Source organism: Bidens hawaiensis, unplaced genomic scaffold (assembly GCF_021521415.1).
Source record: "Bidens hawaiensis isolate Kalapana, Puna unplaced genomic scaffold, B.hawaiensis_p1.1 tig00001032_1, whole genome shotgun sequence".
In the NCBI taxonomy this organism is placed as follows: Eukaryota; Viridiplantae; Streptophyta; class Magnoliopsida; order Asterales; family Asteraceae; genus Bidens; species Bidens hawaiensis.
This window is the reverse complement of record NW_027491060.1, coordinates 4344855-4398907: the sequence shown is the minus strand read 5'-3', so window position 1 is coordinate 4398907 and position 54053 is coordinate 4344855. Positions and strand designations below refer to the sequence as shown.

The window sequence follows — 54053 nt, the reverse complement described above, 5'->3', positions numbered from 1 at the left end:
TTAACTTAGTTATGAATATATGCCGTTTAAAGTGAGACATTCACATAACACCAAAATAGATAACAAAATTAGAATTCAAATACAATAAATCTTTCATTTATATACATGTAATCGATTAAATTATTTTAGTACTAGTACGAAAAAAGACGGTCAATGATAAAAAAAACTACCTGTCTTTAAAGACAGTAAGTTTTCCATGTTATTTGATTAAAAAATGTCATATTAAGAGTATGTTTGGCAAAACTAGCTGGAAGTTGGTGGCTGGTGGCTCTAGCAGGAAGCAGTGGCGAAGCTTGGACTGAGGCACCGGTGGGGTGCGAGCTCAAAATGCGTAGAAAATTTCACAAACGAGGGGGCCAGGCTCAAATTTCCGGCCGAAAAAGGCTAAACTTACACTACGTATAAAAATTTTTGGCCGAAAACGGGTAAATTTGCATTACTGCGCAAAAAAACATGGGGTCCGGGCCACCCCGGGCCTCAATGAAGCTTCGCCCCTGGCTAGAAGCTGTAAAGATAAATTATATGTCTGGCAGAGTTGCTGGAGCTTTAATAAAATATATAAAATAACCAAAATGAGCAAATCTAAAAATAATAACATTAAATGTATTTATTTTTGAAGATTGTTTAAGTAATTCAAAACAATAAAAGCTTGTAGTTTTTTTAAAGCTACTAGTAAGTATTTCAAGCTTTAAACTTTTTATCATGATCTATAAGCTTCAACCAAATAAAACTTTTAATTAAATGTAAGCTTTTTTTAAAAGCTTCAGCTAGAAATTAATAAAAGCTCTCAACCAAATATACCTTAACTCTCTTTTTCTGTACTGTGCTTGAATTATATTTTACTTCATTAAATACGCGTCCCATTTATGGACCTCGTGGTCATAGTTTGAACAGGGAACGTTGATTTTTAAGTCGAAGATGATATAGAAAAATGTTCATTAGTCATAACATGTATAGACAATACATACGGTAACATTATAAATACGTTTCGGTACGTTTTTCTGTCGGTTACTCGTATATTTATTTAGAAAATCATATCAACTATTATTGATAACGAAATGAAGCTAACTATAATTCAAAAGTTGTGAAAATAAGGCCGATCTAGAGCATCCTAGAAGAATAGAAACCCAAACACGTGGTCAAACTGCGTACATATACCGAAATACGTATCGATCTATGTCTAATCGCCGAAAATTAAACTATTATTACGTGTTCAAGATCCGCCACTGGCAGTATCAATCAGTCATAAAATCATCAAATCAAATCCGTTGAATTGAATGATTACAAATTGAGGTCGAAATTATGCTCACGCTTATCAGCTCCTCCGGCTGCCGGTGACGGATACGGTGCTCTTACGGTGGCTCTGTCCTTCCTTTTCGCCAGAAACTTGTGGAGTGACGCTCGTCTAGCAATCGGCAGATCCAGACCGTTCGCTTCGACTCGAACCGGATCAATTCGTTTATTCGATTCAGCTGAATTTGAAGCCAAATCAACATCAACACGAGTCTCGGTTTTACCAGCTGCTAACATCAAATCTCTGGCTCTATCCGCCGGAATATCATCAAACACAATCACTTGTCCGTCGTAGAAAATCGTCATCTGCGGCGGTTTAGGTCTACCGGAATTCGCCTTGTTTACGGTAACTTCCGGCTTTAAATTCATCAATTTCTCTGTGTGTCCGTTGCTTTGATCTGGATTCTCGATGTTGCTTAACAAATCAATAGTCATCTTCGCAGCTGAAATCAAAATTAAACGATTTAATCGAATTAATCCTCACTAAATCCACAAATTCGATAGAGAAATAGACAAAATATGACCTAATTAGTAAGATCTATAAATATATATGCATATATATATATATATATATTCTATAATACCTGTATCGTCAGATTTGTTATTAATTCCGAGATGAAGGTCTCTGAGGCAGCCTTTCTCCTTGAGAAACAAGCTCAGCTGATTACACGTTTGTGCAACCGTCGGCTTCTTCGCCGGAGCCGTTAAGTGTTTAGCCGGCGACATGGTGAATGAAAGTTGTTGTAATATGATAAGATGAAGAGAAATGAGGGTTTGGTTTATAGGGAATAAATGGTTGGGTTGAGTGGGGACATTTGGGGGAATTTCTTTTGCTTTGCTTGGCGGTGTGGGTGTGAATTTAGCATGTGTTAATTGTGTTTTTACTAGACTCGTCATGACTTATTCAAATGCCTGAGTGAGTGGAGTGGGCCATACCACCTAACATGTACCACTACTTGCCCCCTCTTTTCCTTTTTTTTTTCTTTATTGAATAATAAATTGCCTAATTTTAAAATGCATCTTAACTTTATTTTATTCTATTTACAAAAGACGTGTCACTTAAAATCTTATATTATCAACTCGTGCTAAATTACTTGAAATTTAGTATTCAGTAGTTGGCCCTGTAACTTTTGGAGTGGTCTTAATTGATAAAAAAATGTTTGGGCACAAAAAGTGCTTGTACATCTGATTATTGGGGTGAGGCAATGACCAAAGTACCAAACCGAATTGGAAACTGATTACACCGAACTGAAATTAAAGGATAACCAAGTTAGCGGAAAAACAGTTTTCGATTATTTTTTGTACCCTTGATTAACCGAATTTAACCTAACCAAACTATTCATATTTCCATATATTTCTAGCTTTCATACTTTCATTTCATGTCTTATACCGCCATGTCATGTATTTATACCTCAAGTTGATGTATATATATATATATATATATATATATATATATATTTCTAACTAAATATTTTAGTCCAAGCTTGATTTTGATTGTTAACAAAACCTGTATTGGTTAATTTAGTGGAGGACCGGAGGCTAATAGCTGAACCGACACGTGTACACCTCTATCTGGTTTATCATTGGTTGGGAATTGGGTTCATGATATGATGAAACTTGTAACACATATCAATAACCGAAACGCAAGTAACCAACGTTACCAAGGACGCCACCTTGAAAGGGTGAGATGTGACATTAATCTATTTTCATACAAAAAAAATAAAATAATAATAATGGGAAACAAACTACATTGAGCTGGAACCAAGTTGATCTATGATACAAACAAAAGCAACTTTGAAAGACAACCAATAATGGTATTTGAATGTTTCATGATATCCGATTTAGCAAATTCCAAATTTTTTAAGGGATGTGATCCTCACACACCACCCCACATACTTATACGGCTCGTATATGTCTATACGATCGTATATGGTACGAATGCCTGACAATGGGACAAAAAAAAAAGCTTTTTGCAGCCTATACGACCGTATAGGCATTAAATGGCTCGTATTGCCTTCTGACAAAACCATAAAACCTATACGGTCGTATAGGGCTATACAACCGTATAGACACTTTTTTTTAAAACAAATGATGACCATATATACAATAGTCGTATATACATTATTTTTAAATGATGACCATATATATAATATATGTGATTTATATGGGTCGTATTGGCTCGTTTATACGGGTTTTTTGATTGCTACTAGGTTTAAGGTTATAGTTCACTCGTTGTCAAGTGATAATTGTTCAACAATATTCCCGGTGTTTTATGGTGCACAACATAAACCACAACATGGTACCATTTTTATTCAACATGTCAACGGGAATCATTTTGTAGTCCTATACGAGCTCAACATTTAAGCCCGTTAAGATAAACGAGCCAAATACGACCCGTATAAATCACATATATTGTATATATGGCCATCATTTTAGAAAAAAAAATTGTCTATACGGCGCCGTATAGGCCTATACGACCCGTATAGGCCTATAAGAGGCACTATAAACGATGGCCGACAACCTCATATACAAATTGACACGATTCAGGTCCAATATAACCGTATAGGACAAAAAATGGTGTATGAGGATCAAGGATGGCGTGAGAGGATCCCTTGCCTTTTTTAATTCATTATATAACAATATATTCAACTTCTGTTAGTTTCAAGTAAAGTTTGAATATTTTATTATTATATATGGTGTTATGGATATGATAATATTGGCGTGTTTTCATGAATTTCTTTGGGGGGGGGGGGGGGGGGGGATTCTCACCTTAAAAGTAGTGTTGATAACATCAGGACTTAACAATATTTCTTTCAATGGGGTAGTTTCTCACCTTAAAAGTATAGTTAAGTCCCGATGTAAATCCTGAGAAAATATTTCTTGGGTCCGCCAAGTGGATGGAAAAAAACTCACTGACGTCGAATAATATGATAGTAGAAGATGACTGAAGAGAGTGAATGAAGAAAGGCTCACCAAGGGAAAAACGAGTTACAATGTAAACTAAAGGTCACTTCGTACCGATTTTATTGATTCGATTTTGGTCATTGCCATTGGAAAATTGAGAACCGAATGATACTGATACCGAAAACATTAAAAACGAATATAGGCACCGACACCAATTGTGTTCGACGGTATCGATACTCCGTACAAAATTGCCCATACCTAGGCTCACCGTTGGAGGCGTTATGATAAAATGGTCATGTCTGAATATTTAAAGAAAGTTTAAACGTCCGTCAATTTAAGACCGAAGTTTGATGGTCGAGTGAATAATCGAGAGATAGGTGACTTTAGGGGTTATAGACTAAATGAAAGTTATCAAATACCGTACACACAATATGTATAATTTACTCTTAGTTAGAGCATCCACAACAACAAACCCATACAAACCGACACATCATCATCACATCATATTTCAAACCTTTCTTAAAAACCCAAACTTTTTTCTACAGCAACAAACCTACACAAACCTCATTAACTATATTAAATATGTATCTATATTATATATGTATATATAGTATGTGTGTGTATAAAAGGAGAGGGGCCTACAGTCTACACTAAATGTTTGCTGCAAGTTTGCAGCCATGGACTTCTGTCCATGGACTTGGGCACACAATGGTAAACTATTACCACCTTAAGTTTGTTATAGTGACACATCATCCAAACAAATGTAAAAGTTCATCCACTGTGGATGCTCTTAGGCTAAACGTAGTGGGCGCGAGATTGGGCGACAAAAGGGCGACTTGGGGCTAGAACACCGCCCGCACCCCCCCCCCCGGGGCGATTTTTGGGCGATTTGGGGCGGGGGCGGATTCTTTTTATCGCCCGGAGAAGATGAAGAATATTATTATTATTATATTATATATTATTATTATATTACTATTGTATATACATATGTATATGTATATGTATATATGTTGTGTGTGTGTATATGTATATGTATATATGTTGTGTGTGATATATATATGTGTGTGTGTATGTGTATGTGTATGTGTATGTGTATGTATATATGTTGTGTGTGTGTATATGTATATGCAAAATGAATTCTAGAAACAACCCGAACCAACCGAACCACCCATTTCCTCCTTTCGGTCAACACCATGGTTCGCAAAACCAACCGAACGTGAACTTACAATGGAACCCGATGAACCTAAACCAACTGAGCTATCTGTTTCAATTTCCCGACCCGAACCTAAACATGTACGTCAACCGAGCTATATGTTTTTTTTATATTTTTAGTGATGTATTTTTTTGTATTTCTTTTTAATTTTAATGCATTTTTATTTAATTATTTAAATAAATTAGTTTTTATTTAATTAGTTTAATTATAAAAAGGAAATAATAAAAAAAGATATTGTGGGCCCAACTTGTAGCCCCTACACCATTACACCAAAAAAACAAATTCCCACCCCTTGCTGACTGAGCGCCACATGGCACAATTCGTCCCCAATTATAGCCCCTCCACTACACATGGCATTATTTATAAATGTGCCTTATCATCTTATAGGTATAGGTGTACTTGCCACATGGATACTATATATATATAAAATTGCAAGAATGTCCATTTTGAAAAGAGAGCCAAAAATGTCCCTAAAACAATATTTTTTTCCCACAAACATCCCCTCCAAACATATTGTCGGCGACGTCTTTTTCCGACGTGTTTGTAGGGGGGTGTGCAACGAGTACAACCTGGAGTGACCCTGATTGGAACCGGAACCGTTTTGATAGAATTTTTAAACCCAAATCCGTACTTTTTACAAATGGGTCAGCCTGCGTATTTAAATGGATTTTGCGGGTACAAGTTGGTGAGTTTCACGGGTTTGTTAAAAAGTTTCGATTTGCTGCAACTTATGAACATTTGCAAGCTTGCAACAACTTAGTAATATGCGTAATTTTTTATATTTCATAAAGTTAAAACACACATGATCAAATAAGAAATCAAAATCCAATGTGTGTAATTGTTGGTATTTCATCAAACCAAAACACATAATATTTGAACTAATGGTCTTGAAAGACTAAAAGATCAAAACAATGTGCCACCCTGTCAAACTTGTGGACCGTGTGGCATGTTGCATTCTGAAACTTGATGTGGAATAAAGATAAGGTAAAATCTTAACTTCCACAGCTACATTCTTTTGAAAATATACGATCTAAGTCAAATTATACGACACCCACCATTATTGTGCCCCTGAATGAGTTTTCTATCAACCCCACTAAATTTTGCTGCCATTATTAACCATACTAGCTTCCATGGACCATTAACTCTCTTTGTTGACTCGTTGACTCCACCCATTATTTTTTTACATCATGTCACGTGTTAGATTCTCTCTTCTTCCCAATACCGGTCTACACAAATCATGGCATTCACTAGGTGCGTAAACGAGCTGAGTCTGAGCTCGAATAGGCTCAAGCTTGGCCAGCGTCGGACACAAGAGTGTTTTTCATGGGGTGCGAATGAGGGCTTAACCAAATTTTAAGCTCCGCTTGTGCTTGATTCCAACGTTTCTTTAATGCCCCGAATGCCCTTCCTTGCCGACTCGTGTTTTTTCTTTAAATATTGACATCTTTACTCGAGCATGTAAAACTAAGCACCAAAATGGCCCACTCCGGATAAATACTGTCGACTAGATAATGAGGAGTCGGGTGCAACTCTGTCTATGATTTTGCTAAAAATAGGAGACAAATGTATGGCCACTATGTCATTATTTGCGCTGGGCATACAAAAAAAAACATGTCATATCTAGAGATCAAATGATGTGTCCACCTCAAGTATAAGCTTCCCAAGGCCAACGTGTGCAATCGAGGCTACCAAGCACCTGGGAAAACCGTATCGTTGTTGATGAACCTCATATACTTTTTGTATGTCACATTGCGTCTGACTCCTCAAATATTTTTGCCCATATAGTTCAATAATAATAATAATAATAATAATAACAATATTAAAAAATTTAGCAATAAAAAATAAATTAAATTTAACATAAATGATAAAAATACTCACATTCGCGGAACATGTAAAGGGCCTCATGAGCCACTGTTTTCGACATTTACAAATACTTTTTCATGGTATCGCTCGTTGTCTCGTATGCCAATTGACGAATAGCCGTCGTGCATTTTTGCATAAGAGAAAATCCTGGTTTACGTCTTGCATCCTCTTTTTGTTGGAAATATTCATATTCGCGTTCTAAATCACCAACAGTTCATAAAAATAGTTGGCGACTCATCCGAAAGCGGCACCGAAATTTTTCCGAATAAAAAATCGAGTCTGTAGAAAAATAATCTATTATCAACTAGTCATGAGCACCTTTATGATCTCATTCAAGCACAGATCGTCGTCTTTGTGGCTGTATGCTTTCGCATTGTTCGACTAAGAGCTTAGCAGCCTCTCGAAGTTAAGTGCTTGAGGTAAGATACACAAAGACATACTTAAAAAAAAGAGGGGGATATTGAGTTCAAGTCTCATCTATGACAAAAAAAAAGGTTTTAGGTTGGGACATGGGGTTTTCTCACTTAAATATGGTTCTGAGAGTGGTCTCGTATCAGGACTGATGTATGAGCTTTCTTTCATGAACGTGTTAACCTAGCATCTCACAGTTTCATACTAGAATACAGATGATCACGTCAACCGGTGATCCAAATTAACAAAATTTTCATATTGTTTTCTTATTCTGAGCAGCCCACAAAACAAGGTATATAATGTGCAAAAAGAGTAAAGATATATATTCTTAAAAATATTAGAAATTTAAATATGTTGCCTTTTGTTTTTCCATTGGTTCATCTTCATCTTATAGAGTTTTTTCAATATATTCCTTTTTCCAACTACAAAAACTTATTAAACAAGTACACATTATTACATGGATTAGAGAAATAAAGGCACTAAAGTAATGGTCATTTCTTCAACTGAAGGGCAATTTTAGACATCGACTTCATAGACGACCCTCCATTACTTAGAGCTTTCATAGCAACACTCTTTAGTTCTTTCAACCTTTTGGATATCTTCTTCCCTTCATCTCCCTCCATTAACCCCTTCACAACTTTTTCGATCTCCTCTTTTCGATATATTCCTACATCATCGATTTTAAGTCTTAATGCCAAACCAAGTGCTTCGGTCATCACTCTAGCATTCATATGTTGCTTCGAATAAAGCGGCCAAGCAATCATTGGCACCCCGTGAACAATACTTTCTAGAGTCGAGTTCCATCCACAATGAGTCAAGAACCCATCAGTTGCCTCATGACTCAGTATATTAATTTGCGGACCCCAAGATGGCACGATTAACCCCTGGTTAACCGTCCTAGTCAGAAACCCTTCGGGTAAAAACCCTAAAGGTTCATTTTGGCTAGAGACATCAAAATAGGAAGCATTTGAATCCTTATTAGGACTTCTTACTATCCACAAAAACCTATGACTACTCATCTCTAACCCAAGTGCTAGTTCATGAACTTGTTCTAAGGAAAGGGTTCCACCACTACCAAATGATACCAACAACACAGATCGACTTGGTTGATCGTCCAACCACTTTAAACACGCATGCCGATCCGACCCATTACTTGGATCACACTGAATCAATGGCCCGATAGGGTAAACGGGTGTTTGACCGGCAATTCCACCTTGTAAAGCTTGAAAGCTTTCTAATTCTAACTCCTCAAAACTATTCACCATAATACCATCAAGCAAAGACAGTCTCTTGGAAAGTAGAAGATACTGTTTGTATACCTCATCGGTGCGGTCCTGAACCGGGGACATTAACTCTCGCCCATGAAAACTAACCGAACCCGGTACTTTAACCGGGTAAGGCAAGTTCCTATACTCACAAGACGTCTCTTCATCAAGCTTTGGCAATGTAAAAGTGAAGGTTAAAGCCATGGCATTCATGGGAAAGAACAAGAAGTTAAAGAGGCTAAATTCTTTTGAAACTTCCATTGCATCATGTCCAAACATATCAAACACTAATCCAACAAGCTTGAACTTTGATTTTAAACAACTTAAAGCGTCTCGAAGACTTGGAAGACTAGCATGCATGGTGAAGTTAATTAGAATGCCTGGCCGAGTGTTCTCGGGTAATCCATCAAGATTAACTGGTGGGAGAAACATGTGGTGGATGTTTTCGGGTAATGATTCGAGGACGGATATCTGGGCTTTGGGAGGAGGTCCTGTTGTGGGGATGATAATAGTGGCGGAGATGTGGTGGTGTTGGAGAAGTCGCTTAGCGAACTCGGCCATCGGAATTATGTGACCCATTCCTGGACTGGGAAGAATGGCTATGTGAGGTGTGTTCTCCATTTTCATCAAGAATGAAATTTGATTTCCAAATGGAAAATTGATGTCTCTATAATATTTTTTTTGGGCATGCATTATGAATTTTTATGATCAATGCAATTAAATGTTTATGTTCCAGTAAAGTAACTAGAAGTTAGGTGATGTTACATTATCAGTTTTTGTGATGAATAAATGCAATTGAATGTTTGTATTTAATTAGGAGTTATAGTGATATAGTGGTCACTTGCAGGACTCAACAAATCATTTACTAATTAGTAATTACGTGCTCGGTAGGAAGTCAATTTGGTGGCAAGTGTGTGTGGCTGAAGATAAAAATCCCTACAAACGTGTTCATGGTTAGGCGAATGCTAGAATTTGGGGTAGGTCACACCAGTGTAAAAGAAAAGGAGACGTATACGGAAGTGAAGATTTGGGCCGGAGACTGTAATGTTTTAAGTTCGACTATGATCCCAACCATATTTTAAGTGATTTTAGGTGGCTAACTTTATTTTAAGTGATTTCGGGTATTTGTAAAACCCGGTTTGGGCATGGAACTGGTTCGGGTTTTCGGGTTACCGGGTAGAAATCGGGACCGGTTTCGGGTACGGGTTTTGGTACTGAAATGCATACCCTATTCGTACCCTACGGGTTCGGGTATTAAAAACCCGGGTATACAAAAACCGGTTCCGGGTATCTGGTCCGGTTCCGGGTTCGGGTTTTTTGTGCACCTCTATTGTAGATGGAAAGGAAGGAGATTTCAGTGTAAAAAAATTAAGATGAGAGTTGGACAACAAGAATCATCCTGTGGCTGAAAGAATTTTTTGGTTGAATTGGGTCCCTCTAAAAGTGAATTGCTTCGTATGGAAACTCTTAATCGACCGAATACCTACAAAACCCGCTCTCATTAATAGGGGTATTCATCTTGAGGAGGACAACTGTGCTTTATGCGGATTGTTGCCGAAGACTTCGGCTCATCTCATGGTTCAATGTCGGGTTGCAATACGGATTCGGTCTTTTATTCATAATTGGGTTAAAGGTCCGGCCTCTTCGGGTTTACTATCGGTTAAAGATGTGTTGGATCTCCCTAATAAACATAAAAGTAACAAAGAAGATTGTTAAACAATCTAAGCTATCTCTCTTGTCACGTTATGGTTGATTTGGAAGACTCGAAATAATAAGATTTTTAAAGGTATCCCAATCTTGGTGGATAAGGTGGTGAATGACATGAAAGCTACCTCGTTCTTATGGGTAAAGAATAGACGGGGGAAGACAAATTTAGATTGCGAAGCTTGGTGCTTGTTTAATTTTGTAAAATTTCCTTTGTAATTATCTTCCCGGTTTCTTTTGTTTGTGCTCTTATGTGGGCTTTTTGCGACTTGCAGTTAGCCTCTCTTTTTTTTTCTTTAAAAAAACAAAAAAACAAAAAAAACTTAACAATAATATATGTAATAGTACTTAAAAGAAATGCATGATGCCATTATTGAGTTAACAAAGACACCAAAGCAATCGTCAAAATCAACGATAATGCATCTTTCAAAATCAAGTTGACATCTTCCATTACGACCTCAAGATTTTTTTTTTCTGATTCAATGTTTTTGATCAAGCTCCCAAGAAATTCAAATTCTATTTCCTTTTACCACTTTGATTCCTATTTACTCTTTAAAGAAATTCACATTCTATTTCCATTTAGTTTTTTCACATTGATTCACACGTTATCAACCTATTTATATCTTCATCTCTATAATTACATTAAAAAATACTACATTTTTCTCTTTTGTTCAATTAAATAATATTTTTTATACTTCTATCATTACAATTTTCTCTCTCCTCTAGTGACAACCAATTCAACAAATATTAAAATGAGAATGCTCGCACAGTGTTATACCAAATCCAATTTTATAGTTTAAATTGAAAACTATTAGAATCATATAAAAGCATGTAATTTCTATTTTAATTACGATACATTAGACAACCACCACACTTTTTTTCTAGCTAATATTATAACCAAGCACAAGTAGATAGTGGTGCACAAATCGGGTTTTTCAAATACCTGGATTCAGGTATGGAACCGGGTTCGGGTATGACCGGGTATTGAAAAATCGGGTATTCGGGTTCGGGTCTGGGTATTGCCTCTAAAACCATACCCTATGCATCGGGTTCGGGTCGGGTATAGAACCGAGTATTTGAATACCCTATTTTCGGGTATTGAAAAACCTTATTTGAGGGTTTTTTGGGATCTTTTTCGGGGTATTTTTTGGGCATAAATTGTATTTTTAAAAAGGTTGCACTTTTTTAGGGGTATTCTCGGGTATTTATATGATATTTTTGGGTATACATCGGGTATTTGAAAGACCCGGTTCGGGTTTTCGGGTATTACCGTGTACAAATTGGGTCCGGTTCGGGTTCGGGTTTTAGTACCAAAATGCATACCCCATCCGTACCCTACGGGTAGGGTCAGATACGGGCTCGAGTATTAAAAAAACCGGTTTCTGGTTTTTATTACGAGTCCAGTTCCGAGTTCAATTTTTTTGTGCACTTCTACAAGTAGAGGTTGATCTTTTGTTTTAAAAAGATAAGTAAATACTACTTTTTTATATGAATCTTTTGTATAGATGAAAAAAGGTGAGAGAAATAATTTTTTAGTTAAGGGCATATTGCACCCCTGTGGTTAACATTATTTTGCGATATAAGCACGTGTGAATTTGTGATGGTATTTTTGTAGTTTGAGCACATGTACTGTGCATTTCGACGCAATTTAAACCCACCGTTAAGTCTGACGCTCATTGACAATTATAAAATGGTGAAATGACCCTTATATTCTTGCACTTTGCATCCCTGTGATTGTGTAATATAAAAATTTTGAACCCTTGTTGTTTTATACTTGCCTTCTCCACCACTTGACTCCACCACCACACCACCGTAATTAACACAACCTTATCACCCCTCTTTATATCCACCTAACATAATTAAACACCTTATTAGCTCTTTTATTCCTTGATAATACTAAATAAAGTTTCATAAAACTAAAATATTTACTCACTTGTTTGCCACCTAGTTCATGTATTTGACCATCTACAAATATCTTATATCCACAACATTTTCACTATCAAATTCAACAAAACTAAAGCCTCGTGATCGACCCATGACATGATCTAACATAGTCTGATGTTCAATTATATCACCATAACTGAAGAATCATTCCCACGTTTCATTTGCAAAGTAAAGTTACAAACTTTATTGTCACTACATGATTTATTAGATTGGAGACATTTAAAAGTCACTTTAAGCTATTCTTTTTAACCAAAATCAACCCATAATTACCATGTAATGGATTAAAACTGTTGCATCTTGTAGAGAATGCTTTCTTTATATATATATTATAGCATACATATAATACTTTGTGGCATCAAAGTTTCTAATTATTCAAATTAGATAATGTTTCATAGGACCAATGTGATTCATCCTCCACTTGAAGGTGAGAATATTTGTTTCAATAAAAATAGCATGTGCTATAAACGGGTAGAAATGATGTTGATAAAAAGATACCTTAGCTAAGGAATAACTGCTCCTTTTTAAATGAGATACCCAAGCTAAGGAATAATTGCTCCTTTTTAAACGTTGAAGACTCAATGGGTATTAGGTCAGATCTCAGATTGAGACTATTGATACATATTTCAAACTCGTTCATTGCCATCCCTATTTGTTGACAGGTTTAGTCGTACCTTATATATTTTGTCTTTGAATTGGATATCAATGTTAGATTTAGTGATTAAATCCAACAAGCAAAATCGAAATGGAAAAATCAGGTTTGAAGACTTCCTGTTTTTGCAAAAGCCCTTGGTCATGGGTGGGACTTAAAGAGTAATATCTTACATGAACGCATTTGATATAGACGTTTAGGCAGTTGATAAATGATAATACGTTGGTGGTTCGTTGCCTACGCAAACCCTTTAAAACACTAAGAAGTTGAGAGGTCTTTTGTTAAGGAAAAAACATGGAAAAAAAGGAAAAAAAAGAAGAAAAAAACTACAATCTTGTTTTAAAAAAGATCAATTACACTGCAACTAAATTTTTTATATGGATTATCTTTTGTTGTTTGTGGTGTACCGTAAGTGGAGACGATGATACTCGATCAATAGATGATACAGTGTGAAAGAAATATTCTTTTATTATTTATTGATCTACGTGGTATTTATTTATAGTATTTTTAATAGCTAACACCCACTCTAATTATAATTTTAAATCTACACAATCGTTTATTAACTTAAACAGTTAAACCTCAATATAATTTGAGAAGATATCATCTTTACATACCATGATATTAATAGGTAGAATAGTTTGGTGTTTTATTGTGAGTTCTTTTTACCAAAATGGAGTGTATGGAAAATTTATTTATCAAAATAGGTTAAATGAAACCTATTTATCAAAATAGGTTTTTTATTTATTTTTCATTTATTATGTTATGGCCCCACAATCACCACCTAACTCCTCCCCAACAAGAGTGGTCGCCGGCCATCACCATCAACCGCTCCACGTGGGTTTCACTGTATGAAGATCAAAAACGCTAATAAGACAGTTATTTGGTTCACAGATGGATTTCAGTTGGTTATTTTGATCAATTGCATTACGAGATTTGTCATTTTCAAAGATGTACGTGCAGGCCATGAATGTTGAATGAGGCAAATAACAGAGATGAATCTTTTAATTTGGTGCTAACCACATATGTAAGCAATTGAATAAATTTTTTATGAAGCTTATAATTGAATGGAGATTTATCTCAGTGGAACAAACCAAGGACAAAACATAATTAATAGAGTAATTCCTTGTTCAAACGAATAAATTTGAATGTATTGAATAAAATATGAAATTTTAAAATATTACCTGAAAACCGACGAGAGATAGGTAAATAGAATGACTACGTGAACTTATACGATTAAGATCGCCGGCGCGGTGGAGCGGTTGATGGTGATGGCCGGCGACCACTCTGGTAGGGGAGGAGTTAGGTGGTGATTGTGGGGCCATAGCAAAATAAATGAAAAAAAGAAAACATATTTGGTAAATATGTTTCATTTAATCTATTTGGTAAATAAATTTTTCATGTACCCCATCTTGGTAAAAAAAACTGTTTTTATTGCATAAGTTATTTACAAATGATCGCTTGTAACAATTGTATATAAATTTATTAAACTAAAAGCAATGATTATTTTATTACGTCAATCCGCTTTATCTCGATAAATTAGGCAAATGAGCTGGTGGGGTAGTGATAATGTAGAGACTTAGTGTTATATATGACTCAGGTTCGATTCATATATACCTCCATCGTATAGTTTTGACGACACCGACTGGGTGATAATGGAAGACTAGACAAGTAGGTGACATTTATTAGTTGTATTTTTGAACTAAACGAGTTTTATTTCACCTAACTGTCTTGTCTTCGGACGAGTTTTTAATGACGTTGGCCAAGGTTTTTCCCATATAAAAAAACGAGTGTTTCACGTAAATCCTAATTTTATATTTCAAATATTATTATCCTTGCTATAAATACATAAGTTTACATAAAAAAAGTTGAACACTTGAACGTCCACCACACCATATTCACTTTAAGTTACCCGTATAAAAACTATGGTATGTAAATTTCAGCACTAAATATGTTAGAAAATTGAAAAAACAAATAGTATACATAGATAATAATCAACTTAAACGATATTTTATAAACTTAAGAGATATTTCCATTACAAAAATATAATAATAATAATAATAACCCGGCAAAGTAAGAACCCTGATTTTGATTTTTGAAGGAATAGAAGAATAGTAAAAGACAATCCCCACTGTACAATACAACACATACAAATCCAACCTTCCTTTGAATCTTTGTCTCTCTGTCATGAAATCTATAGAGATACCAAACTCCCACCAAATCGTCCTCCGTTGGGACTCCACCAATCGTCAGGAGATGATGGACTCTAATTACCTCCAACGCTCCATGGACTCCACCACCATCCAACTCTCCATGTCTAGTCTCCAACACCAGTTCCAAAACATCTTAATCTCACACACAACCCATTTCACTTCCACTTCATTCTCCGACTTCGATGACTCTTCCGAACAACTTCAACATGAGATTGATCTCATACCGTCCGATACCATACACGATCTCCGTTCCATCGCCCACCGTATGATCAACTCCGGACACCTCCGTGACTGTGTTCACGTGTACGCTGCCGTACGGAAGACACCCATCGAAACAACCTTAAACAACCTCGGTGTCGACAACCTCACCGTCGGAGACATCCAACGTTTAGACTGGGAAACCTTAAACACCAAAATCAGCAAGTGGGTTCGCGCCGCCAAAATATGCATCAGGGTCTTATTCACCACCGAAAAAACACTCTGCTCTTTAATATTCCAAGATCTAGATACGCACGCCTGTGACACGTGTTTCATCGAAACGGTTAAATCTCCGGTGACCCAGTTGCTTAATTTCGCCGAAGCGATTAGTATCACCCGAAGGTCACCGGAAAAGTTGTTTAAAATACTGGACTTACACGACGCCCTATTGGACTTATTACCTGATATTGAAACGGTTTTTGATTCGAAATCGTCCGAGTCGATTCGGGTTCAGGCGAAGGAGATTGTTACTAGACTAGCGGAAGCTGCTAGAGGAATGTTGTCGGAATTCGAAAGCGCGGTCCTTAGAGAACCCTCGAAGGTTCCGGTTCCTGGAGGAACGATTCATCCATTAACGCGGTATGTTATGAACTACATAAGCTTGATTTCGGATTATAAGCAGACTTTAGGTGGGTTGATAGTGGATAAACCGGTAACTGGTTTGAGAGACTCGGATGATTTAAGTTTAACCACTCCGGATATGGATTTCGCGGATCATGAAGGGCGGTCGGCTTTAGCGCTTCATCTGATATGGATAATTGTTATATTGCAATTTAATCTAGAAGCGAAATCGAAACATTATAATTATAAAGATAAAGATAATTCTTTAGCTTATGTGTTTATGATGAATAATATTCATTACATTGTCCAAAAGGTGAAAGGATCGTCGGAGTTAAGAGAAATGATTGGTGATAATTATTTGAAGAAGCTTACGGGGAAGTACAGGCAGGCTGCAACGCGATACCAACGTGCGACATGGGTTGGTGTGTTGTACTGTTTAAGAGATGAAGGATTACACAATATGGGAAGCTTTTCGGCTGGAGTTTCCAAGAGTGCGTTAAGAGAGAGGTTTAAGTCGTTTAATGCGATGTTTGATCAAGTGCATAGAATGCAAGCGTTATGGTTGGTACCCGATACACAGCTTCGTGAGGAGTTGCAAATTTCGATATCTGAGAGGTTGATCCCTGCTTACCGATCGTTTCTTGGAAGGTTTAGGACTCATATTGAACACGGGCGGCATCCTGAAAATTATATTAAGTACTCGGTTGAAGATCTTGAGACTGCGGTTTTGGATTTCTTTGAAGGGAATGCAGTTAGTCAGCATTCAAGAAGAAGATCACAGTGAAAATTGGAATAATAATAATAATAATGTAGGGCATTATTCTTTAATTTTTTGGTGGGATTGGGATGTCTCATTGATTAGTTATTTAGTTCCAGTCATTATTCTCAAGCTCTAATCATTGTCTAAAGATTTCTCTTAAAAATCTACTCTGTTAGCATGTTCTTTTTATGTTTTTTTTCCCACTGTATTAAGATTTGTGTTTAATTCATTTGCAAGGAAAAGTTGTTACACAATGATCTATTGATCACAAATTACCTTTTTAAAACTTGTCATCTGTATTTGATTTAGGAGATTAAACTTGTGCTACTTTCAAATTTATGATCATTTTGATTCCAGGATTAATCAAGATTGATAAAGTTTGTATATTTTTTTTTCTTATTTCTAATTCGGTTCGTGGCAAGGTTTTTATTTCAGAAAATGGATTGCATTTATCATAAGAAGTTTGTATGTCAACAAATCTCATATAGCAGATAATTAGGACTGTTTGCAGGTGATAGCCCCCTGGTCAGGTTCAGTATAAGTTTATCTCAATAATTAGCTGATAATATATAAACACGACTTAATGACCACAAACTTAGCACATGGCATGTTGATGAACCGTCAAGTGTACTTTTTGTGGGCATTTTTCTCATCTTAACATGTTTCGGCTTTACATACTCATCCCTCTTTCCCATTTTGTGTCGCATCATGTTGACGAAAAATCTAGTTGCTTTTCTTATTATGCAATGGGACATGATACACCAGGATGGATGAGTGGATGAATGAGCCACTTGTGGAGGTATATAAATGTTGTGTCACATCATGTTATGGGGTGTGTCATGTCATCATTTTTGATGGTGTTGTTTTTATAGACCGATAAAAAGCCATGTCGTCATTCAGATCACATTCTTCATCATTATCTCTATAATTACACTAAAAAACACTATATTTTCTCTCTTATATATAAATAAATAATAATTTTTTACATCTTTATCATTATCTTTTTTTTCTCCTCCACTTACAACCACCTTCAAATATATTAAAAAAATAAATAAATGATGAACAGTGGTTCTCCAAATTTACCCATCCTTTTAAATTTTCTCTCTCCTCTACTCACAACCACTTACCGTTCTCTAAAAATTTTTAGAGATTTCTCTCACAAAGTTTTTAAAGGACCTGATGTGAATGCTCTTACAGAAAGTTATTTGCAGACAATGATAGAAGAAGCGGTTTTTTTAACGTACAATGATAAAAAGGTAAGAAGAACAAAGGAATTACTTTTTAAGTGTAATAACCTAAATCCTATGTATATATCCACAATAAAATGTTGATTCATGTCGCATTGTCATGGAACACAAAAGGATGAATCATGAATGGTTGCACATAGTCCTCATATTTGTGTTGTTGTCAAAGGGGTACAATGGTACAACATAACTTTCAACTAATTCTTAATCATAAACAGCAAGGCTAGTTGGTCCAAATTGGGTGTTTGACCATTGTCTTGATTTGACTTTGACCTGTGCCATGGCCCTTGCATCTTCCTTAGCTTTATTCCTATTATTTGCATAATTAATTCTTGGTGGGGAACATTTGGAAAAATCTATCTTAGACTTTTCATAGATTTGTCTCAACAAATTGTGAAAGAAAAGCAGTCAGATAAACATATTTTATCTTCTAGAAAGTAACTTTATTTATTGGATTCCATGTACGTATTGTTTGTTTGTGGAATCATGATACATGTTTTGAGTTTGTAAACCATTCAGGTTATGAAAGTTCTTAACCTGCTTTTCTTAATCGTGATCTACAAAAAGATTAAATGCACTAACATATATTATGTTTTAGAATAATACTAAATCATATTGTCTTTGTTAATAACATGTATTATCCAAAAGGTTTAATTTTAAAATCTCTTAACTGACGTGAAAGCTAAATCGAGCTCATTCTTATCATTCTCAGACTTGGGTATCTTGTAGTTCGCCTAAACTACAATTGTCATAATCAACTCGGCTAAGCAAATGCAATATATGCAATCAAACTTTTAAACTGTTGTTTTCTATATAGTTAAAATTCGTTTAAGGTGTTTCATTTCTTATACTTCATCTTATGTAAACATATATCGTTAGAATGCGAAGTTGCATAACCAAAACTAAACCACACAAGTGCCACATCATCACTTTCACAAATATCATTAACCTAATAAGCTATATGTACATTCAGCCTCCTTGTGACTTGCAAGTTGTCACTTTTTTTCCTTGATTTATAATATTTGGCCTTCTAAAAATAAAATAAAATAAAATAACAAATTCTATTTAAAATTAAAACTAAGATATACACAAGCATTAATGTTGCAGGTCCTTTATTGCTAATGTAAATCTAATATTTTGATAATTACTACAGTTTATGTTGACAATACACATCTTTTAGATGCGCATGCTTCATTATGAAGAAGAAAAGTAAACCAGTCAAATATCCAAGAAGTCTAAAAATGTCAACGAAATCATGTTCGAGTTGTGTTAGTATTCTTCAAAAGAATGTGTTGACCATATTATACAGGCTAACAAACTTTTATTCCATTACCAGGGAAAATCATTACCTTTTTACCAGTTTATAGCTATCAAATATCGACAAAAACATAAAAGTTGGTAACATTTTGGTACACAAGAGACCTCAACTTCTGATTTCAGATTGTTTAAAATCTTTGTAAATATACATATCTAATAACGTAGTCTAAATTCTATAAAATTATAACAAAAGAAATTTAAAGTTGATAAGCATACAAAAGAGAGACGGATAAATTACTCTGTTTTATCTTCTTCCAAATCAACATCATCGTCAGATCTCAATTCTGCTAAATCTTTTGTAGTAAGAGCAACAGAAACAGGAGACGGTTTTATGAGAGTCAATGTATCATCCTTGTCAAACTCTTCACTTCCATCATCAGAATATGCATATCTGTCCCACCAAAATAAAAGTTGTAAAATCACAAAAATACCCCTAAGACGAGTGGCTTCCATGTTTGAAATAAAACACAATCCAAATCTAGAATAGTAAAAAGAAACCGCAATCAGTAAATTCATGTACTTTACCGCATTGAGTTCTGAGATGGGGCCCAAAGAGCACATATGACACAGAGAAGAGAGAAAGACAGAACATGCCAGAAAGCAGGTATAATCCAAGCATTTTGCCATTGCTCATTGTATATATCAGTTGACTTGAAATAAAGCTGCAAAAAATAAAAGACAAGACAATTTATTCATGCAGTTTGTCCTAATAAAACAATCAGCAATTTATTAAGGTTAATATTAGGGGTTTTGTTGATAAGAGTTCACATTTCTCAGCATTCACAATGTGATTATGCATGGCAAAAAACATGTTATATCACGTTATTGTGTACAGTAACAAATCTTACCTCGTAGCATATCCAGCCTACAGATACAATAACAGCTACAGCCAAAGCATTTGTGAATTTCCTGTATATATCTAATTTGGCCATCATTCTTTTAGCCTGTCATATCATATAACCCATTCAAGTTAGGATACCAATGTCAATAGTTATCACATATGACAGTAAATAGTATTGCAGAAAGTGGAAGGTGGAAATTATTAAAGACACTTAATAGCATAAATCATATGGGCTTATTTAAAAACCTTTGATACAGTTTCATCCATTTGTTTTACACAGGATGATTCTGTGAAATGGAAACTTCAACCTTTTCCCGTCTCAAGACTGCATATTTCAAATATATTCTTCATTAAGAAGATATATTTGAAATATGCAAATAAGAAAACGTCATTTTGAATACAAATGAGAGATACCATCCCAAGTAAGCACCAAATACCAAATTTGGTGTAAAAGTATAACGCCAACTTTTGATAACTTACATTCTTAACCCTTTTAAATATTGTTTTCTTACCTTATACCTTTTATCATATATTAGTTAATTTATGTATCTGTTAACAGTTCAACATAGAGAATATAAATAAAAACATACGAAATATATAATTAAAACAATGTCATTGAGATCATTGAAACAAATCCACTATGCATGTAACATTTACTTTTTAAAGTGGATATAGTTCTATTGGTAAGTTTTATAACTAAATAACTTCAAATATTCAAGAAAGAGATAAAATTAAAGATGCATACATGATAAATATGATTACTTCAGATTTATATATAACTAACTTTATTATACAAAAAGAGTTGATTAGAACTTATAGATAAAAATATATTAATTTAGTTTAAATCATATGTACCTAATATCATATTTAAAACATTTAAACTAACATAACCTACAATGTATATATAAGTTAACAATCTTTATAAAAGGTTGGTGTATACATTAAAGTGAAACGAAATTTGATGTAAAAGAATGCACTTTTAACACCAAATTTGGTGCAACTTTTCATGCATACACACATATAAGGTACACAAAAAATTGCATTAACAAAGAGAAAGTACCTGGAGCTTATTTAGAGTGGAAGAAAGTGAGGTAAATATCCATAAAACAAAAAATGCATCCAAGACTGCCACAGGTAGAGATAAAAATAACATCGCCTTTCCTGAAAGATCACTAACAGCACCAACATGTTCTACCAACTCAAGCACTTCAGAAGCAACAAAAAAAGTCCCGCCAAGCATAACAACTTTTGAAGTAAGACCACCCAAAGTTGGTCTTACAACACCATATCCCATGGAAACAGTTAAGATGATTAAGCGTGAAACAGTGCGCTTTATAGTGCCAAAAGTTACCGCCCATATGGTGATTCCCGTTGGTCGCACCCCACTTTCATTAAACTCTGCATAATCAAAATACCATAATGCCATCTCCAACATACCCAATGTTATAACTAAAGTTATACAATTCTGCAAATGCAAAACCTCTTTCCAGAATCTTGCATACTGAGAGAACCAAAAGATTCCAAGAACCAAAAATGCAAGTGACATGAACCCATAGAAGTTTAAAAGTGGTGCCATTCTACCAGGGAGATAACCGCTTGGATTTTTCCATATGGTTTTTCCTTCTACAACCAGATCAGCGAGCCGTGGTTCACAATGCATGAAGTACAAGTTATACATCCCTGTTCTTGTAATCTGTACAGATCTTGGTTCCAGAGTGGAAGTTTCATCATCTACATCAAATGTCGCACCAAAAACTTCAGGCCACCCGGGATTTGTTGTTGAGAGACGGTGAATAACTTCACCCTCTTTACATGCACCCAGTTTTGCCAGATCAGCAGTGCAGCAGATGGCTCTCTGGCCTCCATAGGCCGACCCACCTATAGTCTCTCTGTCATCCACCTCAAAAAGAATGGCATAAATCATCCCTGTGCTGAAATTGGAAGCCTCTTGTGGCCTTCTAAATACGATCTTTTCAAACCTAGATACAAATATAAAAAGAAACTCGTGTCAGACGACTCAGATCTGCAGTTCTTATTTATCACATCTGCACCTAAAACTGTGCAGTAAATCAATGGTTCATCACGTTTCCTCTGCTCAGGAAATTTAAATGAATAATGCAGAATGTTAAAACATTCATTTCTGAACAATAAACCCAGCTTCTAAAGAGGCAAATTAAGTATAAAATTTGGCATTGAGCCATTGACATATATTTTTTGCTTTATTGAAAATTAAGTACACAAATCAGTGTCAGAGGAACTAAGAAGTCAGGTAAAACGTGCATCAATCTTAATTAACACATGCTAATTCGAACGAAAAAATAAAATATTAAGCAATAAGCTATCGATCTGAGCTGCCTACATGCTATTTCTACTAGGTTAGTTTAAGGTAATTTCAAGCAATTAAACCATTCTTTCTGAACTATAAACCGAGCTTCTAAAGAGGCAAATTAAGTAAAACAATCAGCAATTTGGCATTCACATACTTTGCTTTCGTTGAAAGTAACTACAAATCACAATAAGATTCACAAGAACTAAGAACTCGTGCATCATTCTTAAGTAGCATACACTAATTCGAATGAAAACATAGAATGTTAAGCAGTAAGCTACGGATCTGAGCTGCCAACATGCTATTGCTGCTAGGTTTACTTATAGTCCAGCTCATTTAAATCAAAACACTTATTATTAGTGAATAATTCATACTCTTAATTTCAAATACTTACATCTAACTACAAGCATCAACTCTTACCGCAAATCAATCGTCTAATTAACTAGCATACACTAATTCGAACGAAAACATTCAAATGTTAAGCAGTAAGCTATGGATCTGAACTGCTGTTATTTCTGGTAGGTTTAGTTTAAGCTCATTTCAAGCAAAACGCTTATAATTAGTGGACGATCCACAACAAATTACAAGTAATTGCAAAATACGGTTAAATCATAACAGAATATACGGACCGAATATAGGCATCGCCGTTAGAAGATGCTTCAGAATGATTGAGATTAGGATGCGAGTAATATATTCCTTCACTTCCTCCATGGACTACATACGCATTTCCCTTCCTGGCGAACTTGACTCCGGAGTAATCATGAACTGAAGCTTCAACGCATAAAACCCTAACAAAGAGCAATAACGATATTGCCGTCAAGGAATCCAGGAACGGCATTGCTGCTGCTTCTGGTTTTATGTTATGGAATTCGGATCTACAGACAGTTAGATCTGTGTAGAGGAAGTGAGAGTGTTAGATCTTGAGCTGAACGCGTGACTTGAAGAATGAATGAATGAATTCTAACTAACCATGGTTAAGTTGAGGTTGACTTATGTAGTTATGTGGTTACCAAAAATGATGCACCGACTACTTGGATGCAAGTCGTCAAACATTGTCATAAAATCAATTTAATTTGCATAATACCCCACACCCTCCTATACGTCCTATGGAGGCTATATGGAGGCCTATGCGCCTCGTATACGGGGTGGGGTGTATTGATGGGCATTTTAGTAAAAAAATATGGTGTACCTAGAAAACCCATAATACAAACCTTGTTTATTCGGTTATTCCTCTATTATTTTTTAAATAAATACTTTTGCTTTTCAGTAAAGCAACTTACTTAAATGTAAGCGACAATGGCCAAATAGAACTTTAGAAGTCCCCGCGATTATATAACGATGGTTAGGAACATATGTATAACATTAAACAAAGTTCTAAAAATTCAAATCCTAACTCAATGTCGTTAGCAACGGTGGATCTGGAAAATTCTTATAGAAATCAAAAGTTTACTTGAGCCAGTTTTCTATCAGTGATAATATTAAATCTTTTTAGGTTGGATAGAGTCATGTGATAAAAAGATAAAAACCAATATTTATCTAGGGTACAACTTAATCTTAAGAAATCATTCATCACATTCATATTTCCTAAATTTACATATATGAAATATGAACTCAAATCATCTAATAAGTTCCAAGTTAACATCAATAAAACATTCCAATATGATTGTAATCGTTGGAGGTCAGGATCAAAATTTCTTGTGGTTGTTCATGATTAAATTGTATATATACAAAATCATGTGGTGTGACCAGTCACACCCCGTTTCACCAACTTAAGTCCGCCAATCGCCTTTAGCTATGATCCACGCCTCATGTAAACAATTAACAATGAGACCAATTGAAAACCACACAGAAAGATTAAAGAAACACATTCAAGGTTGATTTTAACCACTTCCAAAGCCTACAGTTACCCCTAGGCCCTAACTTTTTACACTACCTTCAATTTTGCAAATATGTATTGAACCCTCCTGTATAGTCTGTAGAAAATAACAGATAAAATGATCGCAGGCACTGGTATTTTGTCGGTTAATAAACAATGCCAATCGTAAAGAAAAACTTCTAGAACTGTAAAATGATGAAATACAAAGGCAAAAGCAATGTACACATTAAAAACCAAACCTAAAACATTATTCCAACCAAAAGCAATCACCTTTACAACTTAATAATTTGAAAAGGTTATACTGAAACTATGCAACTGAAAGTACAAATGAAAAGGGTAAAACAGAACAGTCAGCATGAATCGCCCACGTTAATATTTGCGGATGACACGCATGAATGATAGAAAAAGAAAACAGAATAAGTTAGTCCATATCAAGAAACTCCATCCTCTTTCTCATTGTACCCTTGAGATCTGTAGCCTCCCTCTCTACTTTCTGCGCCTGCAACAAAATATGCAAACAATCATCAGTTATCATTTGAGCAAACTGGAGTATTCATAACCAAATTTAATTAGGCACAAAACAAAAACAAACTTAAAGACAGTTCATTGATTTTGTCAAAACTGTTAACTTGCCACTTTTTTCTGTTAATTTTGTTAACAAAGCTGACGGGACATTTGGTTTATCAATAATCATTTTAGTGTAAACACATACATCGCATGGCATTTGATATGATATTTAATATTTAGTTTTATACGAGTTGTTTTTCTAGAATATCATTTTTTTCAAACTTATAAACAATTTATTATTTAATTCTTTTTCCAAAGGTAATTACTATTTTTTTGCATATGTGGCAGTCAGTGTGACATCAACTAGTGCCACATCAATAATGTACGGGTAAAATCAGTTAAAACAGATCCTGGTGCTAACAATCGGTGATACGGATCCTATTTTGTGCCCGACATAAAGTTGGTTGAAAATTAAAAAAAAATGTAAGGCTCGTTTCTATTCTGTTTCTATTTCGTGCAGTTTGCCCTTGCTATTAGAACTCTGTAAAAATAAAATTTTGTGACACTAAAAAATCCACTTAACTTAATCTTCTTTATACTTAAGTAGGGTAGCAGCTATGAACAGCTTGCATGTTTAACTATATCTACATATCTTGAAGATAAAATCATAAAATATAACTACTTTTTTACCAAATAATAGCTAAGGACATTTTCTAAAAAAAGAATCCTTAAAAACAGACAGCTATCTACCACACAGATACAAAACTTGAAAGTTATTACACATAAAATCACCTAACAGTGGTTTGCTACCTGTTTATCGGTAAGATGTAAGTATGTTTCAATAATAACAATTTTTCAGAGTACAGTCCACAAAAACAAGCCAAATCTTTTCATTTGAAACGGAATAATCACACAAAATTGTAAGTATGTAACTTGATTTTGCCTTTTTGTCATTGCATCTAAGATAAAAATGGTTCTTTTTTTTCCATTGAGTTTAATATACTTTCAATTTTTGACTTAGTATGAAGATGTGGCAGGGTGCCATGTCACCATTTGCTTGCCATAGAAAGTTTTTCATACATACAATGACAAAAGGATCAAATAAGTAATATAGTGGTGTAATCAACACATAAAGCTCACCTTTTTTATCTCAGCTTCAGAAACACGAGTCATATGAGGGGGAAGTTCCTCCATCTCTAGATCCTTAATTCACATAACAATTTATCAACACACGACCAAAAAGAACAAAACTTTATCAACGAAACGTAATTTTGAAACAGAGGACATACCAGCTCTCCTATCAACACAACATTCTCGCCACGAATTACATAAAGACCAAGTGAGATGTCACAATAAAGATCACCAACAATAACTCGTTCACACGCCCCTTCAAGAACAGCATTGGCTGCATGTGATCACACACTCTTTCTCAATAATATAATCGCCAAAATATTTTTACAATAATACAAGTTCAATAAGAGGTGAAAAATTCCAGTACCGAATTGATCAAACGAGCGAAGTATCCCCAACAGCTTCCTACCATCCCTTAGCAATACAAGAAGCTTCCCTGTACATCAATTCATATTTAGACAATGCTATATTCTATTATTTAAAACAGAGTATATATAATATCAGATTCAAAACCCAGATACAGATTGATGCATAATAAAATGATAATAATAACTTACGATCAAGATAGCTAGCAAGAGAAGTGGAGAGATAGATATCTTCAGGACCGGCCCACGACATTGCATTCAACCTTAATTGTTGTTAATTTTCTACACCGATTGAACAAAGCCTAGAAGAGAAAATAAATAACCCCAGATCTGAATTCAACACACTCCTTGATCTAAAAAAACAGTAAGAAAGAGTGGTGGTGGTGGTGGTGGTGGTGGTGGTTATTATTCTTGTTGTTAATTTTACGTCTATAAACCCTAATTATTTATTTATCCCCAAATCTGGAAGGAAGGGGGTTTGACGTCGTTTCGTACCTTCCGGACTGATATATATTAAATGCTTTTATGCATACACCATGTTGGTTATTTACATATAAGGGTAGTCTTTATGAGTTGTATAGACTCTATACGGCTCGTATAGGTGCACAGTCAAGTCTTTTTCAACCAAAAGTGTCAGGGTTTATTCTTTTGTATCGTATAGCCCCTATACGGCTCGTATAGGGCTATATGACTCGTATATGGTCTATTTGACTCGTATAGTTTTTTTTTTCAATTTTAAAATTACAAAATATTTAAAATAACACCCGAGTTGGTTACAAAATAAAAATATACATAACAACCTACGTATAATATGAGCGTTTCGGGGTAACGAATTTTTAGTTTCATTTGTTGGTGTAGATGTTGGTATTATCTTACAAAGCAACACACAAATCTTACATGGTTTGAGAAAGAAAATCCGATACCTGGTCTATACGGGTCGTATACCACCTATACGAGTCGTATAGACCAGAAAAGTAATTAAAAATCTCTGGTCAAAGTACATGCTGACATGCTGTATATACGAGTCGTATAGACCCTATACGGGTCGTATAGGTCAGACGAGTTACGTAGGCTATACGAGCTGGAAAATCTATACGGCTCGTATAGGGTCTATACGGCTCGTATAGACTGCAAAAAGCTGTCACACTGACGCATTCATACGCAAGTCAATAAGTTAGGGCTATACGACTTATATAGGCCCTATACGAGTCGTATAGCCTTATTGTATGCATAGCATGACCCATCTCAAAGTCGTATCTACGAAATCCTTTTTTTTGTTTAGCTTTATTTTATTAAAAAATAAAAAAATTAATCAACATATTACTACAAAACGATTACAATAAAGTTGCAGGCAAATGACAACAAGCTGCGCCGCAACCCCCTTTGAATAGCAAAGTCAATCTTATCAAAAACGAAGCTTTGGGACCTAGGTTTCAAAGATATTCTGTGTACGACACGCTGAACCATACTAAAAAATTCATAGCCTCTATTTAGCCCTTTAACATATGGGGTATGATAAAACTGACAATCTGTTATCTTCAATAGTTCAATATATGCATTTGGGTATGTGACATACGTATCCAGAGTATCATTTTCTCTACACAAAAGCATCCTTTATGCGGTCAAGCTAGAGATGAATGAGGTGGTTGTAATCCTAGTAGATTTCTGCTCTTATACATTGGGCTACCTATTGTACGAATGCATAAAGGAACTGGCAGTCTATTCTTGATAAATTCAATGCAAAACTCTTCAAGTGGAAAGCTAACACGTTATTGTTTGGAGGTAGATTAACCTTGGTCAAATCAGTTTTGGGAAGCTTGGCGTGTTATTTCTCACTCTACCTGGCTCCGTGCAAAGTCAGGAAATTGTTAGAAAGTAAAGGGAGGTTTATTTGGCAGTAATAATGAAAAAGATCAAATAAATTAGTGTGTCATGGAGAGAGATAGTTCGTGCTACAGAACATGGTACACTTGGGTGCTTTTTGTTTTTACTCAAAAGCACTTCTCCACCTCTTTTGTCTGTACTGAGAAGAGGGCGCGCAGACGTTGGGCTCTGCAGTGTGTTTGTTTTTCCGAAGACGTTTCATTAAAAAACGTCTGCGCGCCCTATTCTCCCAGAAGTATTGGTATTGTTACTTCTCACATCTTCTAACCCAATTTATTTCTATCATGACACAAAACACCAGTATCCTTTATCATTCTTCTCCATTCTCAAACCCTAGCCCCCAAACCCACATTCCTCCCTGTCCACCAGCCGCACCACCACCACCTTCGCATCACCGCCACCATCTCACACCTCCACCACCATCTCCTAGTCGCCACCAGTCACACCACCCTTATACGCCACCAGTCGCACCACCACCCCTCGCAACACTCTCACAACCACACCACCGCTAGCCGCACCACCACTACTCACCTTCGCACAGCCGGAACCTGCCAGCCGCCACCTTCGAACCACCATCTGTAAGGCTGCAATTTTTTTTCTCCTACAGAATCACAATTTCTTAATACTAGCCAACCACCAATGGTATTTGAGGAATCAGTATTTGTGACCAAGTTAATTGAAACTCTAATAACCCTGTCTTCCAAATTGAATTTTTGGAGCTCCATTTTAAGCTTAATAAATGGAGAAGTAGCGGCAACAAAAAATGAAACAGCAAAGATTTCTTTAATTTTTTTATTTATTTTGTTTCTTGTTTTCCTTTATTTTTTTATTGCAATATCTTTTTTTTAATTGTTCTTATTAGGATTTGATTTATGATTTGAGTTATGAACGACTTGTTCTTATTAGATTGTTGATGTGAGTTATGGATCTTGTTGTTATATGTTCGTGAAATTAGGATCTGACAGTTTATTTAAATTTCAGTTTATGTTAATACTGTGTAGATGTTAAAAAACAAACAATCTTCTTGTTACAGACTGCAGACCTTTGGTCCACCTCTTCTGCTATAGATGTCTGCAGATGTGGTCCGCAGACTACAGACGTTAAACCTCTTCAAAAACAAACAATACCTTGGTGTTGGTAGCCTTAAAGTTGTAAATACCACTCTATTAGCAAAATGGTGGTCAATATATAGGAATGATAAAGCCTCTTTATGTGTTAAAACAATTTTGGCCTTACATAATGTTGTTAGGCAATGGAGTTGGGTATCAACAAAGAAATCGTTGGGGGAACCTGAAAATCGATCAACATGTTGAAACACTTAAAGTCGAACTTTTATATGAATTTTAGAGAGCGTTTAAAGGTTCTATTTGGGAAATGTGATAAAACAATGTCCTGGTTAGATAAATGGGCATGTAAAACATCTTTGAAAGATATGCTCCATTCTTCTTCGCATTAGAACTTAGAAATAAATTTAAAAAGAAAAAGAGAAAAAAAGATACTTGTCCGTGAGAGACTGGCTTAGAGAAATGGTGGGTTGGTATGGAACTGGGGTTGGAGCTCCTGATATTCCTTTGTAATTTGGTTTGGCAGTTGGTTTTGTATTTCTTTACACTTTCTTTTCTTTGTACATTTAAGGCTCTTGCTCCTTGCTAGATGTCCATGTTTTAGTTTTATTAAAGTTGCCCTTTAAAAAATATACTTTTATTGTATAAAGGTATGCATCATATACGAGCATGTCATTATACGTGAGAGGTAAAAGGGGATGGAATACACGTTTAGGGTTGCATGACTTACATTTATTAACCCCAAAGATGTTCAATTTACGTCCTAATTAAATGAGATGAGATATAACTTATACAAATAAACTCTATAAACAACTTAATTGTCAAAACTTTAGTTTAGGTATTTTCTCCTACATAACAACTACTTAGTATGATAGGGGTACGATAAAAAAGAATGAAAAGCAGAAGTTCAATACCAAAAAACAAAACAAACATGAATGGGTGAGTTTTACTCATATATAGTACAACAAAACATGCATTCATACCCATGAATATGGATAAACGCATGAAAAAACAAACAAACAAAGAAGCTAGCCTTTGCTTTAAGTGATCTCAACTTTTGGTCATCCATCCTTCTTGTCAATGAAGTTGAGAAAAAAAAAACAAGGCATTTTTCAACCTTAAAACCTCAAACATCATCAAGAAAATGATACAATTTTTGTCATCAGGGTTGTCGAGAAATCTCTACAAGGTATAGTAACATGATCAACTTGATTTCATATCTCTAGAACGATATCTGCAAGTTTACGGGGAAAATCATCGATACAATTTTTTCATAAAGAATTACGTGGGCTTTTGTTATATTCACACAGAGGTTTCTGGACTTGTATTCAAGGTGAAGTCCATAAACTTCTAAAAACACAAACAAAATGTCACTTACCTAAACTTTAAGGACATAATCATGTAAAACCACTTATTCGTTGAAAATTTATAATTTTAGGCTTTTAATCATACCGACATATGTTGTTATAACAAGAAGTCTGTTTTTATTTGTCGAGTGTGTTAACTTACAAAATCAATTATGTAAATATAAAGTACGTACTAGTGACTTTTGTAAGTCCAAACAAAAATATATTTTCTAAACGTAAAAAGACTCACATTCGGAATCGGTTTTGACCCATTTTGACCCGTCCATTTCATTTTCATCATCTACAACTTTCCCTTTCTTGTGATGTAGTCTTCTATCCTCAATTAGCTTTCTTGCTGATGATGCTTGAGAATTTTGCGGGTTAATCTTGTTCTTAAGCATAGCCCTTAAAAGCTACATTTATCACAATCGTAATCAGAAATCAAGAAACCAAACTAATAAGCAAAAAAAAAAAAAAGATTTTATCGATCACCTTTTCCATTCTTGATTCCGGAAGTGGATCACGAAAACTAGGAATTGTTGGAAGTCCATCGCCACATACGAAAAATTTCTTAAAAAGAAGAGAAATCGATTTCTTTCCAATTGCTTTCTTATTGTTGTCTATGCAAATGTCCTTGCATCTACCAAGAATGGCTTTAACAGTTCGGTCGATATCTTCTTTATCATTGACTTCCGTGTTGACTTTGACTGAAAGTCTACGGTCAACTTCTAGGCTTGATGGGCAGTTAAGGAATCTATCCAATGGGAGATCAGCAGGAATTTCTTGTTTTTTTGACAAGAGATTTGTCAGCTCTTTTTGTAGTTTTTCGATCTCTTCAGATGTGAATTCAGAGAGATCTGTTACTCTAGTTTCTTGAATTTCTTCGTTTTCGATTGGTAAATCATTGTTGCCAAACGTTCCTATTGTTAGCAACCCGTGTGGCCAATCACTAAACTCGTCGTTTCGAGGTTCTTGTTTGGTGTGATCTATAACATGCATATATAAACATGGATGTTATTTCAAGTTGAATGACAACAATGCAAGAAGTCCTTTTTCGTGAATCCTTTACGGATTTACAAGATCTATACTTGTATATTATATTTGAAAGCTATAAAATTCAATAATCTTACAAAATCAAACCAAGAAACGTGTCTTTGAATTTTTGAGTAATTAAACTCTTTTATTAAAAGTTATAACAACAATAACGTAAAAGTTGATATGATATCATAATGAATTCAAGAACAAGTGAACAAGCCTTTGATCCAAAGTTTAATAATACCAATTTCTGACAAACATAAATTTAAAAACAACATGGTACGTGTATGTGCATGCAATGATGCAAATTATTGTATTGTATACCAGAAGCGACACAAAGACATAAAATAACATACAATCTTTCTTTAAAATAATAGTACTTCAAGTAAACCAATAAGATGCATAATCATATCCCACATGTAACATAAACAAACATGATTCTGATTTTAAGTTGAAGGAAAATTCAGGATTGCATTTTTCTTTATATCTTAATGGAAGGGTTTTCAAGATCCATACTTGTTCCATCAATTTGAAATTAAGATCCTAATTTCTATATTCTTGAAAAATCAAAATAAATAACTCTGTCTTCGTATTTTAGCCTTTTAGGCCACATACACAACATGTCAATAGATCGTTGACATACCCATGTATTAAAAACAAGACCCTTTTCATCAAGTTATAGTACCATTTGATGATAACCATATACTCAAATTTATGGTTTATGATGGATAAAATTTCTTTCTTGTACATGCATGCAAATTAATCTTACATTATATACTAAAACAGCCTAAAACATGAAATAACATAGATTTTGAATTTTTAAATAGTCATTCAGATAAACCAATAGCTAAGACGATCATAAGTCCATAACTCGTTTAACATTAAACGAAAACGACAAAAGTTAACCAAAAAACAAAGATTACTTACGAGCAGAAGAAGCAACATTTTTGTTCTTTCCTTGTCCACCATTAAACTTATTTTGCATCCAACTAAGAAGCTGCAATAAAACGTAAATCCAGTCATATAAGCAAAACATGCAAACCATGAAAATGCAAACACGACCTACATAAACCGCCATGTCTCACCTTCATGATGGTGGTTATTATATATGCAACTAGAAACGGCGGTGACGATGGTGGTGAATGGGTGAGAGACCAAAGGAAATGTGGCCAGCTTTGAAGAGGCCAATAAGAGTTTTGCTTTTGTTGATAATAATAAAATAAAATTTTCGATAGGCTTCAAGTCCCCAAGTGACTTCAATAAATCTAGTCTGCATCCAACCTTCCCATTTATTTATAGTTAATAAAACTGAATTAAAAATAAAAGAGGGATTTGAATATTTGATCTCATGCGTAAAGACATTATGAGATTATAATAATCTATCCATGTTTCCTCGTAACAATACACATGCCAAACAATGTCGACTGCTGTGTGTTGAAGGTGTATACGTGTCAAGATTTTACTCCGTTGGATCCATCTTGATGCTCCAAATCACTATGGGTTTATGTGCTATGATTTCTTGATTTTACATTGGTCAATAATGAATCTAGATGAACCGATTTTTTTTGTACTTATTTCTTCCTTCTCAAATTTCTTTGTAGGTACGTACATTTGGTGTTACTACATAATATGTATTTACATCGAAGGGGAATATAATAAATTTAGTGTTTCTTTTCTTCATTTACTGAAAGTAAGATACCCACAAAATATAGTGATGTAGGATCATCATGAATCTTTTTTATTATTTGTTTATCTTTTATTATTTTACGTTTATATCGTTTCCATGTTTATCTCATTTTCTTTTAGTATAAATAGTGTGCTAGGGTTTCTTTGTTATTCAGTTTTTGATTAAGTTATTTATAAAGAACATTGTTCTTGGAACTTCGGTTCGTTTTATCGTCTTTGTTAATCATGAGTTTCTCGAGCCATTCATATAGTATCCCATGCATATTAGATTTTTCTTAATTTGAAAGAATAAAGAAGTGATGTTTTAGTATCATATATGGTTAGTTAATAACTTAATATGAATATATGCAACGAGTTCTAATATGACTAGATGATAATATATTCTTACCCTACAAAAATTGTGATTGTGAGATAAGGGTATCTGTAGTGGAGAGGGAAAAACACTATTTTTAATTGTCATATCAACGCACGTAAACACGTGGCCTTTTTCAAATTTACACACGATGGTTAGAGTCCCTTATAATGTACTACTAAATAATTATATATAAATAAACACATTAATTACGCCGTACCCACACAAATGCACAAGCCACTTTTTGGACGAAAAGGAATGGGGCGTTTTTGGTGCTTTATGGTGTCGGGCGGCCCCATTACGAATACCCTAATAGTAACCATGTATTGATGTAAAAGGTTTATATAATTAAACATAGTTTTTATAAGAGTTAAGTCATCTAAAAAGACACAATAGATTACTAAATATAACACAATGTCGAACAAAATATAAAACAATGATGAGTAATATAACATAATATCGAGAAAAAAGACATAATGTCGAAGAAAAAAAAGACAAACTAACAAAAAAAACAAAAACAAAATGATATGAACAAAAAATTTAAAAGCTACAAGCCACAAACCGAAAAACAAAAACCTAAAATTTAATATCTTAGAGTTCGACGAGACGATTCTAATGCCGTCAGTTTGAGTTCAATCGAAGTCCATTTGATACTCTTTATATGGCACTAGGTTATTGACCCGTGAACGCCACGGGTGGAAATATATAAATCGTCTAATAAAAACATATAATTTAACCGAAAATATTGCTTGTTCTTGAAAGTAAGTTCATTAAATCATATATTGGATATAATGAATTGTTAATTAGAAGATCTTCAGGAATTTTTACATTCATTCGTCATCATTAGGAACCCCCCCCCCCCCAACATTCCTTTCACCTATATCCTATAGTTAATTCGAAAATTATTTTATCTCTTCAACATGTAAGGATTGGAATCCAACTGTGAGCCTCGTGTTTTTTTGATAGTTTAAGTACCTTTCACTTTAACAAGATGTAGGAAGAACTAATTGAAGTGTAATTTAAAATAAACACGAACAAAAGTCTATACAATTTAACTATTTATTTAACAAATGTATCATAAATTTAATAATTACAACTCCCTAAATACTTCGTTGTATACAAGGCTTATACTTTAATTTGTAGCATTTCGTTGTTGTCACTTAGAAACATCAATTGGCTTATATAGCTTGTTTAACGATTCATAGAGCCATAACTTGTATACATTCTAACATTGACTTGAACATATGACTTGAACTCAAGATGCTAATAACCCATGTTAGGCCACGATTTTTATACTGAGGATCATTTATCCTTGACTGTCTTATGGATAGTTTATCCTTGAAATATATATCAGGATATAAAGGATCGACGATCCTCGGTATTGTTTGTTTACTAATAATTGTGTTTAGTATGGTGATGTGTTAGACAGGTATATCGACTTCAAGACGAACTTGCATCAATTATCCTTATGGGACATCCTGTAGCTGGAACATGGATCTAGGATCCTAATTCAACATAGCTGATTATGGACGAACTCTCTAGAAGATTGACGTTTAAATAACAACAACGGTATCTAGACCTGGTCTACCGCTTTATTCACTAGTGAGTGGCTATCAGCACGTGGTTAAAGAGCACGTTGGTGAAGAATGGAAGACTAGCGTATTTATAGGATGAAGTCGTTAAGTTTGTTAATTACTTTTTCCTTATATATTTGAGTATGATCGATAGGAATAGACACATGTACTTACACACACACTAGAGCAGAAGCAATTATTCTCTCTATACACTAGCTTTCATTGTAATCTCGTTCATATACTCCACAAATATTTGTAATCACCTTTTGTTCATTAATAAACTCGACGGTGATAGTTTTCACCGTCCGGGGGTTTTTTGTGCCGGAGACCACGATAACCATATACTCATCGACCAAAGGTTACCTTGTTGATCATTGACTAAAGTACTTCGACCAAAGATTATCCTATTAATCTTCGACCGGAGCTATTTTACCAACGATTGCCTCGATAAGTTTTGACCAAAGTAAGACTATCGTGATTAAGGGCTTTTTCCCTCGTGATCAAACCATTGTGTTCACCGATATCACGCTTATACATTTGTTATTATCGAATTAGCACCTTACCTCACATAACAGATTTGGATACTTGATCCTTAGCTGATTTTTGTCCAAAACAACCCATATTAGCTCAAACATGTTCTAAATCATGACATAAACTTGCACAACAATACATTTTGGCATGCCTAACTACATATCCATATGGCTGCTAATAACAGTCCGGATGTGGCAACCATTCGATATAGTGACGTATTTTATTTTCCATTATTAAGATACTAATAATGTATTCATATTTTAATACATACAAAAGGTAAATAAAATAATTTTTGGTGGTTCTTAAATGTTTAGTAGTTCTCATTGAGCCCAACAGTATGTATAAATTTTAAAATATTGGTTTTAGTTATTGATCTGTATTAATAACTTCTATATCCACGAAGACAAGTGTCTCCAACATATGATATATTGGTAATACAAAATCAAATTGCACAATGGTATTGGCTAGAAAATAGTGTAATATATTATAGAAACTGAGCTTTCTCATTTTACAGTATTCTTTGAAAATGAGTTTAATAGACTTTCCCTAAATCTTGTCCATATGCAACCAATCTATTTATTTTCCTCCAGCAAAGTCATGCACTTGGCCATTAACATCTTCTCCATCTTATTTTTGTTAGAATAAGAGGCCAGCAAAAGATCTCACTCCCCTGGTGTCCAGGATGCTGGATTTCACCAGTCCAGGATCCATGGCTCAGCAAACTCAAGGATCCTCAGGTTCCATGGGTCCTCAGGTTCAAGGATACTCGGATTTCCAGCAAGGACCATCTTGCTTCAACCATGGGTCAATAGGTCAACCAATGCAGAGTTCCTTGTTGTTCCAAAAGGGATCAGGGGTGCTTCCGCCAGGGTCCTCCGGGATTCCTTATCAAGGATCCCTCTTTCAGGATCAGGGATCCTTTGGATCCCAACATCAACGATCTTCCGAAGTCCATGATGGGGACATAATCCCCATGCAAACCATAGCTTCTGGAGGACCCACTCCGATTGCTGACTCCTCTTATCCCAGATATTCGTCTGGAATACCAAACTCAACCCAACAGAGAGGTAACTGGTACGATCCTATATCTTTAGATACTAACCATGTTCCCATGCAGGATTCAGGTATCAACCAGGCCATGGCCAAAGAGTTACAGAAGCAAAAGGATATGATATCCAGTGTCCCGGGAGTAATACGTCCAATTCCTGAGATACCGGAGGGAAGTCACAAATTATCCAGATTCGCTTCGCCCATATGTGATGTTGAAATGCCGAAGCGGTTCCAAACTCCCAACATGAAGACGTATGATGGAAGTACCGATCCGGAGGAACATGTTGCACAGTATAGGGAGAGGATGGAAATTAATCCCGTTCCTGAAAGACTCAAGGAGGCTTGCCTTTGTAAAGGATTTGGAGCCACACTAACAGGAGCTGCACTAAAATGGCTGCTAAGTCTCCCTCCTTTCTCGGTTACATCTTTCTCTCATTTAGTTAATTTATTTAACACTCAATTTTCCTGTAGTCGGAAATTTGAGAGGTTAACTAGTGATTTATATCGTGTTGTTCAACCTAGTGATGAATCCCTTAGGGATTTCGTTACCAGGTTCGGGAAGGAAGCTCTAGAAATCCCAAACCTTGATATGACTACTGCTGTTGAAGCATTCAAGATGGAAATTCAAAAGAGTTCCCCCTTTTATGATGATTTAGTGATGACTCCATGCAGGACATTAGATGAAGTCAGAAACAGGGCATTAAGATACATCCGGTTAGAGGAAGATAAGAATATCCAGGATCGTCTCGAGGGACAAACAAAACAAGAAACTCCCGAAAAGAATAAAGGATCCTGGAATAGAAACAACAACTCAAAGCCATACGCCAAGTTCAACAATCAAAACGTACGGGCAGTTGAAGAAGGAGATGACGATGAAGACTATCCTTGCATCTCCGAATATTGTTTCTTTGTGGATACTCATGGCCTGATCTGTGCCATGAAGGATCTGGGAGAAAAAGCAAGGTGGCCCCGAAAGAATAAGAAGGTTGTGGGCTTCAAGGACAAATCTAAGTGGTGTGCCTTCCACGAAGATTTTGGCCACGCGACAGACGAGTGCATCGGCATAAGGAGGGAGATTGGATACCTCCTGAGCAAGGGTCACTTTAAAGAACTCTTGGGAAGGAAGAAATCCAAGATCCAAGATCCTGAAGACCTTCCACAAAAAGCAACACCACCACCACCAGATGCTCATGTGATCAACTTTGTCTCCAGAGACTACGAAATGTTTAGAGATTCTTGTACCATAGAAGAAAGTCCCATAGAAGAATTCGAGTTGGATAATGAGAGAAGATCACTCATTCCCACCACTTGAGTAACTGATAAGAGAATCTTTTTCAATTCAAGGATCCCGGATCCTCAACAGGACAAGCTGGGTGTGCAAGCAATCAATTTCATCTCCGGAGGTTCAGACATCTGTGGAACTTCTTTCTCTGCAGCAAAAAGATTTGCCAAGGAGATCAAGATGGATAACGGGGATCATCCGATAGTGTCAACCACATTAACAACAGACAAGAGAATCTTCTTCGACGATGAAGACAAGTTGAACATTCAGGATCCTCATCATGACGGTTTGATTATTACTTTATTTATCTCTAACCATTATGTACGCAGGATCCTAGTGGACGGTGGCAGCTCAGTCAACATTATCCAACATGATGTACTCAAGAAGATGAACATCCCGGATTCATAAATCATTCCTAGAACATCGGTGCTAGTCGGTTTCAATGGTGAAACCAAGAAAACATTGGGGGACATCAACGTCCCAATTTATATTGAAGGGTTAAACTCATATCAAAAATTTTATGTAATAGATAACCTTTCCTGTTGTAATGTTATTTAGGTAGGCCTTGGCTCCATGGGATGAAATCTGTAGCTTCAAGTTATCACCAATGCATCAAGTTACTTACTCCTTGGGGAGTTGTGAAGATAGTGGGTGACCAAGCGGAGGCCAAGAACTATTATTCATCATCAATGAAGCCAACAGCCAAACCAACTATAGCATAGCAACTACAGCAACATCCTAGGGTCGTGCTGGAAGCTCGAGAGAAAGACCTTAAAGAAGTATCATTGGACCCCGAAGATCCAGAAATAAAGGTGTTCCTAGGATCCAATATCCCCAGTAAGATTGAGGAGGATATAATATCCTTCTTAGGGCGAAGAAGATCTACTTTTGCCTTCAAACACTCAGACATGACAGGTATTTCAAAAGAGGTAATCACTCATAAACTCAGCCTTGATTTAACAGTGAAACCCGTCCATCAGAAGCGAAGGAAATTCACTCCTGAGAGGAACAAGATCATACAAGAAGAAGTTGAAAAACTTCTTAAGGCCGGTATGATCAGAGAGGTTCAATATCCTCGATGGCTAGCTAATGTGGTCGTTGTTTCAAAAAAGAATGGAAAGTGGAGGGTGTGTGTCGATTTTACGGACTTAAACAAAAGCATGCCCCAAGGATCCTTTCCCATTACCACATATAGATGTCATGGTGGACGCGACGACTGGACATGAAATGCTCACCTTTATGGATGCTTCCTCTGGATTTCAACAAATTCAAATGGAACCATCTGATTAAGAGGATACAACATTCATGACTCCAATCGGCATATATTGTTATACTGCCATGCCGTTTGGACTAAGGAATGCAGGGGCGACGTACCAAAGACTAGTCAACATGATGTTCAAGGACCAATTGGGAGAGACTATGGAGGAATACATAGATGATATGGTGGTAAAGTCGAAGAAAGCAGAGGATCACCTCAGAGACCTTGAGGAAGCATTCAATATCCTTGATCACTATAACATGAAACTAAATCCATCCAAATGCCACTTTGGCGTTAAGGCTGGAAAGTTTCTTGGATACATGGTCACAAAGAGGGGAATTGAAGCAAGCCCGGAACAGATCAAAGCCATCATCAATCTCAAGTCTCCTACAAATGTCAAAAATGTCCAGAGACTCACCGGAAGAATAGCGGCTTTGAATAGATTCATTTCAAGATTCTCCGAGAAGTGCAAAGACTTCTATGATATCCTAATAAAGAACAAGAAATTTGAGTGGACTGAAAGACATGAGGCTGCACTCAAGGCTTTGAATGATTACTTATCCTCGGCACCAGCCTTGATGAAGCCTATAGATGGAGAACCCTTGTTTCTATATCTCGCAGTGTCAGGCAATGCAATAAGTGCCGTCTTGGTAAAGGACCACGATGGTGAACAACACCTTGTGTATTATGTAAGTAAGAGTCTTTTAGATGCAGAATCCAGGTACTCCCATTTAGAGAAATTAATTCTTGCACTTATTATGGCTTCAACTAAACTGAGACATTATTTTGAAACTCACCCTATTATTTTGAGAACTAACTATCCTGTAAAGAATGTTCTTAGAAAACCAGAGTTATCAGGTAGAATGGCTAAGTGGGCTGTAAAGTTAAGTGCATATGATATCCAATACGAGCCAGAACAACAATCAAGTCTCAAGCACTAGCGGACTTTGTGGCTGATTTCACTAGTGATCTACAAAGAGAAGCTGACTTGGAAGTCCAACAACTGGAAAAGACCAAGATCCTTGGATACTCTTCACAGATGGAGCGTCCAATGTGAGAGGAACAGGATTGGGGATCCTACTGAAATCGCCACATGGGGACATATTACCCCAATCCATAGCTTGTGAGTTCCAAGCAACAAACAATGAAGCAGAGTACGAGGCTTTAATCGCAGGTTTGAAATTAGCCAAAAGCATGAGGATCAGGTACCGAGGGAAGAAAACGCTGGGGCAGATGCCTTAGCAAACTTAGCCTAATCTCTGAAGATTCCTGAAGATTTGAAAATCCCAATAATCCACATTCTCTCGCAAGCAATAGGAGAACAGGAAGTTGGAGACATAACAAATGATAAGGAAATCGTACTCTGGGATCCTTCATCCTCAAATAACAAAGGATCATGGATCCATCCTATCAAGAACTATATTCAGACTGGAGAAATTCCAGCCACAGAAAATCCCAAAGTCCTTCAAACTCAAAGTATCCCAATATATTTTATTAGATAATATGGTATATAGAAAATCTCTTGCAGGTCCATATCTGAGATGCATCGAAAATCCTGAGATCCAAGAAGTACTTAAGGATTTTCACAAAGGAGATTGCAGCAATCACACAAGTGGAAGAGCATTATTTTCCAGGATACTCAGAACTGGATACTTCTGGCCAACAATGAAGAAGGATGCAGTGGAGTATTCAAAAAAGTGTGATGCTTGTCAAAGACACGCGAACATCCTTCATCAACCAGCGGAGCCTCTATATCCTATATCCTCCTCATGGCCTTTCATGAAATGGGGTATGGATATTGTAGGCAGACTACCAAAATCACCAGGTGGAAAAGTCTTCATGCTTGCTATGACTGACTACTTCTCCAAATGGATTGAGGCAGAAGCATTTGTACAAGTCCGAGAAAGGGAAGTAATATCTTTTATTAAACGGAATATTATAACTAGATTTGGTATTCCCGCTGAAATTATTTGTGACAATGGTTCCCAGTTTATCAGGAAGAGAACCACTAACTTTTGTGACAGTTGGGGCATCAAAATGATTACTTCAACTCCGGTTCATCCTCAAGCCAATGGCCAAGCAGAGTCTAGCAAAAAAATCATCATCAACAATCTAAAGAAAAAGCTAGGATCCAAGAATGGAAAATGGGTTGAAGAACTTCCTTATGTTCTTTGTGCAGACAGAACTACACCCAAAAATGCAACAGGCCAGACACCTTTCTCTTTGGTGTTTGGATCAGAAGTAGTAATTCCCACAGAAATGGTGGTTCCTACTGCGAGAACCAACATCCGTGATCCTGGAGTCAATAAAGAAGTCCTTCTTAAAGACTTGGATACTATAGAAGAACTCAGGGATCTAGCAAAAATCAGAATGACAGCTTATCAACAAAGGGTAGCTGGGACATATAACAAAAATATCAGAATCAGAAGATTTCAAGAAGGAGATCTAGTGTTAAGGAAAGCCTTTTAAAACACAACAAATCCGGCTGATGGGAAGCTAGCGCCCAAATGGGAAGGACCTTATCAAATTGAGTCGGAGGCAGGAAATGGGGCATATCATTTGCTCACATTGGAAGGCAACATGTTACCGAGAGCATGGAATGCCATCCACCTCAAGAAATATTTTTTCTTATCAGGATCCACTATCCTGAGAGTATATATTATCCAAAAAAGGAACTAGGATCCTTAAATCGGTAACATCTTTCTGATAAGTTATTCTTTTTGAATTATTGCTGTTAATTTAAGGATAATGTATTCTTAACACTATATCTTTTCCAAGTTTTGAATAACCATGCAGGATTACAATAATTCAGTTGATGTTCAAGAGGTTGGCCACCTCTCCTTTACGTTTGAGGTACTATCTTTTTTCCCTGGGCCTAGCCCACGATTGGATATGACCCCCGATGGTCATAACCCCTACGGTTTAAAGGTTTTCACCTTTCTCACGATCGCCAGTTGCGCACGCTATTCGACGTATAGTTCGGGGCAGCGGGACCAGTACACGCTTAGTGGCTGACAATTTCGTTGTCTCCGGCTATATGGAGGATCCTACGAATTATGGTACAGATACCATACCTCCGGTTTATAACGTTTTCACGTTATCTCACGTTTGGGCTAAATCCCGGTTTGGGCGAGTCCCCAGTTTACATCCGAATCTTTGGGCCAGTCCCCAGTTTGGGCTTGTCCCCAGTTTATTTTATGGGCTTGTCCCCAGTTGCACGGGCTTGTCCCCAGGTTACACGGGCTTGTCCCCAGTTGCACGGGCTTGTCCCCAGTTTATTTATTGGGCTTGTCCCCAGTTTAATGGGTTCGATCCCAGTTGATAATATGAATTCTTTGCAGCGGATTTTCTAAGTTTTTTCTGAAGATCAAGAAACTAAGGATCCCGGATCCTAATGCTACTCTTGTAAGGATCATTAAGAGTTCGATACTCCTAGTAACTTAGGTCTATCTAGACCTTCTGGTATGTTCTCTATTAGTTAACTTATGTGTATTTTTTGTTGCAATTATTTTGGGAATTTCAGTTTGAGAAGCTATTCTCTTAAAGTAATTTGATTACTAAAATCTTTAGCCATTTTAAGGATACGTTATCCTGAAACTTGCCCTGCAAGGAAATTCTCTTTTATAAATGTTATCAACTATTAAGAATGTTTTATCCTAAGATTTACGATTTAAGGATATTATATTCTAAACGATTTTTAAAGATCTTTTATCCCAGAAATCTTTTACTCAAAATTATTTGTCAAACTATTAACAACGTCAAACTTATATTTAAAAAGTTTTTGAAAATAAATGACAAGTAAATAGTCAAAAGATTTATATATTAATTAAAATAAGCCCCAAGGACTTATCCAAAATCCTTAACCCGGACTTCATCATACGAAAAGATGGACCATCCATCCGGGTTAAGTGAAAGTTACTATAGTTCATAAAGTGCAGGGAAATTAAAAACAGGGGCAACAAAGGCTTCATCCCCACAAACAGAGGATCCCTCCACCTTTGTCACCACCGCAAATTGTCTTAAGGATCATGGATCCTTTACCCTAAATAACTATTGTTTATTACAGACCATAGAAATTGTTCATAAAAACATCAACACCAAATAAAAAAGTGGGCTCGAGCCTTGTCTTTAATATCCTTCATCGCCCACTTAATTTGCATCTTCAACCGCAACATCACCTTCCCCCTTGCCAACTTCAACCGCCTCCTTAACGCCACTGGTCCCAGCCTCGGTGTTCTCAACCATCTCTTCATCATCCTCACCACCAAGGTCATCAAGAGCAGCTTTCCATTTCTCCACTTCCCAGGCCGACTTGTCAAAAGCAGGATCACCGGCTTTCTGCGCCATCTTGATCCGCGCCTGGAATACCGACCTGGCAGCCCACACCTTGGCTTCATTAGTCGCCTGCTCCACTGCCTCTTGACGTTGGGCTTCGGCTGAGGATATCTGATCCTCCAATTGTTTCTTGAGTTGGATCATAGCTTTATCCTTAGCAACCGCAGCTTTCCCTAACCCGGACATTTTCTCGCTCATCTGGAGGATAGTATTTTCGTAATGGTCCCTCATAGCAATCACAGCCTACCAATAAATTTCGTATCAAAATTGGGACAATACTGGATCCTAAATCACTAAAGGGGAAAATACGGTACACTTATAGAGCAGACAATGTCACAGTGAGTCTCGGGATCAGAGGATTTTTTCCTCTTGGAAGCTGCGGATTTAGCCCTGGTAGTGGCGGTCTTGGGCTCGGAGCTTATGCTTGAAGCCTCCTTCTTGACAGCAGGAGAAGTAACCATACAATCGATGTCGTCAAGGTAGAACTTAAGAGCGGACTTTCCAGATTTCTTGGTGCCTGTAGAGGAGAAATCAACAGATAAGTATTCTATTTTATTTTATTTACTTTAAAATGATTAACTTACTAGACATGTTTGAACTTGAGGAGATGTCACAAAAACCTTCAACAAACCGAGCTTGAAAGGTCCTAACTTCGGTATCCAGTGCTAGGAACCGTTTTGCCTTTTCTTCTATTCCAGGTGGCTTGCTCAATGAAGCGAAGTTTTCAACTGCAGACAACAGAAAAGAATAAGTCTTAAAACTGAAGAATAAAGGATCCTGCTATTCCTTAAGGATGCAGGATCCTACCCTTCGTGACCCACGTTGAAGGAAGATCAGTCCCCCTGGTATCGAGTCGCGTTTAACGAAGAAAAATTGATTCCTCCATACGGAATCATTTAGCGTGGCTTTGGAGATCGGATGGGGCTGTCGGGGCTTGGATTTGAAGATAAAACGGGCAGAACCGAAAGTAGTAAGGGTATACAGATATGACAACTCCGGAAGGCCAAAATTGATTTTTTCCTCCTTGATGATTCTTTCGATAGTGCTAAGAACCCTCCAGATCATCGGCATGGCTTGTATGTAAGATATGCCGGTAGAATCGAAAAAACTTTGGGTAAAAGGCGGAAATGGGTATTTATAGCCGATAAGAAAGGGAGTTGCCGGAAAGTAGACCCAAACCTTGGAGTAAATATCGCATCTAATGCTGGATTCGTAGGGTCGGAACAGGGTTTTTGGAGGAAATAATGTATGAAAACTGTCGACCTCGGGATCCGTGAACTTACAAATTTCGGAAGATGGGTTGGAAAGCAGACCTTGAGGTTCCATTTCGACTAGTTCGGAACCGCCGGATGAATGTTCAGAAGGTTTAGAAGGGGCCGGAGAAGAAGAAGAAGCAACGGACATGATTAAAGAAAATAAGATACAGAGGTTAGAAGAATACATGATGCGTCGGATGAAGGTGTATATAATCCAAGATATAGGGCGGCATATATAGACGGTTACAATTAACCTTGGGGGCTAAATGGTAAATTTTCTGGCAAAACAGTCCCATCATTCAGTTTTTGCAGGATTTTGAATTTCAAAATGACAGCTGTGTTCCACTGTCACCCGCCATTTTGGGGGCAATTGTTAGGCCACGATTTTTATACTGAGGATCCTTTATCCTTGACTGTCTTATGGATAGTTTATCCTTGAAATATATATCAGGATATAAAGGATCGACGATCCTCGGTATTGTTTGTTTACTAATAATTGCGTTTAGTATGGTGATGTGTTAGACAGGTATATCGACTTCAAGACGAACTTGCATCAATTATCCTCATGGGACCTCCTGTAGCTAGAACATGGATCTAGGATCCTAATTCAACATAGCTGATTATGGACGAACTCTCTAGAAGATTGACGTTTAAATAACAACAACGGTATCTAGACCTGGTCTACCGCTTTATTCGCTAGTGAGTGGCTATCAGCACATGGTCAAAGAGCACGTTGGTGAAGAATGGAAGACTAGCGGATTTATAGGATGAAGTCGTTAAGTTTGTTAATTACTTTTTCCTTATATTTTTGAGTATGATCGATAGGAATAGACACATGTACTTACACACACACTAGAGCATAAGCAATTATTCTCTCTATACACTAGCTTTCAATGTAATCTCGATCATATACTCCACAAATATTTGTAATCACCTTTTGTTCATTAATAAACTCGACGGTGATAGTTTTCACCGTCCGGGGGTTTTTTGTGCCGGAGACCACGATAACCATATACTCATCGACCAAAGGTTACCTTGTTGATCATTGACTAAAGTACTTCGACCAAAGATTATCCTATTAATCTTCGACCGGAGCTATTTTACCAACGATTGCCTCGATAAGTTTTGACCGAAGTAAGATTATCGTGATTAAGGGCTTTTTCCCTCGTGATCAAACCATTGTGTTTACCGATATCACGCTTATACATTTGTTATTATCGAATTAGCACCTTACCTCACATAACATGTAACATCCTACTTTCGGTTATTATAATAAAAATAAATTTCGTTATTTCATAGTGGGTCGTTATCGGTTTAGATAGATAGAATACGAGTTGGGCCAGTGCTGGGTAAATGAATATGGGTTATGGACTTGGGTTAGGAAAGAAAGAAGGAAAGACCATGGGCTTAAGCCCATGATCCATAAATATATAAACCCTTAATATCCATTTAATCCTCATTCACACATATTCCATACACCACCCAAAACACACACTTAAGATTTCTCTTTAGTTCTTCCTTATCTCTAGCCGAAATCAAGAAGGAAACCGAGCACCGGTCCGAGGTAACGATAGTTTAATATTGTATGAGCTTAACCCGTTAGATAAAGTTGCGAAACAACGAGCCGACACCGTTAAAGCGTTTAAGTCACGAGATCCGGGTGGATTCGGGTATAAACCGAACCTATGATGAGCTTAGGAGTCACCCTAGCTCAGATCTGGATCGAACGGGACGAAAAAAGGTGAAAAACGAGCCAAAACCCGTTTTTTCCGGTGAAAACGCGTTTTTCCGGCGGCTCTCCGGCAATAACAGCGCCGGAAAAGGTTGGTACGAGGTTAGCGATGTCAGGGAATGTTCTGACATTCCCTGACCTAACCCTAATTCGCTAAGGGTAACTAGCGAAGTAGGTGCGATTCGCTAGCCGATTCGTTAAGGAAAGATAACGAACTAGCCTTAGTTCGTGTCCTGATTCGTTAAGGAAAGATAACGAACTAGCCTTAGTTTGTCTCCTGATTTGTTAAGGAAGAGATAACGAATTAAACCCCCATTTCGTTATAGTCGTTCGTTAAAGGAGATAACGAATTAGAAGGACTAATTCGTTATATGAACTAATTCGTTATGTGGACTGATTCGCTAAGAGTTCAATTCGTCATAGGGTTCAATTCGCTAACCAGATCAAACGAATAAGGTCTGATTTGTTATAAGGTAACGAATGGGTTCATTCGTTATGAACCCCATTCGTTAAAGGACTGGGACGAATTAGAAGTTTAACATAATGACAGAATGACAGCTCGACCCCAGCCAGGGGCTCTGCCCCTTGGACCCTGCTAGGGGCTGCCGCCCCTAGACCCCGCTGCCAGGGGCGCTACCCCCGGACCCTCGTTCGTTGTGGGTTATATAAAGATAGAAACACAACATGAGTAGTAGTAGTTAATTGATACATGTAAATATTATACAGTTAGCCGTGCACAGCTCAAGAAGGGAATAACGATTAACGGAGAGCGTAACAGGATTCAGGTGAGTTTCTAGCCCCATTTATGTGTTATGTTTTCAGGGCTGTGTGCATGCTCAATATGTTTGTTAATACACTTATCCTAAGAGATAAGTGTATGCCTTATGTGAATAATGTGAAATGTATGAATGATTGCTTGATGGTATGTGAACGATATTCGGATATTGCGCGTACTGTCAGGTTGTAACGCTATGTATAAGGTAAGTATGATATGTGTGCTTATATGTATGAACGTGATAAAGTTAATAAAAGAAGGAAAGGATGGTTGTATGGTTGTAAGGTTACGAAGAGAGTACCGGGCCCTAATAATACTCGAGGTATGATGTATGGTTGTATGGTAACGAAGAGGGAATCGAACCCTACTAATATTCGAGAACTAGGGAACCGAACCCTACTAATATTCGAGGAAAGAGGGTACCGAGCCCTAATATACTTGAGGAAAGAGGGTAACGAGCCCTAATAATACTCGATGAAGGAGGGTACCGAGCCCTAATAATACTCGAGGAAGGAGGGTACCGAGCCCTAATAATACTCGAGGAATGTAGGGCGTAATGCTCTTTATAACGTAAGATATGAAAGCAAGTTAAGACAAAAGAAAGTATGAAAGTATGAAAGTATGATTGAAAGAATATAAGTTATGTGTATTGTATAATGTATGATTAACTAGAACTCACTCAGCGTAGCTGACTTTTAGTATGCACGCAGGTGAGTATGATGAGACAGCTCGCTTGAGGAGACACGTGGCACTGAATAAGAGGCTGGCATCGGAAAACTCAAGGCGTTTAAGTTTAATGTTTTGTTTATTTTGAAAGACAAGATGTTGTTTTAAGACAAGATGTGTTTTGTTATGAAATGTTTTATGAAAGCTTTTATATTCCGCGAATGTTTTAATTAACTCTGATATTTAGAACAGCGTTTATGAGTAAATCCAACACGAAAGTAGGGCTACTGGTAACGGGGCCTTACATAACAGATTTGGATACTTGATCCTTAGCTAATTTTTGTCCAAAACAACCCATATTAGCTCAAACATGTTCTAAATCATGACATAAACTTGCACAACAATACATTTTGGCATGCCTAACTACATATCCATATGGCTGCTAATAACAGTCCGGATGTGACAACCATTCGATATAGTGACGTATTTTATTTTCCATTATTAAGATACTAATAATGTATTCATATTTTAATACATACAAAAGGTAAATAAAATAATTTTTGGTGGTTCTTAAATGTTTAGTAGTTCTCATTGAGCCCAACAGTATGTATAAATTTTAAAATATTGGTTTTAGTTATTGATCTGTATTAATAACTTCTATATCCACGAAGACAAGTGTCTCTAACATATGATATATTGGTAATACAAAATCAAATTGCACAATGGTATTGTCTAGAAAATAGTGTAATATATTATAGAAACTGAGCTTTCTCATTTTACAGTATTCTTTGAAAATGAGTTTAATAGACTTTCCCTAAATCTTGTCCATATGCAACCAATCTATTTATTTTCCTCCTACAAAGTCATGCACTTGGCCATTAACATCTTCTCCATCTTATTTTTGTTAGAGATTGACCTTGACTTTTGTTAATAGTCATTGCAAAACAGACTACAACTGAAAAATACTACCTTCTCTACAATTTGAATGAAAGTTACTTATCTGAAGGTGTTAGACCACAACAAATTATATAAATGCGATAACCAATATTAGTATATGAAATCACTTTTACTACAACAAAACGCCTACCCAAATTAATTACTCGCAATCTAGTTCCATTACACAAACCGTTCTTCTTATTCATATTCCTTAGTAACATTATTGTCACACCGACTTAAAACCAATCTATGAGACAAAATAATTTTGGTATTTTTGATTTTATTTAGTATAACGTGTTTATGAAAATTTTAGTTCAAATTAAAATATAAATAAATAATTGGTATGATCTTACTTAGAAATAAAAAAAACTGATTTTTATATGGACCACAACCAAATTTGTGAATTTTTTTTCTAAGTATGAAAACAATATAAATTGACTAAACCGAATATAAGTAAAAAATAATTGAGAAATATATTTGTGCCTCTAATTAACATAAATTGATTCGCATACACATCTTAATTAAAACATACATTTTAATTGGTTTTAAGAAAATAAAATAGTATTGGATAACTGAAAATTCTGTTTCGTATCATTTCTTAAAAAAAATAGAAAAAAAAATGTGTAAACATACATTCAATGTTATTAAAATTTTGTTTATCAAAAAGGTATAATGTAGTTCATAATAGATATATTAAAAATCATTTATAATTTTCTGTTATAAGTGTTTAAATTTTAGTTAATAAGATATTAATTTTTATTTACTATATTTTAGTTAATAAAAAAATTATATTTTAATACAATATAGTGTATTAATGCGTTTAAAATAAAATGTTGTCGTTTAAAATGCTAGAAATTATTGGTCAACTAAATTGCAACAGGATTTACATTAAAATTTTCATTTACGCTAATAAAAAAATTGGTTAAATATAAAAGATGAAAAGTTTGTTGACAATGAAGACTATTAAAACCTATAAAAGATTATTGCAAGAGTGGTCAATTTCGGTTTTTAAAAACAGAAATAAATAAATGTAAATATTATTATAAAAAAATTTCCATTTTTTTATAAGTTTACGAACTAAACAATATAATATTAATTATTTTAATTATCACGAAATTATTGTTAAGACTTTAGCTTCATTATCTTATTTAATAATAAATTTCATTAGTAATTCAATTTTCAATTTTATACATTAATCTTGACATTTCTGCTTAATTAAAAATTGGTCAAATATAAAAGATGGAAAATTTTTATTTTCTATTTAGTTTATTTTTTAATTTGGCCGGAATAATTTAGACGAATCGGTAATTCTTGACACTTATGCCTAATTAAAAATTGGTCAAATATAAAAGATGTAAAAATTTATTGAGATCGGAGAATATTAAAACTAAAAAAAGTGGTCAAATTCGGTTCTTAAAAACATAAATAAATTATATAAAGGCAAATATATCATTCTTAGATTTCATATTTTATGCATTTCTAAGTGTTCATACATTTTTTTTTTTGAAGATAAGGGGTTTACAACATTCTCGTATATCTAAAATTTAATTTTAATAATAATTTTTATTATGTTGACCAATAATTGTTGATATAACAATAGCTATTCTTTTTATATATGTGAAGCTCTTTGAATTTAAGTTTTTTGCATTTGCTTTTGACCATTAACTATATCTTAAAATATTAAAATAGTCAAATATTAAAATTGGAAACGTTAATTATATTAATAGTATAAAAACATTAAAACTTTCCAAAACAATAATGAAAATCAGTTTTTAAAATGACTATTAAATATGTTATCAATATAAATAAAAAATAATGGGTATTAAATTAAAACAGAAATACATAAACGTGTATTATTTTAAAATATAAAGTCTGATAATATTGGACAGTATAATTTATTTTAAAATTTCGTCGACATTGGTGATTTAATTGCCTATGATATTAAATTTAAATTTAAAAATATGGAAACATATTAAATATAATTTGACCAATACTGATAACCAGAGAAATATATTAAAACGATTTTGAAATGATTCAAAATCATGGAAATATATTAAATAGACCTTGGCCAACAACAATATAAGATTGATTATATAAAACTCAATTAAATTACATGAATTGTGAAAAATACATGAATAATAAAAAAATATATATCCAATCTTGTACAAAAAGTAAGACATTTTTACAGCAAATACTCCATCCATGACGTTAGCTATTCTAGTTGAGAGCCATAAGCTGATATGATAAAATCAAATAAATGTTAGACAATATATTATTTGAACTAAATGGAACTTTGGTTATTAACCGGAATAATTATAATTAAATGCAATAACAATTAATATCACATAATAATTGAATTACCAATTATGAAATATTTGAATTATGTGAACAAATGTAAAATTAATGTTATAATGTATAGCCAGCATAATTATCAATAGCCGGAAAAATTGATTTTGCAATGACTATAACCTTAATAATTAAAATAACAGAAATAATTTATTTCCAAATGGATGTAACGATAATAAAACCAATAACTGAAAGGGCAAAGAAAAAGAACGAACAATGAAATAATGAATAATATAAGAATCCGGCATTATAGGATTTTCCATAATACCTTACCGGAAACCGTAATAGTTCAACATATCCATTGAATCTTTGATTTTGATATAAAATCTAAAGAGATTATAAGAAAGTTATATAATAATTAAAATCAATACAAACAAAAAGGAAAAAAAAAAGAATTATTAATAAATTAATGAATAATAAGATAATCGGCCATTAAAGGTATCAAATAAAACCTTACCGGAAATAATTAATCTCCCTTACCGGAATTAGCGATGGTGGAGATAGTAATCTGAGAGAGAGAGAGAGATTAAAATGGTTAGGGGTTTTTCAATCTTGATATTTATATAATGTAAATGAGATGATTTAGTAAATTTTTGAATTCTTATAATAATTAGAATAATTAATATCATAATTACATTAATAGGTTAACTATGAAATGTTTGACCAGATTTTAAAAATCATTGATTGTCTAGTATTCTAATTTATTATAGAATTTTTTTATTCACATTAAAATTAGAGAAGTGGTAGATAAAAATGAAAAGTTTAAAAATACACCAATAGAAAGAGGTCATGTTGAGTTAAACTCTATTGTTTTAATAGTATAGTTAGATTCTAGTTTTAGATGTCTATGTATATGAACCCAACCCCTTTTATAAATCCTTTTTATAAATGAATACAAAGCCTTAACTTAATAATTCAGTGTGCATAAAAGTTTGGTTTAATGCGGGTGTAAAAATATAGTGTGTAAAAAAAAACTAAGATGCATTGAATTGTCATTTTTAAAATATGAAAATAATTCAAAGTGTATGAAAGATTCATTTAATTGTGCATTGGTGATGCGGCTAAAAGTTATGATTCTACAAGAATATCACTTAACTTTGAAAAAATCGAAAGAGTTTATAGAAAGTATTGTTTAATTAAGAATAGATGAGATGTCGTAAATGTGATCTATAACTTTTTAAGAATAATTAAAAGTCTAAGCATATAGACCAAATGCTAATTTTAAGTTGCCAGAGAAAAATATAGGTGAAAAGTATATAAATGTATACATGCCAAGGAATAATGGAGAGAGAGAGAGAAAAAACTAGTGTGTAAACAAAAATGGTTTTTTTCAACTCTCTTCCACTCTTCATCTAGGATGGCTTTGGTTCTCAATTAGTCAATTTTATATTGATATGAATTCAAACTTTCAGAGCAAAACTCAATTGCGGATATTCATAAGGTATATATTTTAAGTTACAACAAAACAAGACAAAGATTACATTTGTTCTAGCTTCCTTTGTTTGCATTTTGGTTGTAATATTGAATTGATGAACCCGGCACTATGTAATGTCCTTAAGTTGTAATGTTATGAAGTGACGTGATATTCTCGTTAAACAATGTTGTTTTAAAAATCAAATTCGTCGCATCTTATAAATAATTAATATCCCGTTATGTGCAAAATACTTTACAACTCAGATCATTTTGTTATACAAAATGAATTATATAATCAATAGCCAAGTGAACCAAACTTTTAGTACAATGCTCGTTAAGTTTGTCGGTTAAGACATTTAACGTGTTTTCAATACAAATTTATGTATAGCTTCTTGATATAATTCTAGAAGTCCTTATAAAACTTATGTATAGTTTCTTGATATAATTCCAAAAGTCCTCGTTAAGTCTATGCTAGGGTTAACGTCACATGATCTACATAAAAGTTAACACATAGAAATCCGTCATATACAGCTGGTGTTGCAAACAGTATCACCGACAACTGTCGAATATCTTGCATTATGACTTTCAAGTGTCGTTCGTTCATACATAGGACAACTAGAAGTGTTGTTGTGCACAAAACTGACACTTTGGAGTGTCGTTCTGCATGTGACCGACACTCATGAGTGTCGCCGGTTACGTGTGTCACCAATCATTGGCTCGCCTTTTGTAATCAATGTCGCCACTCAACTAATGGTGAAGTGTGAGCATCATCATCAAACATGTTCATTTTCAATTCAAAATCCTAATTTCTTTACTTCCAAATCATTTGTTTATCACCTAATGACTAAATACATTATTTTTATCCATAAACACATAAAAGATTGGATCTT

General features: G+C 35.3%; 4 protein-coding genes and 2 pseudogenes across 5 annotated transcripts; 1 reads left to right on the top strand and 5 right to left on the bottom strand.

Moving 5' to 3' along the window:
* Nucleotides 1–1019: 1019 nt before the first annotated feature.
* LOC143555523 (protein TIFY 10B-like) lies at nt 1020–2094 on the bottom strand. Its single transcript, XM_077045062.1, has 2 exons — nt 1878–2094; nt 1020–1736 (listed from the first exon to the last, which is right to left on the bottom strand). The coding sequence occupies exons 1-2, from the start codon at nt 2017–2019 to the stop codon at nt 1282–1284; spliced, it is 597 nt and encodes a 198-aa protein (XP_076901177.1). The 5' UTR covers nt 2020–2094; the 3' UTR covers nt 1020–1281.
* A 6012-nt stretch (nt 2095–8106) lies between these two features.
* LOC143553970 (hydroquinone glucosyltransferase pseudogene) lies at nt 8107–9595 on the bottom strand (annotated as a pseudogene).
* Nucleotides 9596–15430: 5835 nt separating this feature from the next.
* Nucleotides 15431–17133, top strand: LOC143555515 (exocyst complex component EXO70A1-like). Its single transcript, XM_077045050.1, has one exon. It carries the CDS (start codon nt 15431–15433, stop codon nt 17057–17059), a length of 1629 nt encoding a protein of 542 aa, XP_076901165.1. The 3' UTR covers nt 17060–17133.
* A 2476-nt stretch (nt 17134–19609) lies between these two features.
* On the bottom strand, nt 19610–23676 carry LOC143555507 (uncharacterized). Its single transcript, XM_077045041.1, has 5 exons — nt 23393–23676; nt 21498–22416; nt 20445–20540; nt 20122–20258; nt 19610–19987 (listed from the first exon to the last, which is right to left on the bottom strand). Exons 1-5 carry the CDS (start codon nt 23599–23601, stop codon nt 19831–19833), a joined length of 1518 nt encoding a protein of 505 aa, XP_076901156.1. The 5' UTR covers nt 23602–23676; the 3' UTR covers nt 19610–19830.
* A 1049-nt stretch (nt 23677–24725) lies between these two features.
* On the bottom strand, nt 24726–27131 carry LOC143553958 (sm-like protein LSM1B). Its single transcript, XM_077043842.1, has 5 exons — nt 26835–27131; nt 26645–26713; nt 26436–26551; nt 26287–26349; nt 24726–25138 (listed from the first exon to the last, which is right to left on the bottom strand). The coding sequence occupies exons 1-5, from the start codon at nt 26893–26895 to the stop codon at nt 25061–25063; spliced, it is 387 nt and encodes a 128-aa protein (XP_076899957.1). The 5' UTR covers nt 26896–27131; the 3' UTR covers nt 24726–25060.
* Nucleotides 27132–30804: 3673 nt separating this feature from the next.
* On the bottom strand, nt 30805–31935 carry LOC143552545 (protein DEEPER ROOTING 1 pseudogene; annotated as a pseudogene). Its single transcript, XR_013138675.1, has 3 exons — nt 31429–31935; nt 31187–31349; nt 30805–30824 (listed from the first exon to the last, which is right to left on the bottom strand). The product of XR_013138675.1 is annotated as a protein DEEPER ROOTING 1 pseudogene (transcript).
* Nucleotides 31936–54053: the final 22118 nt, after the last annotated feature.

Bases quoted from the DNA above. Each gene is read 5' to 3' on its own strand.
- LOC143553958 (XM_077043842.1), bottom strand. From the start codon at position 26,895: ATGTCGTGGGCCGGTCCTGAAGATATCTATCTCTCCACTTCTCTTGCT. The intron at 26,350-26,435 runs GTATGTCCTCTG...ATGTGAATTAAG, and splicing joins TTGTGTTGATAGGAGAGCTG to GATCTAGAGATGGAGGAACT. The intron at 25,139-26,286 runs GTGAGCTTTATG...ATTTTGTTGCAG, and splicing joins CTGAAGCTGAGATAAAAAAG to GCGCAGAAAGTAGAGAGGGA.
- LOC143555507 (XM_077045041.1), bottom strand. From the start codon at position 23,601: ATGCCGTTCCTGGATTCCTTGACGGCAATATCGTTATTGCTCTTTGTT. The intron at 22,417-23,392 runs GTCCGTATATTC...ATTTGTATCTAG, and splicing joins AACGGCGATGCCTATATTCG to GTTTGAAAAGATCGTATTTA. The intron at 20,541-21,497 runs GTACTTTCTCTT...ATGATATGACAG, and splicing joins CCACTCTAAATAAGCTCCAG to GCTAAAAGAATGATGGCCAA.
- LOC143555523 (XM_077045062.1), bottom strand. From the start codon at position 2,019: ATGTCGCCGGCTAAACACTTAACGGCTCCGGCGAAGAAGCCGACGGTT. The intron at 1,737-1,877 runs GTATTATAGAAT...TTTTGATTTCAG, and splicing joins TAACAAATCTGACGATACAG to CTGCGAAGATGACTATTGAT.
- LOC143555515 (XM_077045050.1), top strand. From the start codon at position 15,431: ATGAAATCTATAGAGATACCAAACTCCCACCAAATCGTCCTCCGTTGG.